This window comes from Nicotiana tabacum, chromosome 18, assembly GCF_000715075.1.
Source record: "Nicotiana tabacum cultivar K326 chromosome 18, ASM71507v2, whole genome shotgun sequence".
Taxonomy (NCBI): Eukaryota; Viridiplantae; Streptophyta; class Magnoliopsida; order Solanales; family Solanaceae; genus Nicotiana; species Nicotiana tabacum.
This window is the reverse complement of record NC_134097.1, coordinates 25,748,993-25,821,081: the sequence shown is the minus strand read 5'-3', so window position 1 is coordinate 25,821,081 and position 72,089 is coordinate 25,748,993.

Below are 72,089 nucleotides of genomic sequence, written 5' to 3'. Positions count from 1 at the left end.
GAAATTTTCCAACTCGGCTTAGACTTAGGCCTCTCCTTAGACCACAATTCACTTATACTATGACTTATACACTTATTAACATATCCAATTGATATCCATAATCTCCTTAATCCTCATTTGCACGCAAGATAAAATATTTGGCCTACCTTGGCACCACGAAATCTTAAATTACTAAGCAAAATTTTCTGGGGCTTTACAGATGTTGCCTTTGAATAATGATATGCAAAAGATTAAAAGGGATCCTCAGGCCATGACATGGTGTTCTTGGGATATGAAGATGGTGCCTCCAAACGATGACGCCTTCGGATGAGTTGGCGATATTTTATCCCATGAAAGAAGCAGTATTATGATGCAGACAAGATAGAGCTTAGTCTTACGAATTGAAGGGTAGATCTTAGCCCGTAAGAAAAGAGAAATGAATAGTTCTTGGGATAGTGCTTAGTTTTGAAGGACATGGGAGGCAGAGCTTAGCCTCGAAAGGCAAAATGATAACCTTATGCAAAGGTGCGAATGCAGATGGAGGTAGAGCTTGACCTCGTAAGGCAGAATGGTAGCCTTATGCCGAAATGCAGATGGAGACAACGTTTAGTCTAGGAAGGTAGAATGGTAGCCTTATGAAAGAATGCTGATACAAATGGAGACACAGATTAGTCTCGGAAGGCAGAATGGTAGCCTTATGCAAGAATGTAGATGCGGATGGAGATAACGTTTAGTCTCAGAAGGCAGAATGGTAGCCTTATGCAAAAATGAAATAACGAATGATAATAGGGCTTTCTTAGTTGATAGCAGATTGCGACATTGTGATCACTGGGAGCATTGTGACTACAGAGCATTACTAGCGTGCACTGATAGAAAATGTTTGGCAAGTGCAACAGTTCGGAGGGTCGTATTCTTTAACAATGTTCGTTCCATGGGCGTACAACATGTTTAATGACTTCGCAAATCTAGTGCCTGCATCCAAAGAAAAATCGTGAGTTTTGTAAAAGGGAGGAGGGTTAGTTCATATCCTCGCTGGCTTTTCTTGACCTGCTCGGCTTTGATCTGGTGATACTGTATGTATCACTGGGGTAGCATTTCTAAACAAAGCAGTTTCGATAATAAACATTTATGATTTTGTAAAGATATGACATAAGTGTGTAATTAAAAAATAGCTTCTAGATGAACCGACGACTTTGACGTGACTCGGGACATTGCAACCTCTCTTGCTACGGAATTTTGAGGGTCCTCCTCAAAATCCTGCCCTAGTTTAATGGGTTGATGTTTCTGGTTATTTCTTGTGCGACGATAGTTGGGATTACTTCAGAATTTTAAGGGTCCTCCTCAAAATTTTGCCCCAATTTCCAATTGCGGGGGAATGAAATTTTTATTTAATTGTGACTGAAACCATAGGGCTGCCTACGTATCCCCTCTTAAACGGGAATCAGGTCAGGCATAGTTAAATTTACATCATATAAGGAAAGCATAAAGATTAGACATAGTAGCGCTTGACTGCATCTGAATTGATCGGCTGTGGCTAGACTTCTCCATCTATTTCTGCAAGTATTAGGGCTCCTCCTATCAGAACGCGGTGAACCATGTATGGACCTTTCCAATTAGGAGAGAACTTCCCTTTGGCTTCATCTTGATGCAGAACAATTTTCTTTAACACCAGCCGCCCCTGTGTGAATTGTCTTGGCTTGACTTTCTTGTTGAAGGCTCTGGACATTCTGTTCTAATAGAGTTGACCATGGCAAACTGCATTCATTCTCTTTTCGTCTATAAGGGCTAGTTGCTCATAACGACTTCTTACCCACTCTGCATCGTCTAGCTCAGCTTCTTGTATGATTTTTAGGGAAGGAATTTCTACCTCAGCGGGAATGACAACCTCTGTACCATAAACCAGCATATAGGGGGTTGCCCCGATTGATGTGCGGACTATGGTGCGATACCCCAATAGAGTAAATGATAAGTTTTTGTGCCATTATTTATGCTTCTCTATCATTTTCCTCAATATCTTCTTGATATTCTTGTTGGCAGCTTCTACAGCTCCATTCATTTGAGGCCTGTAGGTTGTGGAATTCTTATGTCTGATCTTGAAAGTTTCGCACATAGCTTTCATCAAGACGCTGTTGGGGTTGGAGCCATTATTAGTAATGATTGACTCTGGAATCCCGAATCAACAAATACGGTCGTGGACAAAGTCTGCCACAACTTTCTTAATCACTACTCTGTAAGATGCTACTTCTACCCACTTGGTGAAATAGTCTATGGCTACTAGGATAAACCTGTGTCCATTGGAAGTGGCAGGCTCGATCGGTCCAATACATCCATCCCCCAAGTGGCAAACGGCCATGGTGAGCTTGTTGCATTAAGCTCATTTGGAGGTACCTTTATCATGTCTGTATGTATCTGACAACTGTGGCATTTCTGGACATACTATATGTTGTTTGTTTCCATGATCATCCAAAAGTAACCAGCTCGAAGTATCTTCTTTTCTAGGACAAAACCGTTCATATGTGGACCGCAGGTCCCAACATGAATTTCATCTAGTATCCTGGATGCTTCTTTTGCGTCAACACATCCTACTAGTCCCAGATCAGGAGTCCTCCTATACAGGATTCCTCCGCTGTGGAAGAAGTTGTTAGACAACCTTCGATGTGTGCGTTTCTGTGTAGGATTCGCAAGCTCTGGGTACTCTCCTTTTGCCAAATATTCCTTGATATCATGAAACCAAGGCTTTCCGTCTGCTTCTTCTTCAACATAGGCACAATAAGCTGGCTGATCGTGGATCTTTACTGGAATGGGATCAATGAAATTATTGTTCGGATGCTGTATCATAGATGACAGGGTAGCCAATGCATCAACAAACTCATTCTGGACTTTGGGGACATGGTAGAACTCCGTCTTCGTGAACCTCTTTCTCAATTCCTGTACATGATAAAAATACGGGAGTATCTTGGAGTTTTTGGTTACCCATTCTTCTCGTACTTGATGTATAAGTAAGTCTGATGTCACGACCCAAACCGAAGGGCCGCGACGGGCACCCGGTGCCTTACTCAACCGAGTACCAACGTAACATATCTTTCTTATCATGTTATCATGAGTAAATGAGCTAGAAAACTCGTCCTGAGATAACAAGAATAAAACATAAGGGAATAGTCAACATATGAAGATCCAACATGATATACAAACTAATATATGTGACATACGGGCCTATAAGGCCGACATGACCATTAGTAAACTCGAAACATAGGCCGACAAGGCCATACAATTATCCATACACCTGACATATGTCTACAAGCCTCTAAGAGTACATAAAATCATAAAGTTCGGGACAGGGCCCCGCCATATCAATCAATACATATCCAAAGCATACTGACCAAATAGGCAACTCCGGAGCAAGTGGAGTGCACCAACACCTTCGCTGAGCTGATAGCCTACTAGGAGGACTGTCAACCTATCAATCGGGACCTGCGGGCATGAAATGCAGCGTCCCCAGGCAAAAGGGACGTCAGCACGAATAAAGTACCGAGTATGTTAGGCAGGAAAGCATAAACAAGAACAGTAATGTGAAGAGAGAGATAAAGGAGATACAACCTGTAACATTAGAGTGCCTCTGGGGGTTACTGATATGAAATGCATAATACATATATATACATAAACTTTTTAAAATCATTCGCCTCTGTGGGCATCATCATCATATCGTACTCGGCCTCAAAGAGGACTCGGTAAAAGCGTACCCGACCATCATAAGGTTCGGTAGAATCGTACCCGGCCACGTGGAGCTCGGTAAACCCAACTGATCAGTAGTTGCACAATAGGTGCCGTACCCGGCCGACTATAGAGCGGCTCGGTAGAGTAAAATAGATACTATATATAATCCATGCTAGACTCATGGAATCACATTCTAAACCTTTTGGAGTGACTTAAGAATGCTATGGACATCCATACCCTCAATATGAACCTTAGTAGGATTCAAGGATCATACACGCTTGCTTAGAATAATTTTATAAGGAAAGAACAACATGGACAACCTTAGTTGCTAGGAGTAGATCCGTAATGAAGTAGCGTATTCATTTCACTTTAGATCATGCCAAAAGAAAGAAGAAAGTGCCTTAACATACCTTAAACCCGTTGAGTCCTTAATCCCTTCCAAGCAACTCTTCAAACAAGTCAACTCAATCTATCATAGTATAAGGAGATTCAAAATTAGTGTTGAGCAAAGGCTAAGTCTATAACTTAAGCTAGTAGCTCGTTTACGTAAATTTGGGCAGCATCTCCATTGTAACAAGGGCCTCCTCCAATACCATATACCAACAACAATGACCACAGCAATCCATTAATACATAATTATCAATATCAAGACACCATATAACCACAACAAGTCACAACTACATTACGACGAGCGGCAAACTCCGATTGGAATCTGTATACCCCTTATCAATCCTTATAGACTTCTTACTTCAACATAAAAGTATCATTAACTTGATAATGAAGTCATTAATTAATGATTCCAGCCTTATACCATATATTTATAACAACGAAAATAATCCACAACTTCAACTATCCCCAACTAGCAACTTTATTCACTAGTTCAGGTCTAGCCCATCCATTTAACTTAATCAATATCAAGATAACCTTAGGCACAAGCAAGAACACAATATACATACCTCCTACAGTAACTTCAAGTCAAAATCCAAGTTATATTCATTTTACAACAACCCTTAATAGCAATACAACACCATAGAAGTGACTTAAGCTAGTCCAAGTATTATCTTATAGTTTATCATCCTAACAACTTAACCAACATACAAGCAAGCTTAAGCACAATTATTAGGTTGTTATACTCACCTTATACAGCAGCAACAACTTGGAATTTCATCCAAATACAGCCCACAACAATCCTCAATGACAACACAACCTCAAAGAGGTGTTGTTCTTCACTAGAACTAAGTTTTGATGTTGAAATATGGTGTAATCACTTTGGAATCACTTCAAAACCTTGTGATATATGTTTAGGAGGGTTAGGAGAAGTTTGGAGACGAACGTTAGTTGAAAAATGAGCAAAAATAGGCGTCCAAATCGTTTATAAATTGAAGTAGGTCAACCACCGCCTAAGTGGGTCCCATTGGGAGCTGCTTGTGCGGTCTCGCGAAAATGCGAATATCTCTCTACTCCGATGTCGTATTGACAAATGGTTTAATGAGTTAGAAACTAGACTCGTAGACCTTCAATTTGATAGGTAGAACACCCCATTATTCCAAGTATATTTGGAGAAATTTTCAGATACATTTGACCTAAATTTCAGCAAATTTATGAATGTAACTTGTGATGACCTTTGCCAACTCTTATTCCACAACTTGCTTGCCTTCAAAATGTAGAAAATGAATATCATACGACTAAAATAACTCATAGAATAACCTCCTTATCATGTTAATAACCCTAGTCTCACCCCAAAGTACATGTTATAACATTCGAAACTTGTCGACTTTCGACGAAACTTATTTTCTTCAATTGGTTTAGCTTCTAAGATTTCCAACCCTCTTGGTAATCATTATTCATGATCTTAAATATTTGTAACCTCCAAGGTAACATTATTAACTTACTTTATTTGCTTCCAAATAGAATCTCATTTCCGAGCTTACATCAATGACTTACGATGTACTCTCACGTATGAAAACTTGGGGTGTAACATCATTCCCCCCTTTGGAACATTCGTCCTCGAATGTTGACTGATGCACTTATCAATTTCATAAACTATGGCTCTTACGAATACTTTAATGTTCATCTTGCCATCTAAGCAACAGTTTTGTGAATAAATCCAAACGCTTGGGCATTCCCCCCTTTTAGGCCTCTTTGTCACGCCATGACATGTGGTCGGAATTTTTCCAACATCGTAACATTTGCTACCTTATATCATGCAGTATGTACGACTGTGTCCTTATATGAGTGCCTAGCGACTCGTCTTCCCTTTTTCCTCCATCTTTTAGCCAATCTATAAGCCTCACCGTATGAACATATACAGAATTATGAAAAGCTGTCCCTCTAGGCATCTATAGGTGTATTGATGTCTTTCGCTTGGTACTTTATCGAACTTAAGACTATTGCTATCTCTTGTTTCATAGCCTTGCATATCTATCCTTATGGATTTACTACATCTAGGCAGGTTATACTATACCATAAAACTTACTTCGTTTTATAATTACCGAGACTTGCTACCCAACTCCAGGTTACTCTCTCGCTGCTTATCCTATATGTATAAATCTAAGTCCTTTAGTGCTTCCTCATTTTTATTCATCTTAAGAATAACAAACAAATCTCATCTCATACTTTGGAAGTTGTACCCATCTATTGTTTATTCACCTTAATGTTGATCTATAATCTATCACTGATAACTTGCAACCTCTTACGTAATACACTGTCACTAGGGCTCACATCTTATTGGGGAACATCTGAAGTGATTTTCCTGATCCACCTAGGGATAATACTATACTTCAATAACCATATTTCATTGCATCCCAACGCGATTCATCTTATGGGGGTATTCTAATCCCGTGCAATTAATGAAATCCCTTTCTCGTTAAATCATTACTCAATCAAAGGCCTAAGAATCATCCTCTTATCTATCACAATTACACCCTTATTCTACCGCCAGGGCAACATTCCATCTCTTCTAAATGCACCTAGTCCTAGACTCCTCTGGGTTCATTCAGGCTGTATAGAGTTTTTATTCATATGGAAATCATTAGCTCCCTTGTTTTGATGGGTTTAATCCCGAGGACATACATATTCTCGTCACCTTCTCACTCATCTTTTCATATCCTTACTCCTATCTACCTAAAACCTTGTTGCTCTACAATACTTTACCTTAGGACCTACACCGATCTATTTATACTACTCCCAACCTTCCTTTAACTTGATAGCACCATAAATTTCCTTTTGTGCCTTCTCAGTTGTCCTTAAATGTAAGCAATTACTTTTGATGGTCGTTCTATCACTTGTTGCATGAATACTTAGCCTTTCCTTTTTGCCCACGAATACTATAATTTCTTGTACCTTATATGATCTCAAACATCACCTTTGATAGCTTCTTTTTTTACCATTCATTAGCCATGATAGGTGCCACTTTCTTATGGAGTGTATACAATATTGTAGTGAGACTGTTGTTACAGGATCATTTACTCTCTAGCTCACTATGCTTAGGTGGAAACCTTCTTCCTTATTTCCTCAACTAGTCTTTCATTGTAGTACTTAGGGAGACCTTCTGGATCTTGTAAAGTTGCGAGCTTGATATATCGTACACTCGAAGGTAATTTTCGTTATTCTTACTTGCCTATAATAATCCTTAGTTACATAAATTTATGACTTTGTGCTCGTAGGGTTACTTCTAAGCTCAAATTTTTATTGTCTCCTTAGTGACACTCTCTCTTATTTTCATAAACCTTTAAAAGTGGTACCTTTAATTGCCTCAACTCCTATCTGAATTTTTTTTCAAATGATTGCGATCTTGTATCTGCGAGACTAAATTCATTATGCTGCAGTTCACTACATTTATCTTGCATGATCTATTGATTTATCCGTGACCTCTTGTCTAGCCATAACTGGGCTCTTCCTAAATCAACTACTAATTACTCGTTGGTCCATTCTCATATATATATATATATATATATATATATATATATATATATATATATATATTCTGCATAATCCCTCTTGGGATATATCCTTTGTCTTAACTTATCTCTCACCACTAGCTCCAGATGTATCAAATGTCCATTCATACTTATTTATCAATAACATCCTGGCCGGAAACTTTTACTGCCTCTCCCCGGTGTCGTGCTTGTATAATGTTCTGGAGTCGCAACATATCTGCAGGAACTGAATAAATGCAACATCATCCCTTTCTCCTTTTTACCACATTCTTCCTTTACCATTCCATAGTTAACTGAACCGCTTAACTCCGACTTAATATCATATCACACCATATTCCCCCCTTCAGGGGAGTACTAAGATTTAGTACTACGACGATCTACCTATACTTGTTTTACCTTTTCATATTCGGCATCTTTTCACATTATCAATGAACCTTAATCACCTTATGGTAACCTTCTGTACCAGGGATAACTAAATTTCTTACGCACGAAGGTGACACCTACGGTAACTGGCACATTTAGTCCCTTAAGATTAACTCTGCTCAGAGTGCTTGCTTTAGGTAAGCGACTTCCTAAATAACCTTTAAAGGTTATTTGTCTGTTGTGTATTCTATTATTGTTTGGAGCACGATCTTTGAAATCATCACGATGTCGACCATTATCAAATCCTCTGATCCCTAATTCATGTTCGATTTTATCTTATTCACCAGCCCATACTAATTTTTATTACTCCGGGGTCCTACATTTCCTCCTGGTAATCACGTTGAAGTCATCAAATCATTTCTCGAAATAAGAATATGACTTTATGGCTTATACTCTTTTATTGCCTTAAGGCTTGTCACCTCTTGTATTTTCCTTCACTTGACTATAGACTCTATCATCGTGTCATATTTTGATTTACTGTTATCACCCATATATCACATCTTACTCATGATGCTTCATTTATTTTCTTCTTATTCTCCGGATAATATTTCTTTTTGTCTATCACTTTATTCTGAAACTTCAACAAAAAGTTCTTTCCCTATAAGCTCCCCTAGCTTCATCTCATTAGAATGCCTAACATTCTTTTTTTTACTCGGGGCTAGAGTCATACTAAGGTAAATATTTGTCCCTTCTAGGATCCCACTGCCTATATTCTGAAATTTTTGAATATTCCAGTATTCGTATCTGATTGTACTACTCTAGAGTTCACCATCTGGGTGTCTTAGAAGGATATCTTTTACCACATTTGTACCATCTTTCGGAAACATTGGTTAATAATAACAACCTATCCACAATTTTTGGGTTACTCTAACTCCAACTGGATCCTGATATCCCATCTTTCTCTTAAATAATATCTGTTAGCTCCCATAGAACATAACTGAGATGGGTGTGGCCAATTGTACTTACCTCTGTCATTGATGAAGGTACCAAAATGCTTATATTTCTCTACCTGATTTGAAAATATTGATAATCTTCATTATCTGGGTGCCTTGTACCCCTCTTCACCTTACTTCTTTTACTTGTTGAAACTTGTATCTAGCTTCTGAATCCCTCATAGATTTTCACCATATTCGTGAATAGATATCCTTGCCTTAAGGCTCCTTATTAAGAAGTATACACATCTTAGTACACACACGATCTGTTGAAGACCTCATATTTACTCATCATAAGTATGATGTGAAATCGAGTTCCTATGACTCAACTCTTTCACATCCACATGTAATCTCTTACCAACTATCTTTGTGGAAGTAGGTATCGTTGTATTATGACTAAAGTCGAATTTAGGAGTTTGAATTCTTACAACTGAGCTCTACTGCACGATCTAGAGTAAGAAGAAAGAGTGACAGACCTAAATGCCCTGTAGCCTCCTGCTTATAAGTATGGTGCACAACACACCCATAAACAAGACTCTACTAGACACGGCTTGTAGACTCCCTAGGACAGAACTGCTCTGATACCACTTCTGTCACGACCCAAACCGAAGGGCCGCGACGGGCACCCGGTGCCTTACTCAACCGAGTACCAACGTAACATATCTTTCTTATCATGTTATCATGAGTAAATGAGCTAGAAAACTCGTCCTGAGATAACAAGAATAAAACATAAGGGAATAGTCAACATATGAAGACCCAACATGATATACAAACTAATATATGTGACATACGGGCCTATAAGGCCGACATGACCATTAGTAAACTCGAAACATAGGCCGACAAGGCCATACAATTATCCATACACCTGACATATGTCTACAAGCCTCTAAGAGTACATAAAATCATAAAGGTCGGGACAGGGCCCCGCCATATCAATCAATACATATCCAAAGCATACTGACCAAATAGGCAACTCCGGAGCAAGTGGAGTGCACCAACACCTTCACTGAGCTGATAGCCTACTAGGAGGACTGTCAACCTATCAATCGGGACCTGCGGGCATGAAATGCAGCGTCCCCAGGCAAAAGGGACGTCAGCACGAATAAAGTACCGAGTATGTTAGGCAGGAAAGCATAAACAAGAACAGTAATGTGAAGAGAGAGATAAAGGAGATACAACCTGTAACATTAGAGTGCCTCTGGGGGTTACTGATATGAAATGCATAATACATATATATACATAAACTTTTTAAAACATTCGCCTCTGTGGGCATCATCATCATATCGTACTCGGCCTCAAAGAGGACTCGGTAAAAGCGTACCCGACCATCATAAGGTTCGGTAGAATCGTACCCGGCCACGTGGAGCTCGGTAAACCCAACTGATCAGTAGTTGCACAATAGGTGCCGTACCCGGCCGACTATAGAGCGGCTCGGTAGAGTAAAATAGATACTATATATAATGCATGCTAGACTCATGGAATCACATTCTAAACCTTTTGGAGTGACTTAAGAATGCTATGGACATCCATACCCTCAATATGAACCTTAGTAGGATTCAAGGATCATACACGCTTGCTTAGAATAATTTTATAAGGAAAGAACAACATGGACAACCTTAGTTGCTAGGAGTAGATCCGTAATGAAGTAGCGTATTCATTTCACTTTAGATCATGCCAAAAGAAAGAAGAAAGTGCCTTAACATACCTTAAACCCGTTGAGTCTTTAATCCCTTCCAAGCAACTCTTCAAACAAGTCAACTCAATCTATCATAGTATAAGGAGATTCAAAATCAGTGCTGAGCAAAGGCTAAGTCTATAACTTAAGCTAGTAGCTCGTTTACGTAAATTTGGGCAGCATCTCCATTGTAACAAGGGCCTCCTCCAATACCATATACCAACAACAATGACCACAGCAATCCATCAATACATAATTATCAATATCAAGACACCATATAACCACAACAAGTCACAACTACATTACGACGAGCGGTAAACTCCGATTGGAGTCTGTATACCCCTTATCAATCCTTATAGACTTCTTACTTCAACATAAAAGTATCATTAACTTGATAATGAAGTCATTAATCAATGATTCCAGCCTTATACCATATATTTATAACAACGAAAATAATCCACAACTTCAACTATCCCCAACTAGCAACTTTATTCACTAGTTCAGGTCTAGCCCATCCATTTAACTTAATCAATATCAAGATAACCTTAGGAACAAGCAAGAACATAATATACATACCTCCTACAGTAACTTCAAGTCAAAATCCAAGTTATATTCATTTTACAACAACCCTTAATAGCAATACAACACCATAGAAGTGACTTAAGCTAGTCCAAGTATTATCTTATAGTTTATCATCCTAACAACTTAACCAACATACAAGCAAGCTTAAGCACAATTAGTAGGTTGTTATACTCACCTTATACAGCAGCAACAACTTGGAATTTCATCCAAATACAGCCCACAACAATCCTCAATGACAACACAACCTCAAAGAGGTGTTGTTCTTCACTAGAACTAAGTTTTGATGTTGAAATATGGTGTAATCACTTTGGAATCACTTCAAACCCTTGTGATATATGTTTAGGAGGGTTAGGAGAAGTTTGGAGACGAACTTTAGTTGAAAAATGAGCAAAAATAGGCGTCCAAATCGTTTATAAATTGAAGTAGGTCAACCACCGCCTAAGTGGGTCCCATTGGGAGCTGCTTGCGCGGTCTTGCAAAAATGCAAATATCTCTCTACTCCGATGTCTTATTGACAAATGGTTTAATGAGTTAGAAACTAGACTCGTAGACCTTCAATTTGGTAGGTAGAACACCCCATTATTCCAAGTATATTTGGAGAAATTCTCAGATACATTTGACCTAAATTTCAGCAAATTTATGAATGTAACTTGTGATGACCTTTGCCAACTCTTGTTCCACAACTTGCTTGCCTTCAAAATGTAGAAAATGAATATCATACGACTAAAATAACTCATAGAATAACCTCCTTATCATGTTAATAACCCTAGTCTCACCCCAAAGTACATGTTATAACATTCGAAACTTGTCGACTTTCGACGAAACTTATTTTCTTCAATTGGTTTAGCTTCTAAGATTTCCAACCCTCTTGGTAATCGTTATTCATGATCTTAAATATTTGTAACCTCCAAGGTAACATTATTAACTTACTTTATTTGCTTCCAAATAGAATCTCATTTCCGAGCTTACATCAATGACTTACGATGTACTCTCACGTATGAAAACTTGGGGTGTAACATCTGAATCTCCAATTACTAGTAGCTCTTGAACGTTCATGTCAATGGCCATTTTGAGTCCTAAGATTCAGGATTCATACTTGGCCATATTGTTGGTGCACGGGAACCTGAGTTTGGCGGACACCGGATAATGCTAACCGGTTTCTGATACTAGGATTGCTCCTATGCCAACTCCTTTGAAATTTGCTGCTCCATCGAAAAACATTTTCCAACCGTCATAGGATTCTGCGATGTCTTCTCTTGTGAATGATACCTCTTCATCAGGAAAATACGTTTTTAGGGGTTCGTATTCTCCATCCATGGGATTCTCAGCGAGGTGGTCTACCAGTGCTTGTCCCTTGACCGCTTTCTGAGTTATGTAGACAATGTCAAACTCACTCAACAGGATTTGCCACTTGGCTTGCTTGCTAGTGGCCATGAGATTCTGAAATATGTACTTCAAAGGATCCATCCTTGATATGAGATATGTAGTATAGGCACAGAAGTAATGCCTCAGCTTCTGAGCTACCCAGGTCAAAGCACAATAGGTGTTCTCCAACAGAGAATACCAGGCCTCGTACGGGGTGAAATTCTTACTGAGATAATAAATGGCCTGATCCTTCCACCCCGTTTCATCATGCTTCCCCAAAACGCAATCGAAAGCTCCATCCAATATTGCAAGGTAGAGTAATAAGGTTCTACGTGGCTCGGACGGGACTAAGACTGGTGGCGTTGACAGGGACTCCTTGATTCTGTCAAAGGCCTTTTGGCATTCATCAGTCCATTTGGTAGCGGCATCCTTCTTCAACATCTTAAAGATTTGCTCACAAATAACTGTAGACTGTGCTATGAATCGACTAATGTAGTTGAGCCTTCCCAAGAAACTCATCACATACTTCTTGCTCTTTGGCGGTGGCAGTTCTTGAATGGCTTTGACTTTTGATGGATCCAATTCTATTCCTCGGCAACTCACAATAAACCCAAGCAATTTCCCAGCAGGAACCCCAAATGCGCACTTTGTGGGGTTTAGTTTCAGGTTGTACCTCCGCAGTCTATTGAAGAACTTCCTCATATTTTCCATGTGATCAGTGGCCTTCTTGGACTTGATGATAACATCATCTACATATACCTCTATCTCCTTGTGTATCATATCATGAAAAATGGTAGTCATGACCCTCATGTAGGTGGCCCCTGTATTCTTCAAGCCGAAAGGCATCATCTTGTAACAGTATATTCCCCATGGCATAATGAAAGCCGTTTTCTCAGCATTTCTTCATCTATCCAGATCTGGTGATAACCAGCGAAACAATCTACAAATGACTACAGCTCATGCTTGTCGCAATTGTTAATCAGGACGTGTATATTTGGTAAAGGGAAGTCGTCTTTTGGATAGTCGACATAGTCTCTGACCTTCCCATTCTTCTTTAGCACTAGCACAATGTTGTCTAACCATGTCGGGTATTCTACTACCCTGAGAACCTTGGCTTTGACCTGCTTGGTGACTTTTTCCTTGATTTTCAAACTTATATTAGTCTTGAACTTTCTGAGCTTTTGCTTTACCGACAGACATGTCGGATCGGACAGTAGTTTGTGAGCCAAAATAGACGTACTTAGACCAGTCATGTCATCATACGACCAGGCGAATATGTCCTCATATTCCTTTAGAAATTCTGTGTATTCTTTCTTTTCTGATGGCGATAGGTGAACATTGTTTCCTTGACAATTTCTTTCTACATCTCCTAGGTTGATAATTTCGGTCTCGTTCAAGTCGGACTTAGGTCTGTTCTCAAAGTTCTCAACTTCTTTGACAATCTCGTTAGTTATGTCATCCTCCTCTATATCAATGTCCGTTTGTTGCGTTGTCTCATTGCATGTCACAGTCATTGGTTCATCCAGATAAGTAATAGTAATGTTGTATAAGTAGAGTAATGAGAGAATAAAATCATTTAGTAAAAACAATAGATAATTCTTGTTTTAGCCTTGCTACCCCGAGGCTCGTCGGGATCTGGTTGTCCTGATGGTCCAATTATTGAGGCATTCCCCTCTTCTTATAGCCTGTATGGAAGGGACTTCCTCCCCCTCCTCCTCGAGAACAGCATAACAGTCCATGTCATTGTCTTCTAGGAATAAGTTCTTCACCGCTGCCAGTGCTTCTTCTCCATCTGACCCATAAACAATGGCGGCATGTTGGAAAGTCTGCTCCAGATGCGGTATTGGCTACTCCAGTGGATAGTAGGGACCACGCCATGGTGGCGACCAAATGTTGAATTCTTCCCAGGTGTAATCATATCCCAAACCAAAGGTAGTGCCATGTTTCTTGAGTTTTATGGGTTTAGAGATTCCTTGGAGGTTCTTGCCGAGCCCTTTGCTAGGTTCGTACCCACTCCAATTCAGTATACTCTCGATTTTGTTATCCCACCACTTGTATTTATCGATAGCATTGACCCGTTCAATGTGGTGGTAAGTTTCTCCACCCATCTTCCTTCTTTCCTCGATCGCCGGAATGGTCTGGCGACTGTATATAGGGTTTCTACCATCACCGCGAATGATAACTTCCTGGTGATTCCATTCTAACTTTACTGCCTGATGCAGCGTTAATGCTACGGCCCCAGTAGCATGAATCCATGGTCATCCCAGCAGCAAGTTGTAAGACACTGGTACATCTATTACGTCAAACCAGGTTAGTCCCATCTGTAAGCATAGAATAATCTCACCAATGGTGGTCCTCTAGGAACCATCGAAGGCTTTCACATTGATAGCTCCATCTTTTATCTCGTGTAGTCCTTTATCAAACTTCTTGAGTGTTACCAGCGGACAAATATTGAGACTGGAACCTCCATCGACAGGATTCTGGTGATGAAATAGTCCTCGCATTGCACAGTGATGTGCAGTGCTTTGTTGTGCCCCAACCCTTTAGGTGGTAGCTCATCCTCATGAAAGGTAATCTTATGGCTCTCTAACACTTGTCCTACCATGTTAGCCATTTCCCCGCCAGTGATGTTTCTTGGTACGTATGCTTCACTCAGCACCTTTAACAGAGCATTCTTGTGTGCCTCAAAATTCTGCAGCAAAGAGAGAATGGATATTTGTGTTGCTGTCTTGTTTAACTGGTCAATGACCGAATACTCCTTGGCCTTTATTTTCCTCCAAAGGTCGTCTAGACCTGTCTTAATGATGGGTGGCCGATTGGAGGCCTGTTTTCTTGACTCAGCTAGATGTTCAGGGGTATAGACTCTACCAGTTCTTGTCATACACTGTGTTGCAATAGTCTCTTCGAACCTGAACTTGCCTTTTCTTCTTGCCTCGGCTGTATAGTCCTAGGGTACGACATTTGTATGGAATGGTGTCATGGTTGACATCGCCATTGGGATTGGCATGGCTATCCGTACTCCGAATGGAAGATGTGCCTTGGGAGGCAAAACCACAACCTCAAATGGTGCGAGTGCATTTGTTGGAGACACGAATTCAAACTCAATTGGTGCTACTACCATTGCGGATAACATTGCTTCAAACTCAAGTGGTACAGACATATTCACCTTAGCATCTTTACACGGTTGAATCTGGACTATGATTGGATTGAGAGTAATTATTGGTTTATTTGGGTCATCACCTTCTGCAATCAACCCGATTGATCCCTCAGGATCCCAGTTATCTTATATCTCAATCATGTGAATACCTCCACCCTTATGGTCTGGCAGAGGATTGTTGTGGACATTTGGATCGGGTTCCTTTGCCACAATAATCTTGTCATCAATCAAGGAATGTATCTTGTCCTTCAAGGAGCGGCACTCATCGATGGTGTGCCCTTTCATGCCGGAGTGGTATGCACAGGATTTGTTTGGGTTAACCTACTGAGAAGGATTCTTAAGGGTTGAAGCAGGGATGGGGATGACATAACCAACAGCTTTGAGTTTCTGATATAACTGGTCGATAGGTTCGGCGATGGCTGTATATTGTTTTGGAGGTCTGCGATCATAATTAGGTCGAGGTCTAGGGATGTTTTGGCGTGTAGGAGGTGATTGATACTGGGATGGTTGAGCATTATAGGTTTGGTAGGCATGAGCGGGTTAGGAGTATCTGGGCGAAGTAGGCTGATAAGTAGGAGGTGGAGGTGACTGATAAGTTGGTGGCGGAGCTTGGTATGAAAGTGAAGGTGCTTGGTAATTTGGGGTTGGCTGATATATGAGTGGAGGCATTGGGTTAGTTTGGTATTTGAGGGGAGATTTGATCCTTTGTGCAACCATCACGACCCCTACGTCCCTTTTCTTGGACATACCCCGGATTGTAAGGCCTTATTTGTAGCTTGCAAAGCCTCAAAGTTTGTAACCATACCACTTTTGATACCTTCTTCAATTCTCTCACCCAGTTTGATAATGTCGGAGAATTTATGGTTCTCAATCATCATTATCCATTCATAATACTGCGGATCCTGAGCCCGGGCAAAGAACTTTTTCATCTGTTCCTCTTCTAAGGTAGGTCTGAACTTAGCAACTTTGGACCTCTAGCAAGTAGCATACTCGTGAAATGTCTCTATGGGCTTCTTCTTTAGATTCCAAATATAGAACACGTCCGACGCATTCTTTATATTAAACCTCAATCTATCCATAAAATAAAATTCCATGCCTACCCAGCTTGACCACTTTTTGGGATCTTGGCTGATGTACCAAGATAATGCATCTTCTTTCAAACATCTAATGAACAGCTTCATACGGATTTTCTCGTCTTTCCCTACTCCAACAAACTTGTCGTATTATGTCCTCAAATAGACACTTGGATCACCCGTACTATCAAACATTTTGAACTTAGGAGGTTTGTACCCCTCGGGCAGTTCGACATCGGGCTGTATGCAAAGATCCTTATAGTTCAGCCCCTCGATTCTTTTACTTACCTCAACGCCCTGAATTTGGCTAGTCAATTTCTTAAGTTCCTCAGCCAGGTTCCTAATAAACAGATCCTTTTCATCAGACTCAAGTGTGCTTGAGATAGGTTGGGTGGAGTGTTGCATGGTCTCCACGTAGATCGGAGTGTTATGGGTGTGGAAATGGTCATTTGTGGAGTTTTGGGGTTCTGGGATGAGTAGTGGAGTGTTGTTTGAGGTATAGAAGATGTTGCATTGGGTCTTTAGTGGAATAGTATGATGATGAGGAGCGGGATGATTCTGTTGCTTTGGGATATTTTGAGGAGGTTTAGGGTTTTGAGTGTTGGGGAAATTGATATCTAGGTGCTGAGGGAAAATGATAGGCTCGCCAGATTCCGAACCTGATCGAGCTCTTCTTGGAATTTTAGCAACTTCTATTCAAGTTATGACACATTCTCATTAGGAACCTGAGTACCACGACCATTAGTGGCCTATACCCGTTCAGTTGGATTCTCCTTCCCGACGTTGTTCAAGTCCTCCATCTTGCTTTTGTTCTTATTTTTGACAGGACTAAGATGAGGAGTGGGTGGAGGGCCCCTGGATCTCGTGGAATAAGATGATGATGCCAGAGTGCACGAACTAACCTTTGGGGAGGGGAATAGTAAAAAAAAAGTAAAAACAAAAAGGTAACCAAGTTAGTGCGAAGTATAAAAGGTTTTGCAATATTTAAACACATAGTGCGGGAATGTAAAACGTGTCCTAATTTGGGAACTTCTTTGTGACCGAGGTAGGCCTAGCGACAAATTGATTGGGACAACTTAGAATGCTAAATGCCTTATTTTATTGATAAAGATAGGTGAATCCCAAAACGATACTAAATAAGCAAGAAATAAAAGTCACTAATGGCCATTGGCCTTATTACATTCATAAAGCGAGAAAGTAAATTCCTATCTATTTGGTCCCAGAAGGACCTTCCTCAGGTTGAATGTTCTCGTTGATCAAATCCTCCAGTTCGCGTAGGTTCACCAGTAAAAATGCCTTTGCCAGGTGTTCTCCTTTGTTTCCCTCAGCGTTCTGGCAGTCAGTGACTCTCTTCCTCACTTTTCCTTCCAATTCCAGCAGACTGTATTCCAGATATTCCAACTTTTCGCTAACTTTTGCGGTCCTCTCTTTCCACTCATTGATTTGGTCATTTGATGGAATACTCCGCCACCAGTCTAGCAAGAGTAGGGGCGTGCTAATCATACCAAAACTGGGGACCTCGTGCCTCATTTTATGCAAAACAAAAGGGTTAGACCCTACCCCCACCAGACTCGACTATTTATCATCAACAATTAGCATGAAGCATTTAGTTCTCCAAATAAATGCACAGAACATGGTGATGTCTGTTTGGGTTCATGGAAATTCAATGGAATTTGGACAAGGCTACCTTAAAGGATCATTATGTGGACAACATAACTGACCCGGCTAGGTTTGACCACGATGCATGCACAATTTAAACAGAGTAAGGTTACTATGGGGTTTTAGACTGGTACCCTTGAGCGGACAACTCAAGGGGGAAGGCATGGAACTGTCGACTGCACTGCTGATCGGGTAGTATTACCGCAAATATGCCTTTCCGAATTTAGGGGATAATGATATAGGAAGAGCGCAACCACTCATCAAGTGTTGCTATAGTATTTGTTTGGCATGAGTGGAGTATGATGTTGAGCATGATGATGCAATAATTAAAGCATGTTGACATATATTTGCATGTTAGGAAAGCCATAAATACAGTAGTTTTATAATTTGAAGCAACAAAAAAGGAAGGAAACAAAGGAGATAAGTCAGTTTTGCATTTGAAAAAAGAAATTAAATGCTTAAAGAAATTTAAACAAGTAATTGTACATAGGGAGGTACAAATTCACAAGAACGGTCTGAATTGGTAAAAGCCTAAATTTCTCTAGTGGAGTCGCCATGCTGTCGCGCCCTCTTTTTTTTTCCTTCCATCGGAGGGGAGTCCGGGTTTCGACATTCATGGGGAGTAATAACTCATTTCCTTTTGGGAATTGGGTATTTTGAAGAGTCGCCACCTAACGCTTTAAAGGTTTTTAGGACACCTATAAGGTTCAACTACAACTATGTTTGACAACCAGAGAATGGGTAAAGACTTGAAATTATCCTTAGGGGAAGGTGTTAGGCACCCCTCAAGATCCACTAGTGTGGTTCCCGGTCAGACAATTTTTGTGAATTTTGTGCAATTAGCAAGTAAAAAAATAAAGACTCAAGTAATAGGGAATTTAAGTTTAAATAAACAAACGTTTGAAAAAAAGAACGATTAAAAAGGGGTTTTGAAAAGAGTTACTATCTAAACATGCTTGTGAATGTAAAAGGGGTCCTAGGTTTGTTTGTAATATGGATCACATCAATGCAATACCCGGTATGACACTCCTCAGAAAAGGGGATACATGTGGTATTAGCGCACCAGTCATCATATCCATATCTACCCTTCGCATCTCATGAAGGTATTAAAGCGCGGATTGGTCTCGGCCTCTATTGCATGCTGTTACCCGGTCCATTCCTATCAGTCCGGGAGGAATTTAGGACTACTATTCCTATAAGAGGGAGGTTTTAGGCTGACACTTAGTTTTAAAGGTAAAAAGGTTAAGACAACATAGAAAAACACGTAGGACTGCATTTAGAGGGGTGAACATATAAACAATTAGAAGGCTCATGTATACATCCGCAAACAATGCATATAAATGGCACGACTTAAACACAATTAAGGTCTGAAATTTTTAAAGATTCTAGAGTAGGGTGTTTGAGTCAGAACCAGATTCATTATATATCTCACAAAAGATGTCCGAATCAGGCCTGCCTGCTGGTTGTAGTAGTTGATAATTAACAAAGGCAATTCCGGTTTTATTTAAGTGGTAACGTAAGGCTTGCCTAGGCGTAATAGTGATGTCCTATGAGCATGATATCTATATTGATTAGGAATGCAGTAGAGTAATGATTACTTTTAAACGAACAACTTGAGATCCTATGGACATGCTTTCGAATGGTATTAATTTAAGGCAGTGTTTGAAAACTTATTCAAAAAGTGGCAGATTAATTAACTAATCCAATTCAGAATGAACAACGTAAATTAGATGGCTTCTCCAACTAAATTGGTTTTAAGTTCTATAGGCATGATTTCTATTATAGCTATTTAGATCCCATAGGCATGGTATCTAAGTATTAAAAGCTGACTTTGGACTTATAGGCATGGTTCCTAGGGAGACGAATCTGAATACATGTTGTAATGAAAACTAAACTTCAATTACTTTACACCATATAGACATGATATCTAATTATAAAGCTGATTTTAACCCTATAGGCATGATCTCTATTATTAAATCCATTTAGATCCTATAGACATGGTTTATAATTGTGTGAAAATGAAGTATGCAGAATTTATTTTAAACCAGAGCAAATCCTATAGGCATGTTATCTAACAGACCATATTTTGAATCAAAATAGACCCTATAGGCATGTTATCTACCCAATTTACAACTACCCACCCATTTCACTAATGACCCCGATATTGTTTACAAATTAGTACAAACCAAATGATTGAATTACAAAAGAAGTGCAGAAATAAGCAATTACAGCGATAGGAAGCCTGATCTTGACTTCCTCTCTGAGTTATGTAATGAACCACTTCAATGCCAATATTTCAAAGCCCTTCTCATATCTGGGTGTGTCAGAGTTCCCTAAGAACCTCAAGGGATCCTAGGCAGTGCTCACACCTAGATTTTCATAACCAAACAGAATTAGTGCAGTAGAAGGGCTTGCTCTTATGTGTCCAAGTTCATAGGGAGCTCAAGGGTCCCAAGGCAAGGCTCACACAAGAGGGGCATAACCTAGATTCTAAGAGTAGGTGAGAGTGCTTGACACATGTTGAAAGAGATTTATTTAAAAAGCTGGACTGATAGTCCATTTTTTTAAAGCAATTAGTGACAGAGGTGACTGAAATCAATTTTAGTAGTAAAACTCAAAACTACACAGATCAATAGTCTTTCAAAGAGGGTCAAAGGGATTTTGGGGATACACTTGTCAGTAAGCAGGTGACCCCAGCAGGGGTCTGGTTTGGTCATGCACAGCAATAGCTGATGCTGGCATGATCACAAACCAGCCAAAAGAACATAAACATATATAGGGGATATGGGGGTTTGGGATTCATAAGATAACACGTACACAACAAGTAACTAACAGAGTATGCTTCAAAACACATATAGGGGAAGCATTAATCTAAGGGGGAAGGGAACATATTACAGCATGCTAGTAATGTAACTTGACTGCAAAACCATGAGCAGTAGTAGACAAGAATAAGGGAAACTGAAACAACTAAAGAAACATGTTGTTGAGGCTTGAAAAAAAAATAACTAGGACATACCAGTAGAGAAAGCAAGGTGCATAAAGGTAAAGTAAGCAAGATTCCACAGTCTAGCCGTGGCTTTCAGCCGGCTAGACAAAGTAGTAGCACAAGTAGTAGTAGAGAAAGAGAGAGTTTTGAATGTAAGTGTGTTTTTTGAACACAGTTGTTCGTGTGTTTTAAAGAAGAGAGGGTAGGGTATTTATAGTTTTGAAAATGAGTAAAGAATAAGGTAAAAATAAGGTTTTAACACAAACATGGAAAGGAAAGGAAAAGAATCAATCAATTTTAAACAAAATGAGTGAAATTAGGGTTTATAAGAAAACCTTGTAATTAAACCGTCATTTAAGGCAATCAAGATTAATCAAGAAGTGGTCATGATTCTGCACTTCATCATATAAACAGAAAGGAATGAACAGTCGTATTAGGCATGCTGGGTCAATCATATTGACAAAAGAAGCAACACAAACATAGTAGTAGCAGGAGTAAGCTAGGATTCAGTAGTAAAGGAAACCTACTCGAAGCACAGTAGTCAACAAAGTCAAGTAGTCACATAGAATCAGAGTGCAGAGAACCAAACTAACAGGTAAAGAAAGTCAGAAATAAGTAAATAACTCACAGCAATAAGTGAGGAAAACCCTTGAAGAAATTTAGGGTTTATACAATAGTCTAGTTTAAAAAAATGGTAAGAACTCAGAATCAGACAAGTCAAACAAGGACAAAGAACTTAATCGAACAAGTATACATTCAAAACAAACAAGGACAGTTTCAGAACCCGTACAGATCCAAACTATTTGGGGTTTTCAACATGCTGAATGAAGTAGAAGAAAAAGCGTAAATAAATCATTTAAGCATAGTAAAATCATGAAACAACACCAAAAATCAGAGAAGGGATATTTTAAAAGAGGTTAAGAGAAACCCTAATCGTTGAAGACGAAAGGTTGTTTTTTGAAAAATCGGAAAATTTAAAGGAAAACACTTGAGAGGTTCATAACATTCACAGATCTAAGATAGATCTGAAGAAAATTAAAAGATATTAAAGGTTAGGGTTTCAGAGAACCCAAAAAAGGTGAGAAAAACCTTTAAAAGTTACCAATCTAGCCGGAAAAACCATGGATCTGACTTGAACGACCATAGATGGCTGGAGAAAGGCCATGAATAGAAGTTGAACAAGGAGTGGACCAGGTCTCTTCGAGGTTTGTCCATGAAATCACACGAACAGGCCACCAGAAGATGTAGGAGACTGGTGTATATCTTAAACAGTGATGGGAGTCCATGGATTGGGCGGGGATTGAGGTGGATTAGGGTGGCAACGACGGCTAGGGTTTAGTTGAGGCTTTAGAGAGAATTGGAGAAGAAGAGGATTCAAGGGCGGCGGGTGGTGAGAAATGACTTAGGGTAAGGGGTTGTTTGGGGTTAAAAATGGTAAGGGGGAACGGTGGTCGTTGATCTAAATGATCAACGATGGCCATTGATCTAAATGATCAATGGCCTAGATTAAAAGGGTAGGTGGGGAATCCGGGTTTGGGTAGGGTTAAAATTGGACTAGGGTCGGGTTTAATTAGAATTGGACCATGGAATTGGGTTTGATTTGGGGTTAAGTTGAAAGGCAATTTAGGCTAAAATTTAAATAGCCACTTTTTCCCTTTTTTAAATTATAAAAAAAAGTAATAATTTCTAAAAATAAATTAAAAAATACTAACATGATTTATAACACATAATAAACAACTTAAAAATACAAGACTCAATTTTATGAATATAGGACACAATTAAACCTTAAAATGGCTAATATTGCAATTATATGCGAATAGCCTTAAAAATACTAAATACAATTGTAAAAAATATGTAAAAATTACCTTAGCCATATTTTGGCATAAATATAAAAATACAATAAATGAAATATATTTTGGCATATATACGCTATTTTGAAGTTATTTTGCATATTTAATATATATAGAAAAAATTGGGTATCAACAGAAAGCAGTTAATAGGAGATCGGGACATAAATTCTTAAGACGACCGGCCGAGTCGTCACATCCTCCTATACTTAAACATTTGTTCGTCCTCGAATGAGCATAAAGACATACCTAAAGTAGTGAAAAGATGAGGGTAACGGTTGCACGTTTCCTACTCGGTCTCCCAGGTCGCCTCCTCGACCGGCTAACCCCGCCATTGAACCTTTACCGATGCAATGTTCTTTGACTTCAGCTTTCTAACCTGCCTGTCCAATATTGCCACTGGCTCCTCAACATAAGATAGATCCTTGTCCAACTGGACTTAACTGAAATCCAACACGTGTGACGGGTCACTGTGATACCTCCGGAGCATCGAAACGTGAAATACCGGATGAACTCCTACCACGATGGGCGGTAAGGCAAGCTCATAAGCAACCTCCCCAACACGCCTCAATATCTCAAAAGGGACAATAAACCTCGGAGTCAACTTCCCTTTCTTCCCAAATCTCATAACGCCCTTCATAAGTGAAACCCCGAAGCAGAACCTTCTCTCCAACCATATAAGAAACATCACGAACCTTTCGATCCGCGTAAGTCTTCTATCTGGACTGGGCTGTATGGAGTCCATCCCGAATCACCTTGACCTTCTCCAAAGAATCCTGAACCAAGTATGTGCCCAATAATCTAGCCTCACCCGGCTCAAACCAACCCGCCGGGGATCTACCCTGTCTACCATATAAAGCCTCACATGGTGCCATCTAAATGCTGGACTGATAGTTGTTGTTGTTGTAAGCAAACTCCGCCAATGGTAAGAATTGATCCTAAGACCCTCCAAACTCAATCACACATGCACGGAGCATATTCTCAAGAATTTGAATAGTGCGCTCATATTGTCCGTCCGTCTGAGGGTGAAATGTTGTACTTAACTCCACCCAAGTACCCAACTCATGCTGAACGACCCTCAAGAACTGTGATGTGAAATGTGTACCTTTATTCGAAATGATGGACACTGGAATACCATGCATACAAACAATCTCCCGGATATAAATCTCTGTGAACCGCTCCAAAGAATAAGTAGTACAAACAAGAATGAAATGAGCGGACTTGGTCAGCCGATCCACAATCACCCAAATAACATCGAACTTTCTAAAAGTCCATGGGAGCCCAACTACAAAGTCCATGGTGACCCGCTCCCACTTTCACTCCGGAATCTCTATCTGCTGAAGCAACCCACCTGGTCTATGGTACTCATACTTCACATGCTGATAGTTGAGACACCGAGCTACGAATCTAACTATATCCTTTTTCATCTGCCTCTACAAGTGGTGCTGCCTCAAATCCTGATACATCTTCGCGGCACCCGGATGGATGGAATGCCGCGAACTATGGGCCTCCTCTAGAATCAATTCTCGAAGCCCATCGACATTGGGTACACAAATCCGACCATGCATCCTCAATACCCCATCATCACCAATAGTCATATCTCTGGTATCACCGTGCTGAACCTTGTCCTTGAGGACAAGCAAATGAGGGTCATCATATTATCGCTCCCTGATACGATCATAAGGAAGACTGAGAAACCACGCAAGCTAGAACCCGACTAGGCTCTGAAAGATCCAATCTCACAAACTGGTTGGCTAAGGCCTAAACATCCATCGACATAGGCCTCTTTGATGCTGGTAAATAAGACAAACTCCCCAAACTCTCTGCCCGGCGACTCAAAGCATCCGCCACCATATTGGCCTTGCCTGGGTGATACAAAATAGTGATGTTATAGTCCTTCAAACCACCTCCTTTGGCACAAATTTAGATCCTTTTGCTTGAACAGGTGCTGCAAGCTACGATGGTCAGTATAAATTGCACAGGGAACCCCGTGTAAATAATGGTGCCAAATCTTCAGGGCGTGAACAATGGCAGCTAACTCAAGGTCATGAACATGGTAATTCTTCTCATGTATCTTCAACTATCTAGATGCGTAGGCAATCACCCTACCGTCCTACATCAATACCACTCCGAGGCCAATCCTCGAGGCATCACAATAGGCCGTATAAAACCCTGAACTTGTAGGAAATATCATAAGTGGGGCTGTGGTCAAAGATGTCTTGAGCTTCTGAAAGCTCGCCTCACACTCCTCCTCCACTGGAATGGAGCACCCTTCTGGGTCAACTTGGTCATAGGGGCTGAAATCGATAAAAACTCCTCCACAAAATGACGGTTAGTAACCCGCCAAGCCAAGGAAACTGTGGATCTCAGTAGCTGAGGATGGTCTGGGCCAACCCTACACGGCCTCTATCTTCTTGAATCCACCTGAATACCCTCACTCGATACCATGTGGCCTAGGAATGCCACTGAATCCAACCAAAACTCACATTTCAAGAACTTAGCATATAACTTCTTCTCTCTCAAAGTCTGAAGCATAGTCCTCAGGTGTTGCTTATGATCTTCCCGACTCCGGGAATACACTAGAGTATCATCAATAAGACAATGATGAACGAGTCAAGATACGGCCGGGACACATTGTCCATCAAATGCATAAAGGCTGTTGGGGCATTGGTCATCCCAAATGACATAACAACGAACTCGTAATGACCATACCGAGTCCTAAAAGCAGTCTTCGGGATGTCTAGCTCCCGAATCTTCAACTGGTGGTAACCTAAGCGCAAATCAATCTTAGAAAACACTCGTGCGCCCTGAAGCTTGTCAAACAAATCATCAATACGAGGCAAGGGATAACGCTTCTTCACTGTAACCTTGTTCAACTGGCGATAATCAATACACATATGCATAGAACCATCCTTTTTCTTCAGAAACAAGACAGGAGCACCCCAAGGTTATACACTAGGCTGAATAAAACCCTTGTCAAGCAATTCCTGTAACTAATCCTTCAATTCTTTCAACTCAGGAGGAGCCATACGATATGGAGGAATAGAAATGGGCTGAGTGCCTGATAATAAATCAATGCCAAAATCAATATCTCTATCAGGTAGCATGCTTGGAAGATCAGCTAGAAACACATTGAAAAAATCCCGTACTACTGGAACCGAATCAACTGAAGTGGTATCAATACTGACATCTCTCACACAAGCTAAATACGCGTCACACCCCTTCTCAACCATACACTGAGCTTTAAGAAAAGAAATAACTCTACTGGGAGTGTGATCTAAAGTACCCCTCCACTCAACACGTGGTACACCTGGCATAGCCAGCATCACGGTTTTGTCATGACAATCAAGAATAGCATAATGGGGCAAAAACCAGTCCATGCCGAAGATAATATCAAAATCTACCATGATGAGCAACAATAAATTGGCTCTGGTCTCAAAACCACTAAGAGCAACCAAACACGACCGATAGATATGATGCACAATAAGAGAATCTCCCATAGGAGTAGAAATATAAATAGGGGAACTCAAAAAAATCCCGAGATACACCCAAATGCGGAGAAAAATAAGTAGACACATAAGAATGAGTGGAGCCTGGATCGAATAGAACCGATACATCTCTGTGACAAACTAGTATAACACCTGTGATGACAGAATCGGAGGCAACAGCCTCGGTACGGGCAGGAAGGGCATAGTATCTGGCCTGGCCTCCCCCTCTAGGGCAACCTCTACCTCCCCGACCTCCACCTTTGGCTAGCTGAGCAGGTAGGGTAGCAACTAGAGTTGTAACCATTGTCTGAGAACTCTGCGGGGCACGCTGTGGCTGAGCAATCTGTGGAGGTGCACCCCTCCCAAGTCTAGGGCAATCCCTCACTATATGACGTGTGTCACCACACTCAAAACAAGCTCTGGGTGGACGTGGTGGTTGTGACTGGCTCAGGCCAGGTCTGCTGGACTGACCTCTAAAAGTACCTCGCGCAAGAGGTGTGCTAGATACCCGAGGTGCATAATAAGGCTCCTAAGGTCTAGGAAGAGCTGGGATACCACTGCTTGCTAGAAGAGCGGAATAAATAGGGCGACTAATATAACCCCTACCATGATGACCTGCTGCTGGGGCATGACCACCAGAGAAATGGCTCGACTCTCGAGACCTCTTGGCCTCCCTCTCCTCTCTCTACCTAGCATGCATACCCTCAATCCTTCTAGCAATGCTCACCACCTACTAATAAGAAATATCCATCTCCAACTCACGATCCATGCTAGACCTGATGCTAGGAATGAGGCCCTCAATAAACCGGTGAACCCTCTCACGAATAGTAGAAACCAAGGCTGGTGCAAGCCTAGCCAAACTGGTGTAACAGACAGCAAACTCTGAGACAGTCATAGTACCCTGGCGCAAATGCTCAAACTCTGAAAACTGAGTCCAAGTCAGTGAAGCAGCCTCATCTGGACTATCTAAATCATAGGTGTGTCACCACTCATAGGCGGCTCCACGAAGCTGGAAGGTAGTGAAGGAAATCCCGCTCGATCCTGATATACCCATGGTATGAAGAATGTGGTAACTCTCATCTAGAAATCCCAGAGCATCCTCCGATGCTAGACCGCTAAATACAGGAGGCTTATACCTCTGGAACCTCTCAAGTCTCAGTTGCTCCTCCTAGAAAGTTGCTGCCCTGCCCTCGGTCTGAACTAGCACTACAGGCGGTATAGGAATAATCTCAGGGACCTACTCAACATGCACTCGCTGCTCAGGAGTGCGGGCAGTAGGAGTCTGTGCTCCTCCCCCGGCCTGAGATGTAGCTGCATCAAGGGGAAGAAACCCTGCCTGATCTAGAGTAGTGTACATGCTCATGAACTATGTCAGAGTCTCCTGAAGAGGTGGAGTAGTAATAGCAGTAGGCGTGTCATGTTCCTGGACTCTGACTGGAACTACTAATGGTACCTCGGCGGAAGCTCACGGAGGTGCTCTGGGTGCACTATGTGTGCGTCCTTGGCCTCTACCCTGACCCCGGCCTCTGATGACTGCAGTACATGGCATGAGTGCTTGATCATCTCGGGTAGCACGTGTCCTCACCATCTATGAGAGAATAGAAGACCGAAGTTTAGAATTGTGATGTCAAAATATCGCACGACAAGGAAATCAAATGAAGTGGAATTTTTCTAACAGTTACATAGCCTCTCGTAGATAAGTACAGACGTCTCCATACCAATCATCGAGGCTCTAATAAACTGGCTTGTGATCCATGACTCCTATGAACCTAGAGCTTTGATACCAACTTGTCACGATCCCGGTTTGCCCTCCGTGAACCATCATACTCTAAGAAAGCGATACATATCTCCAAGACCTGGAAACCCATGAATCACAAGATAAGGATCACTACACAGTACTCTAACTCCAGAATATCTAACAAGGACAAGAAATACAGAAGGGCAAATGTTTAAAAGCGAGAATAGAAAGGGACTCCTCGGTCTACAGATGCGGCAGATATACCTCGAAGTCACTAGAGCAGTCGCCTCGCCTCAAGGGTGATAGGACTGAGTCGCGGTACCTGGATCTGCACATGAAAAACATACACAGAAGGGGAATAAGTACACCACAACGTTACTCAGTATGTGCCAAGCCTAACCTCGGTCGGGTAGTGACGAGAAAGGTCAGGTGTCACGACCCTAACCCCGAACCCGGTCGTGATGGCGCCTCTCGTAAAGACAAGGCCAGCTAGTCTAACATATTTCGTCCTTTTAAGCAGTTAAATAGTATAAGAACAGTTCAAACATGATTTAATAACACAATTAGCGGAAATAGAGATAACAAAACGGAATTTCCAACCTGACACAACCCTAACCGGGGTGTCACAAGTCATGAGCAACTAAGGATATTTATACGAGTCTACTAAATACGATATCTAGTACAATTGTTTGAAAAAACATAGAAATAATAAGATAAGGGAGACACGGGGGCTGCGGACGCCAACAGCTACCTCGTAGTCTCTGAAACACCGCCTAGACTGGAAGGATCAGCACTTAGGAGTAGGACCTGTTACGCCTGAATATGCACACACGGTGCATGGAGTAAACTGAATACTCCAACTTAGTTAGTAATAAATATAAATAATGACTGAAAGTAAGAAAACACGTAAAACACAAGGCATTATATACCGAAGCAGTAAAAATCACTTAAAACCAGTAGACAGTGAAGAATCGAGTAAAATCCCTTTTTAACAAGTAAAACAAGTAATTGACAGGTAAGTAAACAAATAGAAGTTCGCCCTTCGGGCACAATATCAACAAAATCGCCCCTCAGGCAACATCTCAAAACAGTACCAACCCCTCGGGTAATCACATAGAACAATATCAGCCCCTCGGGCTCAAATAGAACAATACTAGCCCCTCGGGCTCAAATCTCAGAACAATTCCAGCCCCTCGGGCTCAATCTTACATCACAATGGGTACTCGCACTCTATACTGGGGGTGTACAGACTCCGGGAGGGGCCCCTTATGGCCCAAGCGTAATATCAAGCCATCTCGTGGCATCAAATCTAGGTCATTGGCCTCATATCAATCAAGTCACCTCGTGGCGTATATATCTCAGGCTTTCGGCCTCATAAACAATATCAACAAACCACCTCGTGGAGTATATATCTCAGTCCCTCAGCCTCAAATCAGTATTAGTGTTTCCTCACAACTAGGCCCTCAGCCTAACTCAGTCAAAAATACTCACAAGCCCTCGGGCATTAGTAAAATAGTATTTGTCAGCTCCAAAACATCATTTAAAATATCATTTAAATCTCAAAGTGGAAAAAGGGCTGAGTAGTAAAACAGTGGAAAATAACATGACCGAGTTCAATTAGTAAATCAAAACAGTGAGGAAATAGTAATAAAAATCCTCGAAGGGTTCAAATAGTTGGCACGAAGCCCAAATATGGCAATCAGCCCAAATCATGATGATAACAAAAATGTTTCAGTCAAATACGAGGTAAAATCATCAATCGGGACGGACGAAGTCACAATCCCTAATAGTACACGACCCCACGCTCATCATCAAGCGTGTGCCTCACCTCAATATAGCACTACAATGTGCAATCCGGGGTTTCAAACCCTCAGAGCATCATTTACAATCATTTCTCACCTCGAACAAGCTAAATCTCTAACTCTCAATGCCTTTGCCCCTCGAATCGGCCTCCACGCGCGTCGAATCTATCCAAAATCAGAACGAATACGTCATAATATGCTAAGGGAACAAAGCCCAAGCGAAAACAATCGAATTACCACAAAATTCCAGAATTTGGTCAAACCCGTTCCCCGGGTTCACATCTCGGAATTTGAAAAATTCACAAAACTAGAATCCTTATTCTCTCACGAGTCTAACCATTCAAAAATTATCCAATTCCGATACCATTTGGTCCTTCAAATCATCATTTTATATTTTTAATAGATTTTACAATTTTCTTCCCAAATCACGAATTAAATGATGAATTCAATGATAGATTCATGTACTCTAGCCAAATCTGAGTTAGAATCTCTTACCCCGATGAGTTTCTTGAAAAACCTTCAAAAGATCGCTAAAATACAAGCTCTCTAGGTCAAAATATCAAATAAAACCCAAAACCTCGTATTTATAGAGTACCGAAAAGATTTCCACCTCCGTGGACCACATAAAATCGACCGCGGTCCGTACAAAACCAGTGCGGTCTGCACAAAAACAATCACGGCCGCACAGGATTTCCTCTGCAGTGAAAGGCTTTAGTATTTTGGCCATAACTTTCGCTACAGATGTCCAAATTGTGATTACCTTTCTAGAAACTAGACACGAAGAGCTACAACTTTCGTTTTTTAATCATCTCAAAATTCTTGTAGATCAAAAGATATGAGCTTTCGAAGTAGGACCAGCTGTCACACCTCCTTTATCCTACACCCCCGTAAAGGGGTATATAAGGGAGTTTTTTCCAACTTAAAGTGACAACCGAAACGTGATCATTTTTATAAAAAAATTCATAGTCGCCACTTGGGATAATTATGGTGTCCCAAGTCACCGGTTCAAATCCCAAATCGAGGAAAAGATTGACTCTGTATTACAGTTCGAGAACACAAAAGTCCAGGTAAGAAATTCTGTTAACCCGGGAGAAGGTGTTAGGCATTCCTGAGTTCCGTGGTTCTAGCACGGTCGCTCAACTGTTATTATTGGCCTTTTATCTGATTTAAAACACTTTTAAAACCTATGTGCATTTTTACTTTAAACCGTTTTTATTCATTTTAACAAAGATTTAACGTAGTCTAAAACATGTCTTTAGATTGCGCCACATGAAATGTACCCGCAAGCCGAAACACATTTTATCCAACATTATTAAGATATGGATTTGGGTCACATGAAATGCACAACCGGGTTTAGGAATGTAAGTTATGAAAATAACGCGCCTAAAGCAAATACGCGTTTGCAACTTTGCGAGGGCCATGGAAATTTTACTAAATGGCACACCTCAGATTCTAAAGATTAAATCAAAATTAGTTAAGCGAGGGCCATGCAATTGTCATTTTTATTTGGCATGGCACACCTCAAATTATTCTAATTAAAGGGCTTAAAAACTAACTCATGAGGACCATAAACTGTATTTGCTAAGGGTGGCACACCTCAAATATTAATAAGAGCCTAATTGATTAAGACGCCAAATGTAATTAAATGTCTCTATTAAACGAATCAAAAAGCTTGCAAGAAAAAGTTGATTATTTAAGAAAATGGGCGTAATCTAGCATAAACGAACTGATGGCTTAATAAACAAGAGACTACACAGTTTGAGCCCAAGCCTATGCCCAAATTTTGAGTCTCGTGATTACTGAAGGTCAGACCTAATATCGAGACCCTACATCGCGTGGACATCAGAATATTTGTGCACAGTTCCTTTAATGCGGGGAAGGTCACTAGCAAACTCAAATGGCCTTGATTTCATTAATTGGGCCAACATTAGGCCTAAGTTTCTGAACCCGTCTCTTATACCCAATGAATTAATTATAGATCAATCAAGACACTACATGAAGCATGAGATGAAATTAACTCTTTACTAATGGATTGAAGTTATTCCAGTACAAGATAATTAATTAGCCGTTCAGAAACTCTAACACCATTTCCAATCGAAAGTGCGCATGCATAACTAATTAAAACGCACCTGCCAGTTACATTTCCAATTAATTAATGAACTCAACTCGAAGTAGGCATGTTCCAAATACTATCAAAATCCCTGAAGCTAACATATAGATCACTTAGATCTCAACAAGATACCTAAACTCTCACTCACACAGATTCGTACTCTATCAAATGAATACCGAGAAGTCCATATTATTTGTGGAATACACACTTTGATCTAATACTATTAGGCAAACACATTTACTCAACAAACCCTAGACTACTCTATACAATTCCTTAGCAGATAGCTCTACCACAGATTGAATGAGTGAACACCAAACAAAGTCCAATTACTAATCTCATAATAACCCTCAAAGGTTCATAACACTACATTAATTCAAACACCTTAGATAGTAAATGTGACTTAAGAACTCGAATGGAAACACAATAAAAGCAGAAAGAATAGAAAAACAATCAACAAGTAGCAAGATCTTCATTTCTTCACAACATGCCATTCTTCGAATTCACTCCACAACCAAAGGAGTTACAAGGTCGTGTACTTGGAAATGAAATAAAAGAAGCAAGGAAATGAGGTATCAGCAGAAACCACAGCAGAGCAACACCAGTTTCAGCAAACCAATTCCAACCAGGGAAAATTGATATGAAGCAGTAAAAGAAACAATCTCAATCGAGTTGGGAATAGATCAACTTCAAACCAAGCTTTTGAAAACCAGATTTAATCCATTTCCACCACTCATTGAATAAAAGATTGTTTTAGAAAATTGGAAATTGTAAAAAAATATAGAGAAGGAACTCAATAAAACAGTAACTTCATTCCAATTCTTCAGCCTCTTTTGTTTTTCTGTATTTTTCTCTCTTTTTTAAATTCTCACTTGTGAAAGAAGAAAAGATGCCTTTATAGACAAGTCTTAGGGAAGCATAAAAGGGATTCTTATTTGCACTTTAAACCTTTTGATATTTTCATTCTTGCTATTCAATCCCTAGCTTAAAATCAGTATTTTCAGTAAAGTCCCAAAGCCAGCTTCTAGGAAGCATCCCTCAGTCAGTTACAAGAGATTCCCCTACCCAATCTCCCTAAACTACCCTTAAAACCCCGGTCAATTACCCTAGCTTACCTCATGGGTCAAGTCGACCCAATAAATTAAACCCAACTAAACGGGCTTCTCTTGAAAATGGGTTAGAAATGACCTAAAGCCCAAACAACCATCGATCCAAACTAGCTTCTGTGATTTTACCAAGAGCAGGAGAAAACAAACATTTACATGATTTGAAGACTAAAATTTTAACTACATGACTGATTAATAACACAAAATAGGCAGGGAACGAAACTAATAAATTAAACTAATGAGACTAAAACAAAAAGAGAAGATCGGAGATTTAACTATGACATTAACAAAACTCAATAGGCCAAGAAAATTGGAGAACAAGTTTTTACGATTTGAAAAAGAGATAGAGGGGACAATCGAACAGAAAACAATTCAAAACAAAATTGGTCAAGCTTTCAACCAAAGAAACAGGAGAAGAAAAGAAGAGGGACAAAAGGTGAAATAAAACCAAAAATGGACACAGAGATAAATAGAAACTCACCGATTAAACTCGAAATTACACTTGATATCCTGATTCACACGAAACTGATGCTACTCACTTGTTCTCTGTCAAGAACAGGCGAACAACATCAGTTTTGTAGTGCATCAGCCTCCTAATCGTGGAAAACAAAGGCTTGAGTCGATGCATGCCACTAGATTCGACAGGAATTGGTTTTGAACTTTTAGGGCTCGCACTCGGATCTAAATATTGAGACATTCTAGCAAGATTCGAGGGAAACGGAGTGGGGATTTGGAACAAGGGGGTCATGGCGGTTATGTGGTGTAAAGATGGGGCGATTTGGGAACGGCGCCGCCGGCAACCAGCGGTAGACACTAGGGTGGAGTCTCTAGGGTTTGGTTGGAGACGAAGAGACTGAGGAGGTTCTGAGGGGAGGTCCATTTCAGACCATTAAATACTTACGGAGCTTTAGTTCTGAGTCGTTTGATCAATGGGAGATCAACGGCTCAGATTCAAAGACCCAAAACGGCGTCGTTTGATTTAATGACTGGCGGACCGGGTATTGGGGCGGGTCTGGGCTACAATTAGGCGGGTATGGGGAAGAAATTCATTTGGGCCTACCCAAATGATCCAAATCACAACCCCTTTTATTTGACTCTTTCATTTCTTTTAATCAATTTTTCCTTTTTCCTTTCCAAAATTAAATCAAGTCCTAAATTACTCTAAATATTTTATCAAATTAAGCTAATTACTCAAAATAATATTTACCACAACTAATTAATTTCAAATTAGAAGAAAGCTACAAAATTCAAAACTAAATAAAAATGCAAAAATGAGTTATTTTTGTGATTTTTTCTATTTTTGTCAAACAAATTAATTTACTAATTAATCTAAAGTGCAAAATTAAGTCCTATATGCAAATGCAATGTATTTGTTTTGTATTTTCATGAATTAAACATGCGCAGACAAATGCAAGAAATTAACAAAAATGCTACAAAAATTCACGAAATTGCAAACAATGAAAAAAATTTAATTTCTTGAATTTATGGGAGTACAAAAATCACGTGCTCACAGCGATTTTTGCCCATTTGGACACTCCGTGAGAAGCATTTTTGAAAGATTTGACCGCGCCCTGCTTCCGAGGTTGCCTACATATCCTTGGCTATAAAGGAATCAGGTCAGTGTAGTTCGGGAAGTTTTGGTAGCTGGGACTACCATGAAGCTGTGATTTCACTGTTGCTACTGCTTCTGCTACTACTTACTGACCTCCTTATTACACCATGACAAAATAAAAGCTAGACTAAACTATGATCTATGCATTACAAAAAAGTCTTATCTACATCTTCAAACTTGCTCTTGTGGTTCTCGTTGCCTTGTTGACTTGTACTTTACCGGTGAAATCCCTTTGTTGCCGATTTGAATTGTAATATGAGATGTTTTCCCTTTATCCAGGTGGATGCCTCATTGCTGAAATCGAATTGTACTCTGAGATACTTTCCCTTTCTCCAGGTGGATGCCTGACTGCTGAATATGAATTATATTCCTGTGCTCTCCAGTTGGGCTCCAGAACTTGAATTGTATTCCCATGCTCTTCAAGTGGGCGCCTGATTGCTGAACTTGAAATGTATTCCCGTGCTCTCCAGGTGGGCGCCTGATTGCTGAACTTGAAATGTATTCCCGTGCTCTCCAGGTGGGCGTCTGACTGCTGAACTTGAATTGTATTCCCGTGCTCTCCAGGAGGATGCCTGATTACCAAAACTTTAACTGTATTCCCTTGCTCTCCAGGTGGGTGCCTGATTACAACATTTGAATTGTACTCTCTTGCTCTCCAGGTGGGCACCTGATTGCCAAAACTTCAACTGTTCATCTGAAACTGCTGCCTTTGAACCTGATTACAACAAAACAAACAAAACAAAAGAAATTTTCCTGCCCCAGTTTGGTGCTGGGCGCATCTATGAGTGTTAATTGAATCATGTCACCAAATATTTCTATGAATTTGAAAGCTAGATCTCATTATCCAGGAGGGGCCTGAAAACGCCTAGTTAAATGATAGTTTTAAAAACTGAATTATGTTTTCTAAAGGTATGACTTCCACTAGATCTTATTATCTAAGAAGGTCTTGCGACTACATTCCATTATCCAGGGGGATCCTGACAACTCTTAATTAAGCAACAATTTTAAATCTAAGTCATATCTTCTGAAAATAAGAAAGTATTAAAGTTACATCCCATTATCCAGGAGAGTCCTGACAATCAAAAATCAAGTCTTATCTTAAGAGTGACAACTTTTAAGGCTGAATTATACTTCTTTATAGCAGAACTTACGTTAAATTTTGTTATTTATAGGAAACCTTAAAACTAGGTCACATTATCCAGTAGAGTCCTGAAAATCAAAATCAAGTCTTATCTTAACCGTGAAAATTTTTTACGGCTGAATTATACCACCCTACAACAGAACTTATGCCAAATATTGTTATCTAATGGAAATCTTAAAGCTAGGTCCCATTGTTCAAGATGGTCCTGACAACTCCTAATTGAATCCTATCTCAAACTTGCAAACTTTGAAACCAACTTATATTCCTTTGTGGTGCATTTATGCTAGATTATGCTACTCATGATTGTTTTGAATTTTAAACTAGGTCCCATTTTCCAGGAGGGTCCTGAAAACTTCAAATGAAATCCCATTATCCAGGCGGGTCCTGAAAACTTCAAATAAAATCCCATTATTCAGGTGGGTCCTGAAAATTACAAATGAAATCCCATTATCCAGGCGGGTCCTGAGAACTTCCGGTCAAACCTGTCTGGTGCTTGCCTTTCCTTATGGAGGCTTTCCCCGAAACAATCAAAACTTTCTGCCCCTGTTTTAATCAAAGAAAAATCTTGTCAGTTTAAAATATGGTGGTTAGTTTGTGGCATTGTTGTTGAAAGTCTCCCGCTTACGTGCTTTGTTTTGACTGGCTTCCCCGAACTGGCTATGAACCTCTTGACTTTCTAGCTATGTTTCAACCCACATGACCCCGGATGACCCGATTGTTTTATACCCGAACCATTGTTTTACACCTCTGACCCCTTTTACTAAGCCTCTGCATTTCCCATGAAACTACTAAATCATTCCATCGGTGGATCTTCTACTGGCATTTTATCCCACTCTACATCATGCTATCTTTGGTATGTTCTGGCCATACTATGCTTTGCAATGTTTGGAAGTTGGTAGTGAGCTTCGAAATCCTTTCTTATTTCGTTTGGCCAAGACTAACATTGAAACATCTTAGAGAAATGAAACCCAAAAGAAATGAAATGCAATGACCCTGAGAGTTAAGGATAAAGAAAATCCAAAACTGGATGACTTGCTAAAAAGGAAAAAGGAATGAGACTTATATGAGTGGAACAGCTGGTACCAATGATCATGACATGCATTTCGGATTAATTGGCCCAATCTGTCCAACCAATCAATTCTCAGTTGCCATACTTTGTTGCCCTAGAGTTTCCATAACCTGACTTCTTTGCCAAAACCTTGACCTTGTTCGGCCTGCGGTGCCCTGAAGGGTTTTCACCAACAAGCCTCTCTCATTTGTTCATCCCTCAACTCACTTTCACCTTACAGTGCCCGTGAGGTTTTTCACCAATAAGACTTTCTCATTTTTTATTTCTCTCAGCTCTCGTCGCCTTACGGTGCCCGCAAAGGTTTTCACCAATAAGACTCTCTCATTTTTTCATTTTTCTACTTGAACCAGGGTGTTGCCCCTGATATGAACTACCTTTACTTGCTCGACTTGGCATCTTTCGAAGACTGATCGGAAGGTCTTTATTTGGACCGTAATTTGGGGTTTTGGATAGGGTTAGAAAGAAAGGGTGTCAAAGGCTCAAACAGTTCAAATGGGTTCAATATTACAACTTTTGGAATCAGATTTCTTGCAACAACCACAACTTCTGCCCCAGTTTCCTTTCTTGGGGACTTTTGGATTTTTGTTTGATGGGACCGAACTGTGAGGCTGCCTACGTATCCTTTAAACGAATTAGGTCGAACGTAGTTCATGTCATAGAAATTACTTTGTTGTTGTGATTTTCTCTTTTCTCTTTCTTTTTTGTCTCTTTTCTTGTCTTTCTTCTTTTTCTCTTTTATTGTTTTGTTGTTTTGTTGTGTTTTTTTTCTTTCTTTTTCTTTTTCTTCTCTTTTTCTTCTTTTTTTTCCTTTACTTATATTTCACACTTGCGTTTCTGATCTTTGCTACTGATTTCGAAAGAGGGGTATGAAAGAAAATAAATAAGGCTCAAAGGGGTAACAAAGGATAAAGTGTTTAGATAGCAGAACAAAATGCCTTCGTCATTCCAATCTTCAAAATATGCTAATTACAAACAAACACAATTTAACCGAAGAGATCATACATAATATCTTTTGACCGCATCAGAATTGATGGTCATTTCTACACATTTTCCTTCTACATCTGTTAAATACAAAGCGCCATTGGACAACACTCTCGTCATGATGAACGGCCCCTGCCAGTTTGGGGCGAACTTGCCTTTTGCTTCAGCCTGATGAAGAAGGATACGTTTCAATACTAACTGACCCACTTCAAACCTCTGTTGGACGCACCTTCTTATTATATGCTCTTGCCATTCTCTGTTGATACAACTGGCCATGACACACTGCTGCTAATCTTTTCTCATCAATTAAACTCAATTGTTCCAAGCGAGTTCTGGCCCACTCATCGTCATCAATTTCGGCCTCAGCGACAATCCGATGGGACGGGATTTCAATTTACGCAGGTATCACCGCCTCAGTGCCATATACCAACAAATAAGGAGTTGCCCCTACTGAAGTGTGAAGAGTGGTACGATAACCCAGCAATGCAAAAGGCAGCTTCTCATGCCATTGCCCGGAACCTTCCACCATTTTCCGAAGTATCTTCTTTATATTCTTGTTGGCTGTCTCGACTGCTCCGTTTGCCTTGGGGTGGTAAGGGGTGGAATTGCGATACATAATATTGAATTGCTGGCATACCTCTTTCATCAGATGACTATTGAGATTAGCCCCATTTTCTGTAATGATCACCTTTGGTATCCCAAACCGACAAATGATATTTGAGTGCACAAAATCAACCACTGTTTTCTTGGTTACGGACTTGAACGTTTTAGCCTCTACCCACTTGGTGAAATAGTCGATGGCCACTAGAATGAACCTATGCCCATTTGATGTTGATGGCTCAATAGGCCCAATGATATCCATTTCCCACGCAACAAAAGGCCATGGTGCAGACATTGTGTGCATTTCAGATGGTGGAGAATGAATCAAATCTCCGTGCACTTGGCACTGATGACACTTGCGCACGAAATTGATACAATTTCGCTCCATGGTGAGCCAATAATAACCTGCTCGGAGGATCTTCTTTGTCAACACGTACCCGCTTATATGCGGTCCACAGACTCCAGAATGTACTTCGGTCATGATAGTTGTGGTCTGTCTAGCATCTATGCATCTCAAGAATCCAAGATCTGGAGTCCTTTTGTACAAAACCCCTCCGCTGAAGAAAAATCCGCTCGCTAACCGCTGAATTGTTCTCTTTTGATCGCCTGTGGCTTGTACCGGATACACCCCCATCCTGATATATTCCTTGATATCATGAAACCAAGGCTCTCCATCAAGTTCTTCTTCTACCACATTACAGTAAACATGCTAATCATGGACCTGAATATGCAACGGGTCAACATAAGCCTTATCCGGATGATGTAACATTAATGCCAAGTAAGCCAAAGCATCAGCAACTTCGTTATGATCCTTGGAATGTGTCTGAACTCTGCTGATCAAAACCATTGACAAAGATCATGCAAACATTGCCGGTACGGTATGAGTTTTAGATATCGTGTTTCCCATTCCCCTTGAATCTGATGCACTAGAAGTTCCAAGTCCCCCAAGACCAAAATTTCCTGGACACCCATGTTTGCAGCTAACCTCAAACCCAAAATGCATGCCTCGTATTCAGCCATGTTATTAGTACAGTAGAAACGAAGCTGGGCCGTAACAGGGTAGTGATGTCCCATTTCAGAAATTAATACAGCTCATATCCCAACGTTTTTCATGTTAGCAGCTCCATCAAAGAAAAGTATCCAACCTGTCTTTCCAACTTGTTCCAACTCATCAATATGTATTGCCTCTTCATCAGGGAAGTAGGTCTTCAAAGGCTCATATTCATCATCCACTGGGTTCTCAGACAAATGATTGGTCAAAGCCTGGTCTTTCATCGCGGTCCTGATCATATAGACAATGTCAAATTCTGTGAGCAAGATCTGCCACTTTGCGAGCCTCCCTGTGGGCATAGGCTTCTGAAAGATATACTTTAATGGATCCAAACGAGATATGAGGTAAGTAGTGTAAGATGACAAATAGTGCTTCAACTTCTGTGCTACCCAAGTTAGGGCGCAACATGTCCTCTCCAGGTGAGTGTACTTAACCTCGTAAGATGTGAACTTCTTGCTGAGATAATGGATGGCCTGCTCTTTCCTGTCGGTGATGTCGTGCTAACCTAGCACACAACCAAACGATTTGTCCAAAACCATCAAATACAAAATCAAGGGTCTTACTGGTTCTGGTGGCACCAACATGGGTGGGTTTGACAAATACCCTTTTATCTTATCAAATGCTTCTTGACACTCATCTGTCCACTTGACTGCAACATCTTTCTTCAATAGTTTGTAAATAGGCTCATAAGTTGTCGTAAGCTGAGCGATAAACCTGCTGATGTAATTCAACCTCCCTAACAAACTCATCACCTCGGTCTTATTCCTTGGAGGTGGCAATACTTGGATAACTTTAATCTTTGACGGGTCCAATTCAATACCTCGGCGGCTGACTATGAATCCCAACAATTTGTCAGATGGCACACCGAATACGCATTTTGCAGGGTTGAGCTTAAGATTGTACTTGCGAAGCCTTTGGCAGAATTTTCTCAAATCTCTGACGTGATCAGACTGCTTTCTAGACTTTATGATTACATCATCTACATAAACCTCGATCTCTTTGTGTATCATGTCGTGAAATATGGTTGTCATTGCCCTCATGTAAGTTGCCCCAGTATTTTTCAATCCGAAAGGCATAATCCTGTAGCAGTATGTTTCCTATGGTGTGATGAATTCCGTCTTCTCCGCATCTTCCTCATCCATTAAGATCTGATGATAACCCGCATAACAGTACACAAAAGACCCAATCTCATGTTTGGCGCAATTGTCAATCAGAATGTGGATATTTGGTAGTGGAAAGTTGTCCTTGGGGATCGCCTTGTTGAGATCACGATAATCAACACACACCCTGGTCTTGCCATCCTTCGTTGGCACAAGTACTACATTTGCTAACCAAGTGGGATACCGAGTGACCCGAATGACTTTTGCATCAAACTTCTTAGTGACCTCTTCTTTGATCTTCACATTCATATCAGTCTTAAATTTCCTCAGCTTCTACTTGACAGGAGGGAATGCCAGATCAGTAGGAAATTTGTGAACCACAAAGTCAGTGCTTACACCCGGCATGTCATCATATGAACATGCAAAGACATCTTTGTACTCAAGTAATGCTTTAATTATCTCTTCCCTAAGTTGAGGTTCAAGATGGACACTTATTTTAGTTTATCTGATATTATCTGGGTCCCCTAAATTGATTGCTTCTGTATCACTCAGGTTAGGCTTGGGGTTTTCTTCAAAATGGCTTAGTTCTTTACTAATCTCTTCAAAGGCCTCATCCTCGTCGTATTCTGATTCATCATCACACTCTATTTCTTGAATTACTATTTAAGAATTAGATTGGCTTTTAAGGCTGGGCCGAAGATTCCTCATGCATGTCATGTTATTGAAACCAGCATAAAAAGAGCTCTACAAAGAAGAAAAGAAAACAAAATAAAACTGTCAGGAATGAGGAAAAGGGAAATTGCATTTCATTGAAATTGAAAGATAACAAGGTTTATACATCCAAACGGACGGAACATAGAATCTGAATTACAACCCTGGAATAATCCAGATAAACTGAAAGAAAATCAAAGCAAACTACCAAAACTCCTTCCTGGTGGGGAGAGGAGTAGCTTCCCAATTGTTAATCTTTGCACTAGGCCCAACAAATTGCACATCCGCCTTGCTAGAACCCTCTCCAGCCTCCACCATGTTCACCTCATCGAATAATTTCTCAAACCTTTCAAGCAACTCCTTATCAGGACCAACCACAGAACTAGGAGTTGTTGTTGCTGGGCATTTCTTGGTGTCGGGCCTAACAAATGATCTGGAGAGACGTGGGATGGGCTTTGGGAGGACCCATGCCCTCTGTTTTAACTTTCTGGCTCTTTTTATGTTCGCAAATGTGGGCTTGAACCCCAAACCAAATGTATCCAAGTTTTTGAGGAGAGACACCGGATGTACGATACCTTGCAGAGATGCACCCAAACCCTTGCCTGGTACAAAACCATTTTTCAACATTTCAACGGCTACCATGACTGATGCGGCAGCTATCCTCGGAGTTGGAACGCACTTCCCTTCTGGGATTTTCTCTACCGATACCGTGTAACCCATGGCCCCTTGTCGTCTTCAAACTCTATGACCGAAACAATGGCATCACTATGGGCACACAAATTATCCTCGTCGTGCACAACAATTTCCTGTCTATCCCATTCAAACTTGACCATTTGATGCAGAGTAGACGGGACTGCTTTTGCAGCATGAATCTAAGGTCGACCCAACAGCAGATTGTAAGAAACAGCCACATCGAGCACCTGGAACTCCATGGTAAATTCAACTGGCCCTATTGTAAGCTCAAGCACTATATCCCCGTCTGAATCTTTCCCTCCGCCGTCGAATCCCCGAACACAGATACTATTCTTGTGAATTCTTTCATCATCCACCTTTAACTTGTTGAGAGTGGAGAGAGGGAAAATTTTCGCACTGGAACCATTGTCGATCAGTACCTGGGTAACCATGGAGTCTTCGCATTTCACCGTGAGATAGAGGGCTCTTTTGTGCTCAGTACCCTCCACGGGCAACTCATCATCAGAGAAAGTGATTCTGTTTACCTCAAATATCTTGTTAGCTATCTTTTCCAAGTGGTTTACTAAGATTTTGTCTGGGACGTGGGTCTCATTCAAGATCTTCATCAAAGCCCGACGGTGCTCATCTGAATTGATCAATAATGACAATAGTGAAATCTGAGTCGGTGTCTTCCTCAACTGCTCCACAATGGAGTAGTCCTGCGCTCTCATCTTTCTCAAGAATTCCTTTGCTTCTTCCTCAGTCACAACTTTCTTCACCAACATTGGGTTATCTTTGGAGCTCTTAGCTTTTCTCAACTCTTTGGGGGCAAAGCATCTCCTTGATCGAGTCAAACCATGGGTCTCACAAACTTCTTCTTTAATCTCTTTCCCCTTGTAAGTCACTGTGACTCGTTCATAATTCCATAGGACCGCCTTGCTGTTGACTATCGATAATTGAGTTACCGGCTTAATAATGACAAGGTCTATACGGGTACCCTCTATAATTACAACAGGCTTGTTCACCACTCCTGGCACAACCACTTTGGCTACTTCTTGTTTTATTGCCACATCACTCGGGGTCCCCTTTTTGGCTACCGCAAATGGTTCACTGTTTGCCCCGCTCAATCGAATCATTGATTTCTCACTTGTTGGCTTTTCAATCGGTCTGACTTCACTGGACCGAATCATCATGACAGTCTGTGAAGGCTTCTTGGGCTCCCATCCACTATGAACTATCTCGATCATATTTGTCTCAGGATAGGCCGGCAATGGATTCTAGTTGATATTGGGTGCCTCCGGAGCTTGGATCTCAATCCGATTAGTATCAATGAGCTCTTGAATAACTGTTTTCAATTGCCAGCACTTCTCTGTATCATACCCCCAGAGCACCAGAACAATATTCGCAACTCACAGAGTGATCAAGGTTCCTCGGGGGAGGATTTGGTAATTTTGGCTCGATCAGACTCAGCATACCCAATTGTCGCAACCTGTGGAAAACACTGGTATAGGATTCTCCCAATGGAGTGAAAGTTTTCTTCTTTTTCAACCTCTCATTCTTAAATGCTTGGTTGGGCCGGAAACCTGATCCAGGAGGGTTCCGGTAGGCTCTTAGGGGTGGATAGGCATTTTGTGGAGCTGGGCATGTATTTTGTGGGACTGGCGCACACCATTGTGCGTGGGCTGGAGGTTGGCTGCATGTTTGGACATGGTGGACAGAAAAATGTGGCTCTGGTGGAGGGTAATAGTGTTGTGGTGGGCTATATGGGGTATGAGGGTAGGTTTGGTGGTGGGGTCGAGGCTGGTATAGTAATGTGATGGACCCCTGGGTCCTAACCCAGCTCCTAAATCAATCGTTGCTACATCCTCTTTCTTCTTCTTTCCAATTACTCCCCCAGTTCCACTTTGAATGGCCTGGGTGGTTGCCTCAATAGCCGAATAACTCATGATTATGTTTGTCTTGAGCCCTTCTTCTACCATACTGCCCATCTTTACCACTTCATTGAAGGACTTGCCTATAGACGATACAAGATGACCGTAATAAGTAGGTTCTAAGGCCTGCAGAAAATAATCCACCATTTCACTTTCTTTCATTGGAGGGTCAACCCTTGCTGCCTGTTCTCTCCACCTAAAACCATGCTCCCTGAAAATCTCAATGTGCTTTTTCTCACGTTTCTCCAAAGACAGACGATCCGGAACAATCTCGAGGTTACACTAGAAGTGACAAGCAAATGCCTGGGCTAGATCATCCCATGTGTACCATCTTCCATGATCCGGCCGAGTATACCATTCTAGCGCTGATCCGCTCAGACTCTGACTGAAATACGCCATTAGCATCTCGTATTTCCTGCCATCTCCCCTCATTTTGCTACAAAAACCTCTCAATGCGCCACTGGATCACCGTGCCCATCATACAAATCAAACTTGGGCATCTTAAACCCTGCCAACAATTGCACATATGGAAATAGACATAGATCTTTGTAAGCCACACTTACTTGACCTCCCAACCCCCGCATGTCCCTGAATGACTGTTCCAGACTTTTAACTTTCCTGAACATCTCTTCCTGTTCAGGATTTTTAGATGGTTTTTCGGTTTCCGCATGGAGGTCAAAATGAGGAGTGTAGGAATAGGTTTCGGGAACCTTGAAAGTGGGTTCCGGGGGTAATACTAGTTATCGTGAGTCTGGAATAGAGGCTCACTAGAGGATCGGTGTAATGCAGCAGGTGGGGGTGCCACAAAAATAGGAGTGACTGGTGGAGGAGGGTACGGGACTTGTTTGGGTGGTGGAGCTTGTGATGTATGGGAAGTGGTGCCATAGCATTGTTGGTAGAGGGGAAAGTTCGAAGACGAGTTCACAGTGGGAGGTTCCTGAGGTTGGGCCAATGGCGGGATAAAAGTAGGGTTGGCGGGGTAAATTGACGATGGGTGCCCTTTTGCCCATGCTTTGTACATTTCAGCCATTTGCTGCTCAGCTTATACAACTCATCTTTCAGATTAACCTCCGATTCTTCCACCTTTTTTGACGGATCGACAATACTTGCCTCTTGTTCCTGGTTGGCCATGTTTAGCTTGTTTTGGACCTGGTGTTGTAGGAGTGAGTTTCCAGAATGCCAATTAAACTGACCACCTGCCTGAACTGGACTTCATCAATAACAAACTTGTTAGCGATTAGGGCTTTAACAGATAGGCAACCACATATTTGAGGAGTGAATGCACCTAAGCAGTTAACCGTTTCTATTATGCATTTGATCAGTTGCTTGCGTCATTCCAGCTTTTCCTTATTTCCATTTGCAACTTCTCTTCTCTCTCTCTTTTTATCTTCTTTTTTTTTTCTCTTTTTTATCTTTTTCTTTCTTTTCCTTCCTTTGCTTGAATTCTTTTTTATTCTCTCATTTCCCTCTCTTGTTTTGTCATTGTTTCCTTCTCACGGTTTCTTTTTCTCTATTCCTTTTCTTTTTGCTCTTATTTTTCGTCTCCTTTTCTTTTCCTCATCTTATCACTCTTTTTCTTCCTTTTGAGTTATGGCCGAATCCTATGGAGATTGCCTATGTATCATGACCCCGCATGAATCAGACCGAGCGTAGTTCTGGATATAAGTGCATAATATCAAAACAAAACATTTTGGGATTTTCAAATTTTTCCATAAAATAAAATAGTTTTGATTACAACCACTCATTGTACCAAATTATAAGATTAACAGACTCGAAACGGGAAATTAACAGACTCTGACTCAAAACAAGATCAACAGACTCTGATAGAAGGTCAAAACAACAGACTCGAAAACCAACTAACAGACTCCAATAAAAGAAAATATAGACTCGCAAACAGACTAATAGACTCTAATGAAAATCATGAATACATTAATGCCTCAAATGCTCCCGGGGCCTGCAAGACATCATTCGGTCTCGCCACGGGCCTATGTGCAAGATACCTTTGAAGCCTCTCTAAATCACTCATTATCTGTCGGACAAACGACATCACTGCCGCGAAGAAAGTGGTGCGAGTCATATCCTCGCATGCTTGGCACTTCACAACAATGTAGTCGGCAATGGCTCTGACCCGCTCTCGGATTCTACCCTTTTCCTGAAGCAAATGCCCGACCTGTTGATTTCGGGCTTCTATCACTTGAGTATCATGGATATGTTGACTTTGCAATTGTTGAATTTCTTCCTCCATTCGAGCCATCAAATCGTAACAGTGTTCCCTATCAGCTTTAAAGTCCTTGGCCTGCTTGGCTGCCTCATTCTCGAGAGTAACTATTTTCTTTTCAGGCTAGTGATTGTCCCTTCATACTTTCTTTTCATTTGTTGCACAAACTGTGTCCGACCTTTGCGTTTTCCGCCAATTGAGCCCGGACTTTCGCTAGACTGGCCTCAGACTTTTCTATGTCATCTTGATACTCAAGGGCTTTCTTTTTCAGACTGCTTATAAGCCTTTCATTCGCTCAGCTTTTTTCCATGTTTCTAGTAGCTATTTTCATGTTCCGGATTTGAGCTTTGAGGGCTTAATTTTCCTGGGTTAGCTTCTTCTTTTGGCCTTCATCTGCAGCGGTTTGCAACCCATTCTCAAACTGAAGGTCCATGACTTACTTTTCCATCCTGCCTATGGTGGCTCGGTACTCATTTCTTTGGTCAACCAGTCCCATTGCACCTATGCTCTGTCGGTAAATTGTTGGACATGGGTTTTCTTTGTGGGCCTTTCGGGCTCCTGATGAACTCTAGATCTTTAACCATACCACGTAGTGTAACCAGGCTCCACCTCGCCGCTGGATAGATCTCGTACTTGAGTTCTAGGCTCTAAGAATCTGCACTGATGCCAAACCCGACGCACTCTTTCTTCTGGAAAAGCGGCTTTTGGTTCCAACTCAATAACCTGCCGACTCAAATCCTCATCGTGTGGGATGGTCTGGTATCGGCCTAACTAACGTAGAACTCGGTGCGGGGCATAAGGTTGGATACTCCGCAGACCCATTAACTGCAGAAAGCATTCCTCAGCCGACATATAGATTACCTCACTGACCGAGAGCCACCCGAATGTCCATTCAATCTTATTTTCAGTCAAAGATCTCAAATGAGCATGCCATGCTTCTGTACCGTCCGGGAACTCATAATCCTCTACCCGTTTTTCTTGTTTTTCAATGCACTCGAAGCCAGTCATACCACAATTTAAGTATCCAGGACGGTGGAAAAGGTGTTCCTCCATCCATAATTGTAACAGCATATTGCACCCTTCAAAGAACTTTCCCCCTTCTCGACAGAAGGTCAGAGCTCGGTAAATTTCTGCCAAGATCAGCGGCAATATGGTCCCATTTTCCATTTTCATCATAAAGTCAGCTATCCCCACGAGTCCCAACTCTATGTTCCCGTCTTTTCTGGAGCAAATCAAAGTACCCAGAAACGTCGTTATAAAAGGTAATCCTCTCCGAGCGTCCCACTTGTCTTGGTTTCTCGCATGAGTAAGACCGGTATCTGGCGTCTCGAAGCCACGGGGATTCCCGTAACGTCGGTATAAAAAGTATAAGGTACAGAATCCTTTGGCCAAATTTCCGTCTCGGATGTCCCGACTGATGCTTAATAGGTCCAAAAATTAGTGAGGGGTTATTGTTCTCGGTGCTACCGGGTATTGATTTCTAAGATTCCCCTCGAGACAGGCGTAGCCTGCTATCTCTTCCAGGGTAGGAGTTAACTCGAAATCAGCGAAGTGGAATACATTATGTGCTGGTTCCCAAAATGGTATCAATGCCTCGATTATGTCCTTTCTCAGCTTAACCTTCAAGAGCCCGACAAGACCACCAATGCTTTTGTCACAAGTTTTCTTCTATTGTCCCCCAAATCATGCCACCGCATATGTAACTCCAAAGGGATCTCTTCACGGACTGAGAAAGGTACATTTTGAATTGTGCTCATCATGCACATTTATTAAGGTGGTTTTAATTACAAGAAAACTATGACTCATTTTGACTCAAGAAAAATTCTCACAAAAATATATGGCTTTGCCAATACGACCTTTCAGCACTTCGAAAACGAATATTTTAAGATTGTGTCAGCTAACCAGCCAAAACCTTTAAAAATGACTAAAGGTGGTTGTTCTTGCAAAACAGCCTTCCGGCGCCCTTTTGAGGGACATTCGGCTATTTTTGACAAGAATGGCATCACCTTGCTTATTTGCAATAAACATAAATTTTTTGTTCTTTTTGGGCTATTTTTGCAAAAAAGGAAATTGGACCTGATGGGGGTTGCCTACGTATCTCACATCTGGTGAGAATCAAACTGGTGTAGTTTGGGCAAATAAAATAAAACCAACTATTTTTCAAAACAAAACCGTTTTTTCCTCTCATTTTTTCATATTTCTCAGAAAATCCGGCAGAGTTTCAGTACCATTTGGACATTGGTTTTTTCAAAATAGGTGATTTAACTCATTTAACCCTCGCATCACAATTCCCTTTTTCCAACCTTTCTCCCATTATTCAAAAGTCGGTCAGCACGCAAATCCAAATCAAATAAATGCACAAGTAGCAGGTAAGATGCATCAGGATGGTCTTTTCATTTTGGGGTACACCTGTCCTAGACAGACCCAACCCCTGTGTTGAGTCTCCAAAGTCAAGTGCACGTGATGCAAACAAACGTTCATATTAGGGATCCGGCATGAGGTCTTGTTATACTAGATTTAAAACCTGGGTTTATTGTTCTAGACCTGGCTTACCCGAGCGGACAACTCGAGCCGGAGGGGGGGCAGCGTACCGGAAATACAGAAGCTTCGCCGGCTTTGCAACTTGTCCGAACCTCGTTCTAAATTTGGGATATGACTCTAACAATAGAGAAGTCACACGAAGTGCACACTTCTCCATGATTTAGAAGACTTAGAGAGAGGAGGGGTTTCGTAGTAGTTTATATACAGTTCACATAGTATCAAAGCGGTAAAAGCAACAATTAGCACATTAGGTCCAAACATGTAACAAAATCAGATAATGGATAAGGCCAACTATAACAATTCATTTAAGCTCGAATTCTTGAACCCTGAACTAGAGATTCTGGGTTCGGTCCCCAGCAGAGTCATCAGAGTTGTCACACCTCCTTTTTCCTACACACCCATAAAGGGTATATAAGGGAGTTTTTTCCAACTTAAAGTGACAATCGAAACGGGATCGTTTTTATTAAAAATTCAGAGTCGCCACTTGGGATAATTATGGTGTCCCAAGTCACCGGTTCAAATCCCGAATCGAGGAAAAGATTGACTCTGTATTACAGTCCACGAACACAGAAGTCCGGGTAAGGAATTATGTTAACCCGGGAGAAGGTGTTAGACATTCCCGAGTTCCGTGGTTCTAGCACAGTTGCTCAACTGTTATTATTGGCCTATTTATCTGATTTAAAACACTTTTAAAACCTATGTGCATTTTTACTTTAAACCGCTTTTATTCATTTTAACGAAGATTTAACGTCGTATAAAACATGACTTTGGATCACACCACATGAAATGCACCCGCAAGACGAAACACATTTTATCCAACATTATTAAGATTTAAATTTGGGTCGCATGAAATGCACACCCGGGTTTAGGAATGTAAATTATTAAAATAACGTGCCTAAAGCAAATACGCGTTTGCAACTTTGCGAGGGCCATGGAAATTTCACTAAATGGCACACCTAGGATTCTAAAGATTAAATCAAAATTAGTTAAGCGAGGGCCATGCAATTGTCATTTTTGTTTGGCATGGCACACCTCGCATTATTCTAATTAAAGGGTTTAAAAACTAACTCATGAGGACCATAAACTGTATTTGCTAAGGGTGGCAGACCTCAAATATTAATAAGAGCCTAATTGATTAAGACGCCAAAAGTAATTAAAGGTCTCTGTTAAACGAATCAAAAATCTTGCAAGAAAAAGTTGATTATTCAAGCAAATGGGCTTAATCTAGCACAAACGAACTGATGGCTTAATAAACAAGAGACTACACAGTTTGAGCCCAAGCCTAAGCCCAAATTTCGAGTCTCGTGATTACTGAAGGTCAGACCCAATATCGAGCCCCTGCATCGCGTGGACATCAGAATATTTGTGCACAGTTCCTTTAATGCGGGGAAGGTCACTAGCAAACTCAAATGGCCTTGATTTCATTAATTGGACCAACATTGGGCCTGAGTTTCTGAACCCGTCTCTTATATCCAATGAATTAATTATAGATCAATCAAGACACAACATGAAGCATGAGATGAAATTAACTCTTTACTAAAGGATTCAAGTTATTCAAGTACAAGATAATTAATTAGCCGTTCAGAATCTCTAACACTATTTCCAATCGAAAGTGCACATGCATAACTAATTAAAACGCACCTGCCAGTTACATTTCCAATTAATTAATGAACTCAACTCGAAGTAGGCATGTTCCAAATACTATCATAATCCCTGAAGCTAACATATAGATCACTTGGATCTCAACAAGATACATAAACTCTCACTCACACAGATTCGTACTCTAGCAAATGAATACGGAGAATTCCATATTATTTGTGGAATACACACTTTGATCTAATACTATTAGGCAAACACATTTACTCAACAAACCCTAGACTACTCCATACAATTCCTTAGCAGATAGCTCTAGCACAGATTGAATGAGTGAACACCAAACAAAGTCCAATTACAAATCCCATAATAACCCTCGAATGTTCATAACACTACATTAATTCAAACACCTTAGATAGTAAATGTGACTTAAGAACTCGAATGGAAACACAATAAAAGCAGAAAGAAGAGGAAAACCATCGGCATGTAGCAAGATCTTCATTTCTTCAGAACATGTCATTCTTCGAATTCACTTCACAACCAAAGGAGTTACAAGGTCGTGTACCTGGAAATGAAATAAAGGAAGCAAGGAAATGAGGTATCAGCAGAAACCACAGCAGAGCAACACCAGTTTCAGCAAACCAATTCCAACCAGGGAAAATTGATATGAAGTAGTAAAATAAATAGTCCCAATCGAGATGGGAATAAATCAACTTCAAACCAAGCTTTTGAAAACCAGATTTAATCCATTTCCACCACTCATTAAATAAAAGATTGTTTCAGCAAATTGGAAATTGTAAAAAAAAATAGAGAAGGAACTCAATGAAACAGTAACTTCATTCATATTCTTCAGTCGCTTTTGTTTTTCTGCAATTTTCTCTCTTTTTTAAATTCTCCCTTGTGAAAGAAGAAAAGATGTCTTTATAGGCAAGTCTTAGGGCAGCATAAAAGGGATTCTTATTTGCACTTTAAACCTTTTGATATTTTCATTTTTGTTATTCAATCCCTAGCTTAAAATTAGTATTTCAGTAAAGTCCCAAAGCCATCTTCTAGGAAGCTTCCCTCAGTCAGTTACAAGAGATTCCCCTACCCAATCTCCCTAAACTACCCTTAAAACCGCTGTCAATTACCCTAGCTTACCTCATGGGTCAAGTCAACCAAGTAAATTAAACCCAACTGAACGGGTTTCTCTTGAAAATGGGTCAGAAATGACCCAACGCCCAAACAACCACTGATCCAAACTAGCTTCTATGATTTTACCAAGAGCAGGAGAAAACAAACATTTACATGATTTAAAGACTAAAATTTTAACTACATGACTGATTAATAACACAAAATAGGCAGGGAACGAAACTAATTAAATTATACTAATGAGACTAAAACAAAAAGGGAAGATCAGAGATTTAACTATGACATTAACAAAACTCAACAGGCCAAGAAAATCGGAGAACAAGTTTTTACGATTTGAAAAAGAGATAGAGGGAACAATCGAACAGAAAACAATTCAAACTCAAAAAATTGGTCAAGCTTTCAACCAAAGATACAGGAGAAGAAAAGAAGACGGACAAAAGGTGAAATAAAACCAAAAATGGACACAGAGATGAATAGAAACTTACCGATTAAACTCGAAATTACACTTGATATCCTGATTCACACAAAACTGATGCTACTCATTTGTTCTCTGTCAAGAACAGGCGAACAACATCAGTTTTGTAGTGCATCAGCCTCCTAATCGTGGAAAACAGAGGCTTGAGTCGATGCATGCCACCAGATTCAACAGGAATTGGTTTTGAACTTTTAGGGCTCGCACTCGGATCTAAAATTCGAGACGTTCTAATAAGATTCGAGGGAAGCGGAGTGGGGATTTGGAACAAGGGGGTCATGGTGGTTATGTGGTGTAAAGATGGGGCGATTTGGGAACGGCGCCGCCGGCAACCAGCGGTGGACACTAGGGCGGCGTCTCTAGGGTTTGGTTGGAGACGAAGAGACTGAGGAGGTTCTAGGGGGGGTCCGTTTCAGACCGTTAAATACTTAAGGAGCTTTAATACTGAGCCGTTTGATCAAAAGGAGATCAACGGCTTAGATTCAAAGACCCAAAACGGCGTCGTTTGATTTAATGACTAGCCGGACCGGGTATTGGGGCGGGTCTGGGCTGCAATTGGGCGGGTATGGGGAAGAAATTCATTTGGGCTTGCCCAAATGATCCAAATCACAACCCTTTTTATTTGACTCTTTCATTTCTTTTAATCAATTTTTCATTTTTCCTTTTCAAAATTAAATCAAATCCTAAATTACTCTAAATATTTTACCAAATTAAGCTAATTACTCAAAATAATTTTACCACAACTAATTAATTTCAAATTAGAATAATGCTACAAAATTCAAAACTAAATAAAAATGCAAAAATGAGTCATTTTTGTGATTTTTTTCTATTTTTGTCAAACAAATTAATTTACTAATTAATCTAAAGTGTGAAATTAAGTCCTATATGCAAATGCAATGTATTTGTTTTGTATTTTAATGAACTAAAAAAAATTAAATATGCGCAGACAAATGCAAGCAATTAACAAAAATGCTACAAAAATCCACGAAATTGCAAACAATGGAAAAAATTTATTTTCTTGAATTTATGGGAGTAATTCATATAGGGAAAAAATCACTTGCTTACAGCTGCCTCTTTTTGTTCGGCGTGGTCGCACATCATTTTGTGCGATCCGCACAACACCTACCGCGACCGCACTTCATTTTGTGCGGTCCGCACAGCACATACCGCGGCCACACTCCTTTTTGTGCGGACCTCGTGGGTGGGTTCCGAGGCCGACAACCCTTCCGGACCTGCTACAGCTTTGACTTTCGGCCTAAAACATCCCGGAACTTCAAACCAATTATACCAATACATCCCATGATATCACTTCGGAACGCTCACAACAATATCAATCACCAATTTAACATAGGATTCAAGCCTAAGAACTCCAACAACTCTTAAATTATGCTTTCGATCAAAAAGTCTATCAATTCTCGTCCGAATGACCTAAAATTTTGCACTCACATCCCAAATGATACAACAAAGCTACTGTCACTCTCGGAAGTTCATTCCGACCCCTATATCAAAATCTCGCCTATCAACCGGAATCGTCAAAATATCAACTTCGCCAATTTAAGCCTAAATCTTCTCTACAACTCCAAAACCCATTCCGCTCGCGCTCCTAAGTCACAAATCACCCCCGAAGCTAACTGAACCATCGAACTCACTTCCAAGCCTTCTAACACATAAGTCAACATCCAGTTGACTTTTCTAACTTAAGCCTTCTTAAAGAGACTAAGTGTCTCAAACTTCACCAAACTCATTTCGGACTCGATCCGACCAACCCGATACCACAAAAACACGGATAACGAAGCATAAAAAGCTAAAATGGAGGAAACAAAGCGGTAACTCATAAGACGACTGGCCGGGTCGTCACATCCTCCCCAACTTAAAAAAATGTTCGTCCTCGAACGAGTCAAGAAACATACCTGAAGCCTCGAATAGGTGAGGATATCTGCTCTACATCTCCCGCTCAGTCTCCCAGGTAGCCTCCTCCACAGGCCAACCTCTCCACTGCACTATCATTGAAGTTATATCCTTTGACCTCAACTTCTGAACCTGACGACCCAAAATAGCTACTGGCTCCACATCATAGGTCAGTTCATCATCTAACTGAACCTTGCTGAAGTCCAAAACATGAGACGGATCCCCGATATACTTCTGGAGCATAAAAACATGAAATATCGGATGCACACTCGACAAGCTAGGTGGCAAATCAAGCTCATAAGCCACCTCCCAATCCTCCGAAGCACCTCAAAAGGCCCAATGAACCGAGGACTCAATTTCCTTTTCTTCCCAAATCTCATAACACCCTTCATGGGTGAAACCTTCAACAAAACCTTCTCGCCAACCACGTAGGACACATCTCGAACCTTCCTATCAGCATAACTCTTTTACCTCGACTGCACTGTGCGAAGCCTCTCCTGAATCACTTTCACTTTCTCCAAAGCATCCTGTGCCAAATCAGTCCCCGATAGCTTGACCTCACAGGGCTCGAACCAACTAACTGGAGATCTGCACCGCCTCCCATACAAAGCCTCATATGGAGCCATCTGAATACTCAATTGGTAGTTGTTGTTATAAGCAAACTCTGCAAGCGGTAGGAACTCATCCCATGACCCTCCGAAATCAATAACACAAGCACGCAACATGTCCTCCAATATCTGAATAGTACGCTCGGACTGCCCATCCATCTAAGGATGAAAAGTTGTGCTCAACTCAACTTGAGTACCCAACTCTCTCTGCACGGCTCTCCAAAACTGCAAAGTAAACTGAGTACCTCTATCTAAAATGATGGAAACCGGAACGCCATGCAAACGAACAATCTCCCGGATGTAAATCCCTACCAACCACTCTGAAGAATAGGTAGTATACATAGGAATGAAGTGCGCGGACTTGGTCAGCGGATCCACAATTACCCAAATAGCATCGAACTTCCTCCAAGTCCGTGGAAGTCCAACAACAAAGTCCATAGTGATTCTCTCCCACTTCCACTCAGGAATATCCATCTGTTGTAGTAAGCCACCCGGTCTCTGATGCTTATATTTCACCTGCTGACAATTGAGACACCGAGCTGCAAATCCCACAATATCTTTCTTCATTCCTCTCCATCAATAGTGCAGATTCAAATCCTGATACATCTTCACGGCACTCGGATGAATGGAATACCGCGAGCTATGGGCCTCCTCCAGAATCAACTCCCGAAGCCCATCCACATTGGGCACACAAATCTGGCTCTGCATCCTTAACACCTCATCATCACCGATGGTCACATCTCTAGCATCATTATACTGAACGATGTCCTTAAGGACAATCAAATGCGGATCATCATACTGGTGCTCTCTAATGCGATCATATAATGAAGACCAAGAAACCACACACGCCAATACCTAACTGGGCTCTGAAATGTCTAATCTCACAAACCGATTGGCCAAGGCCTGAACATCAACTACAAGAGGTCTCTCCCCAACTGGAATACATTCCAAACTCCCCATACTCACTGCCTTTCGGCTCAAAGAATCGGCCACCACATTGGCCTTTACCGGATGGTACAATATAGTGATATCATAATCCTTAAGCAACTCCAACCATCTCCGCTGCCTGAAATTAAGATCCTTTTGCTTTAACAAATGCTAAAGACTGCGATGATCAGTGAACACCTCACAAGATACGCCATACAGGTAATGCCTCCAAATCTTTAATGCGTGAACTATGGCAACCAATCCAAATCATAAACGGGGTAGTTCTTATCATGGGGCTTCAACTGACGAGAAGCATAAGCTATAACTCTACCCTCCGGCATCAACACACAACCAATCCCAACTCTCGAAGCATCACAATACACAGTATATGAACCTGAAGTTGATGGAAAAACCAACACTGGAGCTATGGTCAAGGCTGTCTTGAGCTTCTGAAAGCTCTCCTCACACTCGTCCGACCATACAAATGTAGCACCCTTCTGAGTCAACTTGGTCAAGAGTGATGCGATAGATGAGAATCCCTGAACAAACCGGCGATAATAGCCTGCCAAACCAAGAAAATTGCGAATCTCTGTGACTGAGGACAGTTTGGGCCAACTCTGAACCACCTCTATCTTCTTTGGATCAACCTGAATACCCTTGCTGGACACCACGTGCCCCAAGAAAGCCACATAACCGAGCCAAACCTCACACTTGGAAAATTTTGCATAAAGCTTCTCCTCCCTCAATCTTTGCAATACAACTCTCAAATGCTCCGCGTGCTCCTCCTGACTACGCGAATACAACAGAATATCATCATTGAAGACTATGACGAATGAATCGAGATACGGCCAGAACACGTTGTTCATCAAATGCATGAACGTTGCTGGGCCATTGGTCAGCCCAATAGACATCATCAAGAACTCATAATGACCATATCGGGTCCTGAAAGCCGTCTTAAGAATATTCGAGTCCCTGATCTTCAACTGGTGATAACCTAAATGGAGATCAATCTTGGAGAACACCCTCTCTCCCTGAAGCTGGTCAAATAAATCATCAATGTGAGGCAAAGGATACTTGTTCATTGTTACCTTGTTCAATTGCCTATAATCAATGCACATTCTCATTATGCCATCCTTCTTCTTCACAAATAGAATCGGCGCACCCCAAGGTGACACACTAGGCCCAATGAACCCCTTATCTAGGAGCTCTTGAAGCTGCTCCTTCAATTCCTTCAACTCCACTGGTGCCATACGATATGGCAGAATAGAAATGGGTTGAGTGTCCGGCATCAGGTCAATACCAAAATCAATATCCCTGTCTGATGGCATGCTCGGCAGATCTAAAGGAAACATATAGGGAAAATCCCTCACAACTAGGATAGAATCAATACTGGGAGTCTCAGCCCCGACATCCCTCACAAATGTTAGGTGTAAAAGACAACCCTTCCTAACCATACATTGGGCTCTCAAGAACGAGATCGCTCTACTAGGGACATAATCAGTCATACCACGTCACTCGATCCGCTGTACACCCGGCATAGCCAAAGTGACTGTCTTAGCATGACAGTCCAGAATAGCACGACACGGAGATAACCAGTCCATGCCCAAAATGACATCAAAATCCACCATGCTCAATAGCAATAGATCTACTGGGATCTCCAGACCCCCAATAGTCACCACACATGACCGGTACACACGGTCTACAATATTAGTATCGCCCACCAGGGTAGATACATGAATAGGTAAAGCAAGAAACTCACGGGGCATACCCAAATAACGAGCAAAATATGATGACACATAAGAAAAGGTGGAATCGGGATCAAATAATACAGAGGCATCTTTGTGGCAGACTGAAACAATACCTGTGATAACAGCATCTGAAGCAATAGCATCGGGTCTGCCTGGGAGTGCATAGAAACGGGTCTGACCGCCCCCTGATCGACCTCCCCCTCTGGGGCAACCCCTAGCTGCCTGACCTCCACCCCAAGCTGGCTGGGCGAGTGGTGGTGAAGAAACTGGCATTGAAGCTGAAGACTGACCCCTCTGTTGGGACGAACTAGCAACACGACGAGGACACTGCCTCCACATGTGGCCTATCTCGCCACACTCATAACAACTCCCAGGTGATGGAAAAGGGGACTGAAGGGAACCCCTCACACCGGAGTGACTAGCAGATGCACTCGGCATAGAAGAGCCCTGAGCTGATGGGGCACGAGATGAACTCTGAGCTAGAAGGGCACTGAGTGATGATTGGCCCTAATGAGATCCATGATAACCATGACCTGAAGATGCCCCACGATAACCCAAGCGGGCTGACTAAGCACGCCTGAAAGAACGGCCTCTACCATGCTGAAACTGGCCCCTCGAAGGAGAACCACTATAACTGCCTGATCCTCGAGGCCTCTTGGCCTCCTCTCCTCTCGCTCCTGACCGCGAATCGTCTCGATCTCACGGGTGATATCAACCACCTCCTCAAACGTAGCACCCATCACTCTCTCTCTGGTCATAAGAATACGGAGATGATAAGTAAGTCCATCAACAAATCTCCTGATCCTCTCATGATCTGTCGGAACCATCCAGACGGCATGATGAGCCAACTGAGAAAACCTCGACTCATATTGTGACACAGTCATATCCCCCTATCGCAACCACTCAAACCGCCTACGTAGCTCCTCTCTACGGGACTGCGGCACATACTTCTCCAGGAAGAGAATAGAGAACTCCTGCCAAGTGAAGGGTACTGCTCCCATAGGCCTACGCCTCTCAGACGCCTCCCACCAAGTGAAGGCAGCCCCAGAAAACTGAAAGGTAGTAAATGACACACCACTAGACTTGAGAATCCCTGTTGTACAGAGCATCCACTAGCACTTATCCAAGAAACCCTGGGCATCCTCGCCCTCTGCTCCGCTGAATGTCGGAGGTTGGAGTCTGCCAAACCTCTCAAGATGACGCTGCTCATCATCCGGCATAGCTGGCACAACAAACTCCTGAGCTGGTGCAACTGGTTGGGCTGGAGGTGCCCCCGGCGTCTGAAGTCCCTGCACTACCTGCTCAGGTGTGCGAGCAACGGGGATTTGATTTCCTCCCCCGTCCTGTGAAGTAGCTGCTGCTGTAGTGGCTGAAACTACCTGAGCCAGGCCAGTGCAAACTGATAAGGTCTGTGCCAAGGCCTCCTAAGACCCGGAATCACGATGGGCACAGTTGGTGCCTGAACTGGTGCTGCTGGAGCATCCATAGCTGGAGCCTGATCTTGAGCTGGGGCAGCTGGTGGATCTACAGGTGCTGCCCTCATTGCTCTGCCTCTACCACGACCACGGCACCGTCCTCGATCTCTGGTGGCCACAGCTTGTGGTACTGGGGATTGTCCACCCCGTCTGGTAGCACGTGTCCTCACCATCTGTGAGAGAATAGAATAATAGAAGTTTATTACTCGGATCAACAAGTTCTCACGATAAGAATTTCAAGAATATGAAGTTTTTCCTAAGGATTCTGCAGCCTCTCGAGGATAAATACAGACGTCTCTGTACCGATATGCGAGACTCTACTAAACCTGCTCATGACTCGTGAAACCTCTGTAACCTAGGCTCTGATACCAACTTGTCACGACCCTAACCCCGAACCCGGTCGTAATGGAGTCTCTCATGAAGACAAGGCTAGACAGTCTAACATATTTTGTCCTTTTAAGTAGTTAAATACCATAAGAACAGTTCAAACATAATTTAATAGCACAATTAGCAGAAATAGAGATAATAAAGCAAAATTTCCAACCCGACATAGCCCTAACTGGGGTGTCACAAGTCATGAGCAACTAAGGATCCTGATACGAGACTACTAAATACGATATCTGGTACAACTATTTGAAAAAACATAGAAATAATGAGATAAGGGAGACACGAGGGCTGCTGACGCCAACAACTACCTCGTAGTCTCCGAAACACCACCTGGACTGGAAGGATCAGCACTCAGAAGCGGGACCTGCTACGCCTGAATCTACATATACGGTGCAGGGAGTAAAGTGAGTACTCCAACTCAGTGAGTAATAAATATAAATAATGACTGAAAGTAAGGAAACACGTAAAACACAAGGCATTTTATACCAAAGCAGTAAAAATCACTTAAAACCAGTAGACAGTAAAGAATCGAGTAAAATCCCTTTTTAACAAGTAAAACAAGTAATTGACAGGTAAGTAAACAAATAGAAGTTCGCCCCTCGGGCACAATATCAACAAAACCGCCCATCGGGCAACATCTCAGAATAGTACCAGCCTCTCGGGCAATCACATGGAACAATACTATCCCCTTCGGCTCAATCTCACATCACAATGGGTACCCGTACTCACTAGGGGTGTATAGACTCCGGGAGGGGCCCCTTACGGCCCAAACGCAATATCAAGCCATCTCGTGGCATCAAATCTAAGCCCTCGGCCTCATATCAATCAAACCACCTCGTGGCATATATATCTAAGGCCCTCGGCCTCATAAACAATATCAATAAGCCACCTCGTGGCATACATATCTCAGCCTCAAATCAGTATCAGTGCTTCCTCACAACTAGGCCCTCGGCCTTACTCAGTCAAAAATACTCACAAGCCCCTCGGGCATTAGTAAAATAGCATTTTTCAGCCCCAAAACATCATTTAAAATATCATTTAAGTCTCAAAACGGAGTAAAAAGGGCTGAGTAGTAAAACAGTGGAAAATAACATGACTGAGTTCAATTAATAAATCAAAACAATGAGGAAATAGTAATAAAAATCCCCGAAGGGTTCAAATAGTTGGCAAGCCCAAATATGGCAATCAGCCCAAATCATGATGATAACAAATACTCCCTCCGTTCCAATTTATGTGAACCTGTTTGACTGGGCACGGAGTTTAAGTAAAAAATAAAGACTTTTGGAATTTGTGGTCCTAAACAAGTTCAAATGGGGACCAGAGTATTTGTGTGGTTATAAAAGTTTCTCATTAACGGTAAAGTTGTAACTTTAAGTTAAATTGTTACCAAATTTAGAAAGGGTTCATTCTTTTTGGAACGGACCAAAAAGGAAATAGGTTCACATAAACTGGAACAGAGGGAGTAAGTTTTAGTCAAATACGCGATAAAATCATCAATCGGGACGGACCAAGTCACAATCCCCAATGTGCCTCGCCTCAATATAGCACTACGATGTGCAATCCGGGGTTTCAAACCCTCAGAGCATCATTTACAATCATTACTTACCTTGAACCGGCTAAATCTCTAACTCGCATCGCCTTTGCCCCTCGAATCGGCCTCCACGTGCGTCGAATCTATCCAAAATCAGAACGAATATGTCACAATATGATAAGGGAACAAAGCCCAAGCGAAAACAATCGAATTACCACAAAATTCAGGAATTTGGTCAAACCCGACCCCCGGGCCCACATCTCGGAATTTGACAAAATTCATAAAACTAGAATCCTTATACTCTCACGAGTTTAACCATACAAAAATTATCCAATTCCGATACCATTTGGTCCTTCAAATCATCATTTTACATTTTTGAAAGATTTCACAATTTTCTTCCCAAATTCTATCCCAAATCACGAATTAAATGATGAATTCAATGATAGATTCATGTACTCTAGCAAAATCTGAGTTAGAATCTCTTACCCCGATGAGTTTCTTGAAAAACCTTCGAAAAATCGCCAACATCCGAGCTCTCTAGGTCAAAATATCAGATAAAACCCAAAACTTCGAATTTATAGAGTACCCCACAGATTTCCACCTTCGCGGACCGCACAAAATCGACCGCGGTCCGCACAAAACCAGTGCGGTCCACACAAAAACGACTGCGGCCACACATGTTTTCCTCTGCATTGACAGGCTTTAGTATTTTGGCCATAACTTTTGCTACAGATGTCCAAATTGTGATTACCTTGCTGGAAACTAGACACGAAGGGCTACAACTTTCGTTTTTGAATCATCTCAAAATTCTTGTAGATCAAAAGATATGAGCTTCCGAAGTAGGACCAGTAAATTGATTCCCCACTGCGGCCGCACAGCATTTTGTGTGATCCGCACAACACCTACCGCGACCGAACTTCATTTTGTGCAGTCCGCATAGCACATACCGCGGCCGCACTCCTTTTTGTGCGGACCGCGTGGGTGGGTTCTGAGGCCTGCAACCCTTGTGGACCTGCTACAGCTTTGGTTTTCGGCCTAAAACATCCCGGAACTCCCGGAACTTCAAACCAATTGTATCAACACATCCCATGACATCGTTCAAACTTGTTCAAAACTTCGGAACGCTCACAACAATATAAATCACCAATTTAACATAGGATTCAAGCCTATGAACTCCAAGAACTCTTAAATCATGCTTTCGATCTAAAAGTCTATCAAATCTCGTCCGAATGACCTAAAATTTTGCACATACATCCCAAATGACACAACAAAGCTACTGTCACTCTCGAAATTCCATTCCAACCCCTATATCAAAATCTCTCCTATCAACCCGAACTGCCAAAATATCAACTTCGCCAATTTAAGCCTAAATCTTCTCTACAAGTCCAAAACTCATTCCGCTCGCGCTCCTAAGTCACAAATCACCCCCCGAATCTAACTGAACCATCAGAACTCACTTCCGAGCCTTCTAACACATAAGTCAACATGTGGTTGACTTTTCCAACTTAAGCCTTCTTAAAAGAGACTAAGTGTCTCAAACTTCACCAAACTCATTCCGGACTCGATCCGACCAACCCGAAACCACAAAAACACGGATAACGAAGCATAAAGAAGCTGAAATGGGGGAAATGGAGCGGTAACTCATGAGACGACTGGTCGGGTCGTCACATCATGGCCTTACTAAGGTTAAATAAAGTATAAAGTTTGATAGTGTAGAACAGAATAGTATAAATAAATACAGTAGTGAAAGTAACACAGGATATAAAAATGGGCAACAACAACTATTATAGAGACAAGGCAAAACACTGAAAGAAATGCGACTTAGCACCAAAATAACAATCGGGGATCTCCCAGGATACCGTCCTGTAGTCCCATATATACATATCCAATGGATCTCCCAGGATCCTGTCCCGTAGTCCAACTCATAGTGCGCGGGGATCTACCAGAATCCCGTTCCGTAGTCCCAAATGTAAATACCTAGTATTGGGGGAATCTACAAGGTGCATTTCTGTAGTTCCATATAACTGTGCAGGGGGATCTATCGGATTCCCACATCCGTAGTCCCAAAATAAATACAGAGCAGCAACAGGAAAATATACATAAATGGCAAAATTTCATATTAAGGCAACAAGTGATTCTAGCCTAGCGTGCTGCACAGAATTCAGGTAAGGCAGGTTGAGCAAATAAGGCAATTAAGTCACTTATACATGCTTTCCTAAGCTAACAACATGTTTAATAGTGCAAGTAATAAAAACAGGAAAGGAAACATATGAATACTTAATGAAAATCGAATTTCCAACAATTAGCACAAGTACGCACTCGTCACCTCACGTACAAGGCATTTCAATTACCAAATATACCAAATCCTAAGGGAAAGGTCCCCCACACAAGGTTAGACAAGCCACTTACCACGCTCTTGCCACGAGTACTCGACTCCAAATAGCCCAAACCTATTCAATTCAATTTCATAATGTAAATAACACTTCAAGTAATGGATTCTACATTTAAATTCTAAGCTAATACGCGAAATAAGGTAAAATGACCAAAACGCCCATCGGCCCCCGTCTTGGAATCGGGTAAAATTTACATTTCTAGAATCCTCACACTCTCACGAGTCTATACATACCAAAATTATCCAAATCCAATATCAAATCCCCAATCAAAACTCAAATTTTTTGTCGAAGAACTTTTCCCTAATTTTCATACAAATTTCGAAATTAAATGATGGATTTAAGTGTCGATTCATGGAAATTAGTCTAAACTGAGTAGGAATTTCTTGCCCAAATTGCCCAGGTGAAAATCTCTTCAAAAATCGCAACCTCCTGAGCTACCAAGTCCAAAATATGAATTATGGCTTAAACCCTCGATTTTGGGTTTTGAAATCTGCCCAGGCAATACATTCATTGCGATTGCAGAAGCCCAGTCGCGATCGCGAAGAGCAAAATCCACGCGCCTCAGATTTACTCTACACGAACGTGGAACCCTGTCCGCGAACACGGTTCTTTATCTCCCTCAAACCTACGCGATCACGGTTGGCTTTATGCGACCGTGTAGAGAAACACTAAATTTCACTGCTGCCTTATTTCTTCTACGCGAACGCGGCCTAGCCCACGCGTTCGCGATTAAGCACTGCCCATAACTACGTGTTCGCAATCCTCTTCACGCGAACGCGAAGAGAAAAATTTCCCTCTGCCTCATCTAAGCCTTTGCGGTCGCGATCCTCCCCACGTGATCGTGATGAAGAACAGTCTGCAATAAAAACCAGTAATAATGTGATCCTTCTCCAAGTGCAAAAATGGTCCGTTAAGCATCCGAAACACAATCGAGGCCCTTGGGACCTCAACCAAACCTACCAACATATCCCATAACATCATTCAAACTTGTTCCAACCTTCGGAATGCTCAAAACAACATCAAAACAGCAATTTAGCATCGGATTCAAGCCTTAGAACTTGAAAAACTCTAAAAATATGCTTTCGATCAAAAAGTCTATCAAACCTCGTCCGAATGACCTAAAATTTTGCACACATGTTACATTCAACACTACGGAGCTACTCCAACTTGAAGAATTCCATTTTGACCCTCGAATTAAAATCTCACTATCAAACGAAAAACTTCAAAAAATTCAACTTTCGGCATTTAAAGCCTAAATTAGCTACGGACCACCAAAATACAATCTGAACACGCCCCTAAGCTCGAAATCACTCAACGGAGCTAACGGAACCATCAGATTTCCATTACGAGGTCGTTCTCACACTGTTCTGAATATAGTCAACTTTCCAACAATTAAGCTCTCATTTAGGGACTAAGTGTCCCAAAATTCTCCGAAACTCAAAACCGAACATCCCGGCAAATCAAAATACCAAAAATAAACTCGGGGAAAGCAGTTAATAGGGGATCAGGTCATAAATTATTAAGACGACCAGCCGGGTCATCACAGGATCCCAGGTCTGGGCTCGCAGGTGCGCCTCCGTAGGAGCGGACCTTTCATCTGCAGAAGCGGAATTTGGAGGAAAGTTTTAGGGAGGACCGCAGGTGCGGTCATTTTCTCTGCAGAAGCGGGCTCACAGGTGCGAGCAAGGGGTCCGCACGAGCGAAATCTTAGGGACTAAGTGGGAACCGCACCTGCGATAGTTTTTCCATAGGTACAGCATCGCAGGTGCGACTAAAAGGACGCTGATGCGGAATCCCTGGGGAGAAAAGGCCTGAGTTCGAGGGTTTAATATTCTTTTCATATTTTGAACCTAGATAGTTCGGTTTGTGGCGATTTTTCTAGAGTTTTTCAAAGAAATCGTTGGGGCAAGTAATTCTAACCTGAATTTGACTATATTTCATGAATCTATTATTATTTTAATCATTTAATTACTTATTTGAGTTTGAAATTTGGGAAAAAATTGTGAAAACTTCTTAGACTAAATTTTAGGGATTTGAAAAGCGATTTGAGGTCGAATTTAGGTAATTCTTGTATGGTTTGACTCGTTATCGAATGGGTGTTCGAATTTTACAATTTTGGTCGGGTTCCAAGATGCGGGCCCGGGGTTGACTTTTTATTTCTATTTAAAGCTCGTGACTTCATTGTTCGAAATAGCTTCCTATAGTTTATATTTATTGTATGAAGTTATTTTGGCTAGATTCGAGCCATTCGAAATTGGATAATCGAGGGAAAGGCTTATTTATGGATTGAGTTAGCGTGTTTTGAGGTAAGTGTCTTGCCTAATTTTGTTTGGGGGAATTATCCCTTAGGATTTGGTGTTATTGTATTAATTGTGATATGTGGAAGTCATGTATGTAAGGTGGCGAGTGTGTATATGGGCTAAATATGATACTGGTTGTAGCTATGTAGATCCATTTCATACCTTTAATTGAGTTATCATAATATGTCATATGCATGATCTTTAGTCTATCTTCACATGCATTACTTGTCTTACCTCTTACTTGCTAATTGCTTTTACATGCATAGTTGAAATTATTATTTTCCTCTATTTCTGATTCATTATTTAACTGTTGAGTTCCTTACTTGAAATTGTTAATTCTTGGGATATCTTGCTGTTAAAATTGGTATTGAGCTATAAAAGCTATGATTCACATCGAGACAACGTCCTTAAGTTGTGAAATACTATTCTTGTTGAGTTATTCATTCCGGTTGTTATTGTTGAGACTATTGTGCATTTAGTGGTTGAGCCATGGGCTATTTATTGTGGAAACACCATAGTTGTTGGTTTCTTGGCAAGTTGTGATATTGGGCACTTAAGGTGCGATTTGTGATACATTGTGATATTGATACACATGCGGTGGTATAAGAATTTGGGGTTGAAACGCATGCGGTGAGATAAGGTGGGCTTGATATGCATGTTGCTAGTAAGGGAACTACTAGAAGCCACGCAGTGTGATATGGTGGATAAACCGCGGGAAGCTATTTCGGAAAAATAATTTTTAAAACTAATACAAGGCTCTCGCGGTGATATAAGGAAAGATTGTGAATTATTTAGTGATTTGAGACTACGAGACAGTACCTCGGTATTAGCTCTTGTTGATAGTTTTCTAGGACTTTACTTGTGTTTTGGTTGTTGTTTCCCTTAGCGTATCATTTCTCGTTCTCTTCCGTGATGCATTATTTGCCTTAATTCAGTGTAGCTAACCTTGATATATTTCTTTCTTGTTTACTTTTCATTGTTATCATTACTATACTACTATACACTTATGCAGTTCTCCTTATTTATTCCAGTAGGGTCTTGACGATCTCGTCACTACTCTACCGAGGTTAGGTTTGGCACTTACTTGGTACCGTTGTAGCGTACTCATGCTACGCTTCTGCATAATTTTTGTCCAGATCCAGGTACCTCCTACCAGACCAGGTACCAGTGAGTTGAGTTTGTACTTGGAGACTTCAAGGTACACCTGCTCGCGTCCGCAGGCCTCGGAGTCACCCTTTATCTATTTCTATATCTTCCTCCTTTTATTAGATACCATTGTATAGGGATATTATGACACTGATGTAGAGCTTGTGACTCGTTATCACCAGGTTTTAGGAAATTTATACATGTTGAGTTGGTGAGTTTTATTTAAAATATTTGTTGAGTATTTGAGTGTTTATTCATTATTTCCGTTATATTCCGCACGTTTGTTAGGCTTACGTAGTCTTAGAAACTAGGTACCATCACGACATCCTACAGAGGAAAATTGGGGTCGTGAAAAGTTGGTATCATAGCTCTAGGTTCATAGGTGTTATGAGTCACAAGCAGGTTTAGTAGAGTCTCGCGGATCAGTATGGAGACGTCTGTACTTATCTTCGGGAGAATAGTATCCTACCACAATACAGACCCCGGTTCGATTCCCAGATGGTACATTTTTTAATTACATAATTAAAATACCGACCAACTTTGGTTGGTTTTTTCGGTAATTTTTTTTTTTGAATTTAACTGACCGACCAAAGTTGGTCGGTAATTTCCGTCCAACTTTGGTCGGTATGCCCTTCCGACTTTCAAAATACCGCTCACACGTAAATGGTCACGTTTTGGACGATTATTGGCTATTACCGACCAACTTTGATCATTTTTTTTTAATGATTTTGCCCAAATTTCTAGTAGAGGGAGCTTAATGCACCGAGCTACCCTTTACATATTTAATAAATTTTTAAGACAAATATATGATTTGAACCAAAACAACTGGATTTGGCCTATTTCTTAGCCGACATTGTGGCTCCCCTATGACTTTGATCATTTCAAATAACCAAGAAGCAGCAAATGCTTCTGATTGGGAGATGGGAACTTTGCTATTAACTATGATAATAAATTTTGGGGAGTGAAAAAGATAAAGCTTTCAGCCTTACATTACAGTGGTATGAATATGGTTGGAACTGAGGAGCAAAATGATTTGCTTTGTGTAAGCTTCAAACCAATCAAAACGTGGCAACAATTCTAAAGCTTGATTTACCGAACCAGCATGTTTATTCCATGTGCTCTGAACATGAACTTTATTTCTCCTATTGATTTAATGAAATGTATTTGGCTATTGCAGTGATGGAATCATGGAAACAAGTAAATACATTTGACTATGTGCAATATGTGTTTGACTGTGCATAATGACCTCTTTTATAAACTATATCTGGTTTTACGTTATAATATGTTCAATATATCTCATTTGTTTATGCGGGCAAGTCATATATATACCATGAGATATGTACATATTTATAGTGATTACCCGTATTAAGGCTATGATTTTCAAAACAATTTGAATCTTCAGCTTTTGAAAGAAGCCTTTGGCCCTTTACATATATGAACAAAGGCATAGTACTTGCACTATGGCAAAAGTTTGCTAAATTAAAGGAAAAATTGGTATAGTTACTAGTAATACTTCTTTTTTTCTTTCAACAAAAGCAGTCGTCTATTAATTCATCTATTACTACTTGAAATAGAAAAAAAAAAGATTAAAAATTCACCAGCATGTAGTTTAATTTATGTGAGCACGTGATTTTTGTTTTTGCGCGACAGTCGCTCCAAAAGAATAAAGTCGGTCCTACTGTACAATTTTTGGATTTCTGTGCGGCACTTTGTTGATTTATTTGTGACTTTGGCCCATTTTATTTATTTACTTTATTAAAACAAAATTGAAAAATGCGTACGTGTCATGCATAATTTGAACCGTAACATGGTTTAAATAGAAAGGCATAAACAGGCATCTTTGTCCGTGATTTTGTTTTGTTTGATTTTACTTGTTTTGAAATATTTTAGTGTGTGTGCGAATAATTGTATTGAGTGTGTATTTAATTTTTGATTTTTTTGTTGTTTAGTTTTGTTTTTAAATAAATAAGGAAAAGAAATTAAAAAAAATAATAAAAAAAAAAGAAAAAGAAAGGGTCCCTTTATTCTTCCGGATTTGGGCCAATTTTAACAAAATTGGCACAAACGAACAGCCCAAAACCCAGGCCTGCCCGGTCCAGACCACCTGATGCCTAGAGAATCCAAACGACGTCGTTTTGGTACAGGTTGATCTGGGTCGTTGATCTCGAATTGATCAACGGCCAAGATCAATTCCCCATAACCCACCAATAAACCCGACCCGTCTCACCCGGACCGACCCCAACCCTCAACACTTGAAACGACACCGTTTCACTTAAGACCATCAGATCCAAACCGTAGATCTAGATTGATCTAACGGTTGAGATCAACCCACCCACTAACTATATAAGCCTAGATCCTTACCCTGCCCCCCTATCCAATACCCCAGCCTCGTCGTCTTCACCAAACCCATCCCCTTCAAACCCTAGCCGCCCCTGCACACCTTCACCAGAAACCCGGCGGCCTGAACGCCGTTGACCTTCCCCTGAACACCATAGAACCCCCATGCCATCCTGAACCCAAATCTACCAACCCCATGCTTCGAATCTTATCCCACCTTCTCGAATCTTCATTTGAAGATTCGAGTCGGAACCTAATCTACACCGATCTGCTTCAAATTCATACCAGACACTCCCCAGACCCCCCTCGTGACCAAACCATACTTGGTTTGGTCCGAATATGATCAGGGAAGCCTGAATCCCAGATCTAAGTTTGAAAATTTTGTTCCTCCGTCACTGGTTCAACCGAGGAGATTAAGGTCTAATGGACTTTAATCAAAGTGTTTCTCATCTGAGAAACACTTCGTTTAAAGTCCATTCAGTCTTAAGAAAAGTTCGTCCAAATCCGAGTTCAAACTGTTAACTTTTCAAGTTTTAAGGTGAGTCTTGTTCTTCTTTTCTTTATTTTTGTTTTAGTCCGTTGATTTGTTTTAAAAGTCTGTTCATATTTGTTTTAATTTTACCAACTTTTGTTTGTCCACTTTGCCTGAACTTTTGTTTGTTTGAATGAGTCTTTCCATTTGTTCTGATAATGTGTATGTAAATGTTGTGCAAATAGCTGATTTTCAAGTTTGGACTGACTAGTTGACTCCTCGAGTGTATTTCTGCTTAGTCAGTATAATTCGAACCATGTATCGATACTGTTTAAATGTCTGATTTTTGGCTATGATTGTGTATGTTAATGCTAATATAGTCGAGTCGACATGTGTCGTCAATTAGTTTCAACTGTCTGAACAAAGTAAATCGATTTGCTTCTGATGAACATTTGCCTGGATCAATTAAGAACCAGTTTTGTTTACTTATAGCTGTTGAATTGGATCAGTAGTGCTTAAACTCTGAATTGGAAGGCATGTGCATTGTGCACAGCCTGTTTTCCTGCATAAAAGGGTTTTCAATTTCAAAATGTTTTGACAGCATAAGCTGTCAGATATATTCTACTGCCCATACTTGCTTTTAGTTAATAAAATGGAAAAGTTGAATCTGCCAGGGAATATGAATGGGGTTTAATATTTAATTAGCTAAAGTTGGAATTGAAAATGGAAGGCACATGGGAGGGGTACTGGGATATTCTAAAACAGGCTGTTAAAAAGGGTTAGTGTTTAGGCTTATAAAGAGGAGGACTGGGAGATAAGAGGGAATAGACACAGACAGACAATATAGGAGGAGAGGAAAAGAATACCACCTGATGTTAGAAAAGGAGATAGAGGGAACTGGAAAAGGCTTCTTTTGATAATTCAAGCATAAGTTCAAAACTGAACATTGATTTTGGGATTTTGGAAAGAAAGGAGATAGAGGGTGGCTATACAGAAAGCATAAACTGTTTTTTCTTCCTGCTAATTGTTCGATTCCCAGTTTGTGTGACCTGTTTCAAATAAGTGTTGATTTCCTCTCAAGTATCAGTCAAGTTTCTGTTGTTTGGTTCTTATTGGTTTGTTTTCTTTTGGAATTAGACCGTTTGAGTTCTGAGCCCACTCCCCTGCTTGTTGCTGTCATTTTGTTACCTCTTCCCATTGGCTATAACTGCATCTTGCATTGGGATTTTGTTACCTGCTGTTACTGCTGTTGCACTCGTTGTCATTGTTACTCTGCTGATTGCCCTCTTCTTCAATTGTCAAACATTTCCAGGTACACAACCTCTGAAACCATGTATTGTTGAAAGTTTGAAGTTGAAGCAGAGATAAAGAAATAAAGAAATGAACATCTGTTTATGTTATAACATTGGTGTTGAAAATAGGTTGAATGTTAGTTGGGCTTGTATTTGTTTAACTGCAAACTGCAATCATTCTGTATAAATTAACATGTATTCTAAGTTGAGATGAACAAGTAGATAGCATTGGCTTGATAAATCAGATGTGTTTTAAAGCATGCAATCGTTAGCTTTGTTTCAGTTATGATACCATAAACATAGAATCATAGCAAGCACATGTATGTATTTTTGCCTAGATCTCTGAACCATCGAATCTGCTACATTCGTTTCTATTTGACTCGAAGATAAGATGTGCCCCAAACTAATTCTTTTGCAGCGTTACATTAACAAGGTAATAATGTATGCTAACCCTTCTACTACCTGTTTTCTACATAGTTTCGATATGAGCTTCAATATAGATTCATCGTTTCGAAATAACGCGACTACCTTTCTGAGTTCAATCAACAGTGGTTTTCCTAATAAACAACTAATTTCATTTATCAAGACCAAATGGGCTAGTTCTGCAATCCGAACGTTATTAGTTTGCTTGCAATCCCCTTAGCAAATTAACAAAACTTATTCACTCCTTAAAAGCGAGGCATGAGATAGTTCTTACCTCATAAACAACCAATTAGGCGATCAAGCAAAAATTTGGATTCATCATATATAGTAGGGATTTAGTATGTTAGTTGCTTAAACAAGTAAGTTTAGTATTTTTCTCCTTTATCTTCCTAGAGACAAATGTATTAGAAATGTATCCACTTTAGGATATCCTTTTCTAAAATAGAGATGAGCCTCGCCAAATAAAAATGCAAAATTGCGGGGCCCTCAATAAATAACCATAATAATTATTTAGAATTCAGGATAGGCCGTTTAGTGAATTTCATGGCCTTCTACAAAATAATAACGCGCTAGACCCTTTAGGCACGGCTTAATTAAATTACATTCTTAAAACTCGGGTGCACATTGATGTGACCCGAATCCAAATCTCAACGGAGTCGAAATGGTCAACAACTACGGGCGCATTGATTGCGACGTGGTTCGAGATACATTTTCACGACGTTGCAAATTCTATAAAAAAAATAATAAA